General features: G+C 44.7%; 2 protein-coding genes and 1 pseudogene across 4 annotated transcripts; all 3 read right to left on the minus strand.

Annotated features, from left to right (window-relative positions):
- Positions 1-4,802: 4,802 nt before the first annotated feature.
- On the minus strand, positions 4,803-8,862 carry LOC142588995 (uncharacterized; annotated as a pseudogene).
- Positions 8,863-23,743: 14,881 nt separating this feature from the next.
- Positions 23,744-25,162, minus strand: LOC142588586 (uncharacterized). Its single transcript, XM_075700423.1, has 5 exons — positions 24,907-25,162; positions 24,483-24,652; positions 24,265-24,377; positions 24,151-24,222; positions 23,744-24,038 (listed from the first exon to the last, which is right to left on the minus strand). Exons 1-5 carry the CDS (start codon positions 25,160-25,162, stop codon positions 23,744-23,746), a joined length of 906 nt encoding a protein of 301 aa, XP_075556538.1.
- Positions 25,163-31,490: 6,328 nt separating this feature from the next.
- Positions 31,491-43,060, minus strand: LOC142587391 (uncharacterized). 3 transcript variants are annotated; one of them, XM_075698356.1, is made up of 4 exons: positions 42,893-43,060; positions 42,522-42,752; positions 41,168-41,263; positions 31,491-31,909 (listed from the first exon to the last, which is right to left on the minus strand). In XM_075698356.1, exons 2-4 carry the CDS (start codon positions 42,741-42,743, stop codon positions 31,787-31,789), a joined length of 441 nt encoding a protein of 146 aa, XP_075554471.1. In that variant the 5' UTR covers positions 42,744-42,752; positions 42,893-43,060; the 3' UTR covers positions 31,491-31,786. The 3 variants fall into 3 exon arrangements, with proteins under 3 accessions (XP_075554471.1, XP_075554472.1, XP_075554473.1); XM_075698357.1 differs by having other exon boundaries at positions 42,856-42,913; XM_075698358.1 differs by lacking the exon at positions 31,491-31,909 and adding an exon at positions 33,094-33,167.
- Between the last annotated feature and the right edge of the window lie 21,021 nt (positions 43,061-64,081).

Raw genomic sequence — 64,081 nt, forward strand, 5'->3', positions numbered from 1 at the left:
GATATTTAACAAATGTGATGAACGAAATGTCTAAACATGAAAAAAAATCTATCCAAGGAGCCACTCAAAGTGTGAAGTTTTTGTCAATGTACACACTTACACTGTGGATAGTCTGAGTGGAAGGAAAATTTCTGGCTGTAACAAGTGTAGTTGTCCTCAAACCCTTAAAATCTACAAAATACCATCAGCAGTGTCAGTAGTTCTAGTTTGTATGATTTATGTACTAAAAAGCGTTTCTTTTTTAAGAGAGCCATTCTGCACAAGTTTTGTGGAGACTGCAGTTATTTAGGCTGATACAGGCACACACGGAAATGTCTGTCATACTGCATTGTTGTTGTTGCAGTACATATGCACAGATAAGTACCAAAATTTACCAGCTTTCAGGTTGTTCATTGAATTTGGCATAGTTAGTAATACTGCTAGCTTGGAAATATCTTTATTCCCTGCTAAGAACACGAAAGGAAAAGCAGGACCAACAACATGTGCTGTCAAACCTGTAAGAAAGACCTTGGGCAGTTATAATAATGGCAAAAAGCAGCACACTTGTTCATGTAACAAATACTGCATGGTATGGGACATTCTGGTAGCAACCTCTCCTTATGTTTTGGAGATACAATAATGCAGTGATCTTGCCAACAAAATGGGCAGCGAGCTTGCAGGATGTGTTAAACAATATACTATACAGTAAACACCATCTAGTATAGACTGCCTTTCAGCCTTTGCTTCGTGGCATACTTTTCGATGTGCGAACACCTAATTTTTGTAGCTACTATAAAACTACTTAAGCAGCTGAAGGCTTTTAAATGCAGTACTCATGGTGTAAGCTTTGAAAAATAATATGTATGCAAGAATATTACCTTTACCTTTTCCAATTGCTACCTTTTAACTAGTTTTATTTCAAAACTGCCCACTACTAATAGGTTAGTAAAGCAAACTGGAAGAAGACATTTTGTGCTTCTTGTCAAGAAGCACCACTTTTAGTTTTCCTGAGCACCAGAAATGCACGACTCTAGCATTTATTTCAATAATTGCAATCTGAATGTGTACATATTAGGAGAAATGAAAAGCGTAAAACAGTGTACCTGCATTCTTCACTGTTGTCCTTTTTCATAATGCAGTTACATCATTACATATCACAGTAATGCTTGTCAGCATGTCTATGTTTTAGTATAACAGTTGGACAAAATAGGCGGCAATGCATCAGAACTAGAAAATGTAGTGCTCGTGAAAATTGCATTCTTTCTCTACCACAATAACAGAAACCCTATATGTCACAGGCAACAAATGGCCCGAGTGCCAGAAGCAAGCCAAGCAATTGCCAAATGAGAAAGGAACTGTTCATGGAAACTGTTTGTCTGGTGTCATTCTGATAAAATCCCTTACACTATCACAGTGGTGTTAAAGTGTGCAGCCAACTAAAAATTTAACTGGGTGACGCACTTGTTTGTCTTCACAACACAGTAATGCCAGTTAATGCCAATTACAAAACAAACAAAAGCCAGAAACGAAACAAGTAAGACTACATATGCCTGCTGTACTGTGCCACAGTTGTCTGGCTGCCCTAATATTAGTATTGCAGTAACAACCAAATATACCACAAACATAACCACATGAGCAGCAGACAAAAAATGAGAACATATTTGTAATGTGGTGCCTTTGCAATTATCATCCTTGTATCAGTGGAAGCCCATGCGAGTTAACACGAAACGCACATACAAGCATGATTGAATACCCGCGTAGAAAGCTGGGCATGGAACATAAACCAAAAGTGACTACTGTCATTCCATGGGATGACTTTCTGATAACACAGTTCTAGCATTCTAACATCACAATTGCTTCACAAAACACAGTCAGCCAAAAATGTAATTGCATGAGGCACTTGTTCGTCTTCACAACGCAGTCCTGCTAGTTGCCATACGAACTATATCAAAAAACAAACACCAGCCGAAAATGAAAAAAATTGATAACTACAGACGCCTACTGTAATGAGCAGCAGTTGTCGGGATACTATAGCATCACAATGTCAGCCAAATATTCCACAAACATGACCACTTAAGCAGTAGACAAAAAATGAAAGCATATTGAAAGCATCTTTGCACTTATCATTGTATCATTGGAAGCGCATGTGAGTTAACACGAAAGGTACATACAAGCATAATTGGATACCCACGTAGACAGCTAGGCATGGACTATAAACCACAAGTGACTACTGTTATTCCCTCGGATGACTTTCTGATATCAAAGTTATAGTATTCTCATATCACAATTGCTTCACAAAACACGGTAAGCGAAAAATTTAATTGCATGAGGCACTTGTTGATCTTCACAACACAGTCGTGCTAGTTGTCATACCAACTACATCACAAAACAAACACCAGCCGAAAACGAAAAAAAATTTTGACAATTAGAGACGCCTACTGTAGGCGTGCTTCATAATCGGAAAGTGATTTTGGCACGTAAAAGCCCATTTTTTTATGCCTGCTGTAATAATCAGCACTTGTCTGGCTACCATAGTATCACAGTATCAGCCAAATATCCCACAGACATGACCACATAAGCAGTAGACAAAAAAATCAGAGCATCTGACACGGTGCCATTGCACTTATCAGTGTATAAATGGAAGCCCATGTGAATTAACACAAAATGCAAACACAAGCATGATTGGATACCCTTGTAGAAAGCTGGGCATGGAACCTAAACCACAAATGACTACTGTTATTCCCCAGGATGAGTTTCTGATGTCACAATTATTTTTACTATATCACAGTCGCATTGCATAATGCAGAGACCCAAAAATTAAATGCATGGAATGCCACATAGACAAATGCATTGCCTGTGATTCCTAGTCTGTCATTCGAGTGCCGGTTATGGTTCGGGGTTACATCACAAATTACTCTAGCCACTACACGACTCAGCTGTTTACAAACAAATGTGTTTTTATGGTGACATAATGCAAATTTTTGTGTGCTACAGCATGCTACCGTGTTTACCTTTCCTGCTCACAGTACAGACGGGTCCACTGTTAAAAGAAACACTTTAGTGCACAGCATGTCCAGATTTTTCTTTCTAGAAGCAGTACCATCACCTAATCAACTAGATTTGGAGCAGATAACTTGTAGTTGTTAGCTCTCACCCCTTTCGACACACCTGTGCAGTGCACTAAGATTGCTTCCGCAGCCACATGCAGCTAGGTTGCCAGACAAGCGAGGGCCATACATTTCATTGTTCCCTTTAACAGTGGACTGCACTGTACATTAGTAAAAGCACTCAAACTGCAGATGTCTCCGAACTTTCTAGGAGTGCTTTCTCTGATTGCACAAACAATATTTTTATGTATCGAGTTAACTTGGCAATGGCATTCTTTTGCTGAACATGAAGTCACAGGTTCAATTCTCGGTTCTGTTCCTACCGAGAGAGCAAAAAAATAAGCAAAATGCTTATATACCAAGCTTTAGTCACGTTGTAGCAAACCGAATAATAATGTAAAACGTCCCCCGACATCATCCCTAATAAGCCTTTTCTTACGTTGGAATGTTAAACCTGATATATTGTGGCTTTTGCAAATAGAATCAGGAACACCTTAGACTTCTGTCAACCAAAGGACCAGGCAGGATTCCGTAAAGGCTACTCAACAACAGACCATATTCACACTATCAATCAAGTGATAGTGAAATGTGCAGAATATAAGCAACCGTTGTATATAGCTTTCATTGATTACGAGAAAGCGTTTGATTCAGTCGAAACCTCAGCAGTCATGGAGGCATTACGGAATCAGGGTGTAGATGAGCCATATGTAAAAATACTGGAAGATATCTACAGCGGCTCCACAGCCACCGTAGTCCTCAATATAAAGCAAGCAACAAAATCCCAATAAAGAAAGGCGTCAGGCAGGGAGATACGATATCTCCAATGCTATTCACAGCGTGTTTACAGGAGGTATTCAGAGACCTGGATTGGGAAGAATTGGGGAAAAAAGTTAATGGAGAATACCTTAGTAACTTCCGATTCGCTGATGATATTGCCTTGCTTAGTAACTCAGGGGACCAATTGCAATGCATGCTCACTGACCTGGAGAGGCAAAGCAGAAGAGTGGGTCTAAAAATTAATATGCAGAAAACTAAAGTAATGTTTAACAGTCTCGGGAGAGAACAGCAATTTACAATAGGCAGCGAGGCACTGGAAGTCGTAAGGGAATACATCTACTTAGGGCAGGTAGTGACGGCGGATCCGGATCATGAGACGGAAATAATCAGAAGAATAAGAATGGGCTGGAGTGCGTTTGGCAGGCATTCCCAAATCATGAACAGCAGCTTGCCGTTATTCCTCAAGAGAAAAGTATATAATAGCTGTGTCTTACCAGTACTCACCTACGGGGCAGAAACCTGGAGGCTTACGAAAAGGGTTCTACTCAAATTGAGGACGACACAACGAGCTATGGAAAGAAGAATGATAGGTGTAACGTTAAGGGATAAGAAAAGAGCAGATTGGGTGAGGGAACAAACGCGAGTTAATGACATCTTAGTTGAAATCAAGAAAAAGAAATGGGCATGGGCAGGACATGTAATGAGGAGGGAAGATAACCGATGGCCATTAAGGGTTACGGACTGGATCCCAAGGAAAGGGAAGCGTAGCAGGGGGCGGCAGAAAGTCAGGTGTGCGGATGAGATTAAGAAGTTTGCAGGGACGGCATGGTCACAATTAGTACATGACCGGGGTTGTTGGAGAAGTATGGGAGAGGCCTTTGCCCTGCAGTGGGCGTAACCAGGCTGATGATGATGATGATGATGATGATGATTGTGGCTTTTTGTGGCTTAAAAAGGGCGGCTGTAGTTTGGTTACGTGCAATGCATAAAAAATTGCATGTGCAACTGAAACAAGCCAATTCATGTAGAAAGAACATGTGGCAGTATGTACTGCTCAAAGAAATAGGAAGATCTTTCAACCACATGGCTGAAATATGCCTCATAAAACTGCACTGGAATGCAAATATTATCTTCTTCATTGACAAACACACACAAATCTGCATGCTGGACTGCCGTGATGCCCATTTGTACCTGCACTTGGCAGAAATATGTAGTTTCACGCTTTAGGTTCAGAGTCAAAGCCTTTTCTTTGTTTTTCTCTATATTCTCTTCCAAGAATTTCTTTCATGGATTCAGGGTATTTGATTTCCAGTACCCGCTCAGGACAACAGTTGCACTTTACTAATCCATCTGGTCTTGCACCCACGTAAGGACGGCCTTCCATAATGAAAAGTCCACACTGCCTCACAACCAAATTCTCATGAGTGGCTCGCTGGCTTTGATAACATTTTCTTGCAATGCCTTCAAGTGCACTGCCACGACACATTATTGCTGTAGGGACATTATTCTGCCGGATCAATTATTTAAGCAATGGTCTCAAATCATGCGGGCCCATCTTCGTCCTCAACGTCTTTACACGGGTAAATATGCTGTAGGCAATAGAAGCTGTGATCATGCGTACCCTGTGGCGCAACCAGAGACTAGATTTTGCCTGATCTCGTGTTAACTTTTCAATCATTATAATGTCTTCGTGACTCTTGCTTTCCTGCAAGTGTTCAAGTAGCTCCTCTGTTGTCACTTCACCACTGATGCCAAGAAAACTTCTTAACTCCTTCAAAGAACCAATGAGTGTTAAGTCTCTGGGTGCTGGCTCAGAAGTGGAACATCCTGGTTCTATGGTTGGCTCCAACATGGCTTCTGTTGCTGAAATACATTTTTCCAGAAATAATGTGCAATTAACATTCGCTGTAGCATGGAGAAAATTGGTATGCACAAGGAATATGATGTAGCAGATCAAATCTTTTTTGTCTTGGATGCAAAGTACACAGATGCTTGGATAATTAATTAGTGTGGTAGTCATGACACCTACGTTTGAACTTGTAGTCAGCGGACATTGTTTAAATGTTTCAAAGCAACATATCCTTAGTAGCAAATCTTTGTAGCTGGAGAAATGCCTTGAAGACACGTTGGAGTCTACTCAAAAGAGTCGCAAGTTTTGGTGCAGTAAACATTACATTTTGCTACATGTAGCAAAATGTAATATTTGCTACTAGAATATTATTAGAAGAATATTGGAAGGCATGAGTCTTACTTATAACACCTCCCACAGCCTCAGATGTGTGATTAAAAATATGGTTAATATTTTTCAGGCTTAGCTAAACTGAGTGAACTGCATAAAGCTTCACATAAATACAGCTGGCACATCTTAAAACTGGTTATTTGCTACTGTGGTTATTGATGACGTGCTTCTCTTTAAAATAATTACGTTGCAACCACAACGAAACACTGCACACTGCCTGACTAAGCAATATGTTCCAGTGCAGCTCATTAGGCGTGTCATCGACTGCATTGCAAATACTCAATATAGGAAAGACATGCAAAATTAAATTTTTTCAGTATTGGGACATGTTTACGCACTGCATTACTGCCACTTGATAAGGAGATTATGCTGAGGGGCGAAGCAGCTGCTGCTGGCCAGTACTTTATGACACTCAGATTCAAAAGCCAAACCAAATTCCAATGCACAACTAATTCAGTACCTCTGTCTAAGTGCATTTTTGCTCCAGATTGATAGCTGACATTCTCCAGAAGTCTTTCAAGTATGTTGCCTTCCAGCTGGGGAGTCTTTTTGATTTTTGCCTGGAAGATGTAGCAACAAGAGAAGCACCAATGCTATGTTTTAGATGAAAACTTCTTAGTTGTAAACACGGCACCCATTCCATAGTTGAGCATTTAGCATTAAGGTTTGTGCATTCATTTTCCCACCTCTCAAACTTAATGAGCAAGTGAAAACTTCATATTTTCGATTCTTCAAAGAGTGCTATTTCCTACTTCTGTTTAGAATAAGAGATGTCAAGCATTCACCTATGGTGTGCACATTGTTAACTACACTCAACAACTAGCACTAATGACTTCATTCGTTCTCTCTGCCTATGACAAAGGCATCTGTAAATAGCATTTGCAGTACATAGTTTGCAGAAAAGCTAGTGCGTTTGTTGAAGTCATGAAACTGTTCTGGCAGGTTAAGAAAATGCAAGCAGCAAGGCTATCGGCAAGAGCATTATCACCAAACCAACGTTGGAAGTAGAAATTGCGAGCTGCCCTTCATTTCAGCACTGGACATGCTGTTCTCCTTCTCATTCCTCTCAGTTTTAAAAGAATAATATATGTGCAAACCTTCTTTGCACAGGGAAGGTCGACTATAGCTCTTGGCTCATACTTTTGTTTAACATGCTCTTTGTGCTCCTTGCTCCACTTCTGTGGCTCGTCAGTTGGCGAGAGCTTGTCGAAAGTCCTGGCAGCATTAATATGCAGCAGCACAACTACAATGTGTTTACACTTGTATTTTCTGTAAAATAAAAACGGTTAGGATATATCAATTCCAAAGACATTAAACCTCACAATTTGGTCTTAGTCTTTAAGCATAATAATTTTCAATAAATAATGCCGAATCATACATTCATTGAACTCATTACCATGCATTAGAACAATGACTGATGTGAAGTTTCAGTCTGAAGGAATAACTTTTCTGCCAAGACTAATGCTCCTTGCAGCCTACAACAGGTGACTTTTTCGTAAAAAGAGGCACTTCAAAAACAGCTTCACTGCAAAGAAAGAAGGTTACTAGTTTAAATGGAACAAGACTGCATATAAAAACATGTTTAAATAGGTATTTTTCACCACATATACAAAAGAAAATTTGTGCTAGGCAAATATTTCTGCTAAATGGATGTGACTTCAATACTGCTTGGCTTGAATTCCGCAATTGGTACATGTGCCCCAAAGTTATTAATGATGAATAAAATTAGCGAATCATTGACGTTACCTCACCACGTTGCAATTCATCGTGCAAGTAATGCGCACGTTTTCAATAATACAGTTGATCTGGCAGAATAGCGCTATCTGCCATGGCAGATATTAAATAGATTTGTTTGCAGTAAAATAATCACCTAGGATACCGAAAAATCAAACAAAACAGTGTCAATCACACAGTGCAACATGTGCTTTCGAATGTCAAATGGAAACTTAGGTATCAGGGCATAAGCATTCTTTGTGAGTACCCTAGTGCCATCACGCGAAAAGTGTAATGAATTTTGTGTGCTCAAAAATGCGTAATGTGCAAAATTACGGCATTTACTTACTATAATAGTGTAAATGTAGATGGGTAGCGTTATAAGCGATAAAGAACAATTTAAAGGAAATAAAATAATACCCTAAGGATACAGGAGAGAGAGGGGGATAAAGAAGGTAAGGATAGAGGGATTCATGGAAAATGCACGGGGAAGCTTATGGTAAGCTGGGCCAACTGAAATTTGGACGTGGGCCAATTTAAAATTTTGGTGTTGACCAACCTAGAATTTGGGGGTAGGCCAACTTTATATTGGCATGAGAGCCAGCTTAAATTTGAGGGTGGGCCAACTAAAGTTTAGGGGTAGGCCAACTTAAACTAGCGGGTATGCTTACGCATACTTGGACAAGGTTTCTTCCCAGCAGCCGGCCAGTGATCGAGTAGTGATACCATACTTTGCACGATCAGCTGGCTCGATCTACCACAGCGTCGCAAATAGTAATCTTCACTTCCTGAGGAGCACTGTTGATGGCAGTCATTTGCAAGACGAACGCCAGAAAGTCGAAACGAGCGTTCTCAGCTGTTTTGACGGCGCACTCAAAGACGTGGCCCGCATAATAAACCTCCTGCGCCTCAGTGAGGCACTGGCTCTTCTCGCACGCCTTGTCCACATACCAGTTGATGCTGCTCAGCGGTAATGCAACTGCGAACAAAAATAATTTACAAGCAGGTTATGCAAAACTGATACATGTGACAGCGCGGCTGCTGCGGCGCTGCACGAATTGAGACGAGCGGCCAGCATGAAAGAAACTCCAGCAATTACCACGTTCAACTCGTTCGAGTACATAAACAGAAACGATAACAGCTAGCTATTACAAGGAAAACATGAAATTATACAAGGTGCGTCAGTGAGCATACAAGAAAACTGACACAACAGCTGGGGTGGAATTTTCTATGGTTATCAATTTTGGATGTAGTGTCACTTTCGGTAGATTTCGCGAGACTTCACAGCGCTCTTGGCACTGTGCTTAGATAGAAAGCTTGGCGCATTGCCAAAGAAAACGCTGTCGGGCACATACGTGGACGCATGCGGAGAACTTTCGTGAAAGTGAAACTATATCCGAAAGCGATCGCCCGAGCACCGCTTTCCAAGCCCACACGACGGAGCGCGTGCGTTTCTCGTTCGCGCATTGAGGACGATTGTACAAACAAATGTTTGCTTACCTGAAACACGATCGCTGCTGTTTTCGTCGTTCATCGAAAGCTTGCTGCAAGGAAAAAGCGAACGCAAACATCGTGCTGCGCGGTGCGACGAAGCGAGCGCACGTTATCTGAGCGGGTGCCGAAACTCGAGTCCTGGCCGTGACGTGAACTGAAGCTGCCGCCAGGCGGCGTCATTCCTCTTTCTCGGGGTTAATAACCCGCTGGGCTTAGTTGCTGCGCGTGCCTGATGGCCTTGGAGGTGGCGACTACTTCCTGCCGCTCTCGTCGCGCAGCACGTCGGTGGCGTGTGGTGTCCTTGATTTCTTTGTAATGCCGCCCAAATTATTCCAGTCTACAGCCAACATGCTAATAGAAAACTGCACAAAAAACAACGCGCCCCAATTTGATTACAAAACTCAATAACATATACCGCAGGAACACCCTAAAGCAATACTTGCACCGGCCCGCTCAACGACTGCTTAAGGAACGCTCAACTGTGCTCAACTGGACAACAATGCTTTCGCAATCACAACTGATAAGAAGTGCTTAGGTGTCCTGGAATTTTCATTTCTTTTTTCTCTGGCTTTCACTTTGTAAATAAACAATTTGAGAGCTCCCTGCTGCGCTACTTTGCAGACGCTGTTAGGAACGATAACAGTGGAAAAATGAAACAGAAGAATGCTGCCTCTCCCGTAAACGAGGGTATATGTAAGCATGGAATGCTCACCGGCAAAGAAGACTGGTTGGAATTATTGCCATCACTCCCAAGCGTGCGCTGCGAGCTGGGCGCTGCCGGCCTGGTCACGCAGCGTTGTGCAATCTCTCGAAGGAGGCGGCGCAAAACCCGCGCCACAGGGCTCAACGAGCGCTGGCGTTGAAAAAAGAGCACAGATAACCCTGTCACAGCGCCAAAAGATGACAATCAAGTGTATTGTGCACTGTAGCTGCATTTCGGACGCCACTATCGGAAACGAGAAATACAACTTCAGCGTGCTGAAAGCTACAGCTTGAGTCGTATTGTGAAAAAACATTACGAATAACTCGGAAGCATTATTTTTACAGTGAAACTGTACATGGCTAGGGTTGTGTACAATTTTTTTCCGTGAACAAAAACTATCGTCATCATTGGCTTTCATACTCCCATAGGCAAGCAAAACTGCAATGGTTCATAGCGTCGTAAAGCAGTGGCTACAAGTACCCAGCAAAGTTACTCATAGTCCCGTAATGTTCATAGCTACTCACTTTGCGTGAATTAGCTGCGATGACACTACACCGGTTGTCGTTCTCGGTGATGTCAATGTGGATGTGCCGGTACCGAAAGGGGACCGGTTTACGCGTTGCATGTTGCAGACGTCGCGATGCGATGCCACACCGATCCGGCCCAACCGAGAACAAAGCGGTTTGCATGCATCAATTCGGCATTATCAATGGATGGGATTGCAGTTGCGAGCGAAATATTAACCACCGATCAAGACACATTGAGTGTGCGTACCTTTCGTCACAATTACCACCAACAAATGATAAATGAGTTCCTACCTTTGCTCAAAATTATGTGTTACATCCGTGTCATGTGCTGAGCACCTTCGCTGGTCGACCAGCTCCTCAGAGTGAAATGGCTTATTTTTTTGTCAATTGTTTGGGCACTAACTAGCGTAAGTACTGCCATCCTGTACAAAGGCTTGGGAGACAGATACCGAATTTTCTAAACTTTTGTTGTTTTGTTCGCGCAACAATACCCGGTAATTGCTCTGGCTTTTGCCTCCATCTCATTTGAAGATCACCGACCACGGGAGCTAAAAGAATTTTATGCTTAATATTCATCGACGATTACAATAGCCGCTTATGGGAAATTTTAGCGCAAATCTATATGTGTTTTCATTGTGTTATATTTTAACTGGCGCGGACAATTTATCTCTTTTGGCACATTTAAAACAAAGAGACTGCCTTGGTAATCGGAACATTCCGAGGGGTAGCGCAACGGTGACGCGTAGGCGCGATTCACAGTCACCACCGCAGACAGACCTATGCTCATGCGGCGCTTTTTTCCATATATGGTAAAGGTGGACGCACTCGTCGCATGTTATCGGTGAACAGACGAGGGCGCGCTCCTCTGGCGCCATCTCGTAGCGCTCGTCGCTTCAGAACCCGTCTTGTGCGGCACTACGCTTTTCTTCTCACGCTTTCGCCATAACGTCCTCCTCTGCTTTCCGCCTCGTGGTTCCGCTGCACCCCCTCCACCGCTTTCCTCCTTGCGCTCTCTTTGCTATCGCCGTCTTTCGTCCCCTACGGCACTCCGTATTCGCTCTTTCATCCTTCAGTGCGCTAGTTCGTTGGCTACACGGAAGCATCCCGACGCTAATCATAGAGACGAGCGTCCAAGAGTTGCTCTTTAAGAAGAAAGACCTTCACATCTCTGTTTTGCGCATGGCAAAATATATCAAGGATGGCGTACAGTGCCATGGAAGCTAAGAAACATCCATAACAAGCAGGTGAAAGAGGAGGCAGGTGACTGGCCGCGACGTCCACGCGGTGCCACCGCCTTCAAAGGTATGCAAACATACAGATTTGGTAGGAACCGCCGCACCATTCGACAACCCGGTGAATGTTGACGAGTGCGGCGAAGACTGACGGTAAACCGTTTTAAAGAGGGGAGAGGGGTGATGAAATTGTGATGGTGGGGCGGCGCAGTTAAAAGACGTCGAGAACGAAGGTGGCGCAAAGGTTTGGACAACGGGAGAACGTCTCTTTAATGCCGGATCCCTGGGTACCAGACGTTCATGGCCAGTTGCCTCACTGAGGTTCCCCTACCCGCCATAACACGCGCTGCTTGCTGCTGAACGCCCACCCCAACAAAACGTCACTGCAGCATTCAGAACAGCCACATGTTTGAAGAAAAGACGCTTTCAGGTCTCTCAGAGCTGTTAGCCCTCTTTTTTTTTACTTTGAACAACAAACGCCCTAATTTTGAGAAAGATTCCTAACACAAGAACCGTCTTGCTAAGGACTGTCTGCTTCACTGATTCCCCAGTGCGATCAAATGAGTGTATGCGCTAGGTGATCATCTACAACATACAATATATACAATACAATGATTGCAAGTTCCGCGAATACACGCAAAGTTCAGGGGATCGCTGACGATGCCTTCAGCCTGCTCATGTAAAAAGTGTGAAAGCAGACCAAGAGCCACCGCATTGCAACGCCCTTAAAACGTCTGCCGAACACAGCTGCGACATGCTCTTGTGAAGACTGGCTAGGAGTGCAGCGACCATCATCATCAGATGACCAGATGTGGCTAGTGCGGCGAGAACTTGAAGCCATGGCACCTGCAGTCCTTTCTTCCCACCCCAGTGAGCCGAACAACTCGCCTAGAGCACCATTTGTGCAGGCATCAGTCCGCGAAAAACTGGCTAATCATGGATTTAATTCTGTATTTCCGTACTGTCTGTAACCGTAATTCCGTAACCGTACTGTCTCCTTCCCTCTCTCACCACCAATAACCCGTTATTATCGCCCAAACAGAGCCAACGTCCTTACTAGCCTCTATTGGCACTGCAACAGCCAAACAATGACGCTCGTGCTCCATCGAACAGTCCCTCGTTGTCATTCCAACGTCACCAGTACCGTTCATCACCAGCTTGTCGATCATCATCCTTACCACCACACGCTCATCGCCCACCGTCCCCGATGCAGCCCCGATGCCTGCCTCCAGAAAACTAAGCGATGGAGCTTCCGGGCGTGAGGCTGCATTGACAACTCGACCGCCAAACACTCTCATCATTTGGCCGACGAAACAGAACTTGATGAACGTTTTAGTCGATGGCGTCAGTCTCCCAGCACTTATTGACAATGAGGGGCACGTATCTGTGATGAGTGCCCAATTGCCACCGACGCCTGAACAAGGTTCTCACACCCGCTGCGTCAGGCACCCTGCGTATCACCGACGGAGGTAAGCCTACTGTGCTTGGTAGGTGCACCACTCGCATTGGCATCGCGGGGCCTCTGACAACTGTTTGGTTTGCCGTTCCGGAATAAGGCCTTTATGGCCTTAAATTTTGGTTAGAGTTTTTATCGTCCCATTCAGCCCAATAATTCCTCATGCAGCGTCATTCAGATTGAACTGCTCCACCAGTCCATCAGTGGCACAACCACGGTTATGCTGTTTCGAAGACATCCGTTGTCGACTGAAGCCACTAGGTAATTCACTCTACTTCCGTTTACTTCCGTTCCTGACGGCGTCTGTGTATTATGTTCTACCGCCCACATACTTCTGAAAAGAAATCTGGCCCTTCGCCATACCGTGCTCACTGTTAAGGCAATCAGATTTCGCTCCGTCTCCTTCATTTTAACTTCTCGACTCAAACTCTTCCCAGAGGCGTGTCTTTGGGTGATATCTCGTCTGTGAACTACTACAAGATGTCAGGTCTTGACGCCGAAATTCCAACGCCCTCTACAATTACCTCCGATTCACCGACTCACACAGACGAACTTAGCAAGATGATTACACCTGATCTTTTTCCGGCACAAGTTGTTGACCTTTGTCGTCTATTGAAAACCTAATGCGACATTTTCGACCTGGACTGCCACCCTTTAGCACAGACATCGGTGGTCACCCATCGTATTTACACTGGAGACGCCATTCCGATTTTTCGCATGCTGAACGAGAAGTGATACAACGATAAGTCGATAAGATGTTGACTAAAGCGTTATGGAACCATCTTGCAGTTGGTGGCGTCCGCTGTTGTCCTTGTCCGAATAAGGACGACAGTTGGCGTTTTTGTGGACTACATACACCTCAACGAAATAACACTGAAGGATGTCCACCCCTTGCCACGTAATAATGAGGATTGGGACTGAGTCGTCGTCGTCGTCGTCATCATCATCATCATCATCATCATTATCGTCATCATCGTCATCAACATCAGCCTGGTTACGCCCACTGCAGGGAAAAGGCCTCTCCCCTACTTCCCCAACTACTCCGGTGCTGTACTAATTATGGCCATGTCATCCCTGCAAACGTATTAATCTCATCGGGCCACCTCACTTTCTGCGGAACACCTGCTACGCTTTCCTCCCCTTGGAATCCAGTCCGTAACCCTTAACAACCACCGGTAATCTTTCCTCCTCATTACATGTCCTGCCAATGCCCATTTCTTTTTCTTGATTTCAACTAGGATGTCATTACCTCGTGTTTGTTCCCTTACCCAATCTGTTCTTTTCTTATACCTTAACGTTACACCCATGATTCTTCTTTCCATAGCTCGTTGCGTCGTCCTCAATTTAAGTAGAACCCTCTCAGTTAGCCTCCAGGCTACCGCCCCGTACATGAGTACTGGTAAGACGCAGATGTTACACACTTTTCTCTTGAGGGATAATGACAACCTGCTATTTATGATCTTAGAATGCTTGCCAAACGCACCCCAGCCCATTTTTATTCTTCCGATTATTTCAGTCTCATGATCCGCATCTACCGTCACTACCTGTCCTAAGTAGATCTATTCCTTCACCACTTCCAGTGCCTCGCTACCTATCGTAAACTACTGTTCTCTTCCGAGACTGTTAAACATTACTTTAGTTTTCTGCAGATTAATTTTAGAACCGCCTTTCTGCTTTGCCTCTCCAGGTCAGTGAGCATGCATTGCAATTGGTCCCCTGAGTTACTAAGCAAGGCAATATCATCAGCGAATCGCAAGTTACTAAGGTATTCTCCATTAACTCTTATCCCCAATTCTTCCCAATCCAAGTCTCTGAATACCTCCTGTAAACACGCTGTGAATAGCATTGGAGAGATTGTATCTGCCTGCCGTATCTGCCGTTTCCCTGCCTGGCGCCTTTCTTTATTGAAATATTGTTGTTTTCTTTATGGAGGACTACGGTGGCTGTGGAGGCGCTATAGATATCACTCATTATTTTTACATAGGGCTCGTCTACACCCTGATTCCGTAATGCCTGCATTACTGCTGATGCTTCGACTGAATGAAAGGCTTTCTCGTAATCAATCAAACCTATATATAAGGGTTGCCTATATTTCGCACATTTCTCTATCACCTGTTTTATAGAGTGAATATGGTCTATTGTTGAGTAGCCTTTACGCAATCCAGCCTGGCCCTTTGGTTGACAGAAGTCTAAGGTGTTCCTGATTATATTTGCGATTACCTTAGTAAATACTATGTAGGCGACGGACAGTAAAGCTGATCGGTTTATAATTTTTCAAGTCGTTGGCGTCGCCGCTCTTATGGATTAGGATTACATTAGCATTCTTGCAAGATTCCGGTACTCTCGAAGTCATGAGGCATTGAGTATACAGTGTGGCCAGTTTTCCTAGAAAAATCTGCCCACCATTCTTCAACAAGTCTGCTGTTACCTGATCCTCCCCAGCTGCCTTCCCCCTTTGCATAGCGCTCAAGGCTTTCTTTACTTCTACCAGCGTTACTTGTGGGATTCCAAATTCCTCTACAGTATTCTCTTTTCCATTATCGTCGTGGGTGCCACTGGTACTGTACAAATCTCTATAGAACTCCCCAGCTACTTGAACTATCTCATCCATATTAGTAATGATATTGCCGGCTTTATCTCTTAACGCATAGATCTAATTCTTGCCCATTCATAGTTTCTTCTTCACTGTTTTTAGGCTTCATCCGTTCCTGAGAGCATGTTCAATTCTATCCTTATTACACCTCCTTATGTCAGCTGTCTTATGCTTGTTGATTAACTTCGAAAGTTCTGCCAATTCTATTCTAGCTGTAGGGTTGGATGCTTTCATACATTGGCATTTCTTGATCAGATCTTTCGACTCCTGCATTAGCTTACTGGCATCTTGTCTAACGAAGTTACCACTCACTTCTATTGCACACTCCCGAATAATGCATATAATAGTGTCGTTCATATCTCCAATACTAAGGTACTCTTCCTGCGTTGAAGCCGAATACCTGTTCTGTCGCTTGATCTGGAATTCTATTTTCCCTCTTACCGCTAACTCATTGATCGGCGTCTTATGTACAAGTTTCTTCCGTTCCCTCCTCAAGTCGAGGCTAATTCGAGTTCTTACTGTCCTATGGTCACTGCAGCTCACTTTACCGAGCACGTCCACGCTTTGTATGATGCCAGGGTTAGCGCAGAGTGTAAAGTCTATTTCATTTCTAGCCTCCCTATTCGGGCACCTCCACATCCTCTTTCGGCGATCCCGCTTGCGGAAGAAGGTATTCATTATCCGCATGTTATTGTGTTCTGAAAATTCTACTAATAACTCTCCCCTGCTATTCCTAGTGCCTATGCCATATTCCCCCACTGCCTGTCTCCAGCCTGCTTCTTGCCTACCTTGGCATTGAAGTCGCCCATCAGTAGAGTGTATTTTGTTTTCACTCTACCCATCGCCGATTTCGCGTCTACATAGAAGGTTTCGTTTACTTGGTCATCATGACTGGCTGTAGGGGCGTACACCTGCACGACCTTCAATTTTTACCTCTTAATACGTTTCACAACAAGAGCTGCAACCCTCACGTTAATTCTATAGAATTCCTGTATATTACCAGCTATATTCTTATTAATCACAAATCCGACTCCTAGTTCTCGTCTTTCCGCTAAGCCCCGGTAGCACAGGACGTGCCAACTTTTTAGCGCGGTATATGCTTCATTCGTCCTCCTAACTTCACTGAGCCCTATTATATCCCATTTACTGCCCTCTAATTCCTCCAATAGCACTATTAGACTCGCCTCGCTAGATAACGTTCTAGCGTTAAACTGACTGAGTGCACTGAGCCAAATATTTTCCATCAATATGCGTCCAATCAGGCTTTTGACAAATCTCGGCAGATTACATGGACCGCGAGAAAACTGCCTTCGTAGCACATGACGCCCTCTACCAATTCAAGATTATGGCGTTCGACCTTTGTAATGCCACGGAAATCTTCGAAAGAATGATGGAATCTTTACCACGCGGCTATGAATTGTTCCCATGTTTCTGTTATCTAGACAATGTCATATTCTTTTCATCAACTTGATTCATTCATTTAAAGCGGATATCGCCTATTCTTGCTCTTGAACTGATCTAAGTCCAAATTTGGACGTCCTCAAATTACCGTTCTTGGCCATCGAGTCAGGGCCGCTAGCATCCAAACCCACCCTCACAAGATTTGTGTTGTCCAGAACTATCCTGTTCGGTCTTCCGCTGCAGACGTAAGAAGCTTTGTATGGTCCTGCTCGAATTTCCGTCGTTTTATCAAGCATTTTGCCGAAACCCGTGGCCCACTAACTTTTTTATTCGTGGTCTTTGCTTATAATCTGTAACGTCACGAGACTGCTAGCTTTGTACCTTTTTACCTGCTGTTTGGTTGTCACCCTCCTTTGGCCTTTGACACACTGCTTCCTTCCTCGGTGAACACGCCATGCTCAAGACGTCTTGGCCTGGGCCGTCATATGGCACGCCATATGACGTCATAAGACGTCATATGGCACGCCAGATTGCCGGCTCTTGACTCACTGACCTTCAGGACGCGCTGAAAATCTGGTACGAGAGCTGACATCGGGACGGTCGCTTTCCTCTTGGCTACGCTGTCTTCCTATGGACAGCATGTCACCGCGTCGGCTTGTCTGAAAACCTCCTGCCGTGTTACACAGGGCTCGACACGATATTTCGTCAGCTTGGCGATGTGAGCTACGAGATTACTCCGCTTGACTCGCGTGTCCTGACCGACGTTGTACATGTGTCCCAGCTGAAGCCTTACTTTGCCGCGAGGTCACCTCCCTTATAGTTATCGCTGAGACGGCGCCTTTAGAGGCGGCGGTTATGTTTCGTAGCACATAAGAATGGCGCGTCTCAGAAGACGATCTGACATGTATTGGTGGGATCGGTATCGACAGCCATGTTGTTTATGCATCGTTGTCTCTCTTCTAAATAACGTAATTACATCTTTATGTGTGACTTCTGCAACGTAACATGTAGTGAGACGTACTCAAACCAGCAGAAGCGGAGAGAGGAAGAACATGGTTGTTGCAGTTGGTGCTTGCGCTTGCTCCACTCAGTCGTAGTCTCTTTCTGTGCATTCATATAAAATGCCGAGCGCATCGAGCCTTAAATGCGTAGTATCAATTCGTGGAGCACGCTGGTTCCCTTTTTCATCCTCGAACTGCGTACCCGGAATCTACTCCCCTTTTTGGACATATCTGCCGATGTGCCACAGCAAGTTGCTATCGCACCACCGCTGGTAGCTTGCTCCGTACTCCTTAGTAACAAGACAGCGAGACCCTGTCATTCTCAACCGCACCGACGAGCAGGACTTCGAGGGCCAGCTGACTTCATATGAGTCGGTAAGCGCCCACGGTAAATGCGATTACGGCGACAAGCTCAGCAACGTCAACGTTTACCCAGTATGCGTGGCACACCTGTGATTCCACAACCACGAAGCTGTCGTTGTGGACGACCAACTGGTCGTCCTATAAAACGAACTTCGTGGATGTCATCGGCCGACCCGCTGACCCCAAGCTCCTCGTAGAACAGCGCTTACGCGGTCATAACCAGCAATCCGGCGAAAACTTTACGTCCTACATTGAGGATATCGTCGACCTATGTCGTCGCATCAACAGTGCTATGTCCGAAGCTGATAAAATCCTCCACATCATGAAGGGGATCGGGGAAGATTCCTTCGAAATTGTCATTGCCGAAAGTCCGCATACTGTCGCGGACGTCCTTCATTAAAGCCAGAGCTATGACGAGTTGCGGAAAAAGCACATTTCTACACGCGTCCCGAGCTCTGACATGATCAAGACATCAGCATTAACTGTTGCAGCCGCTTCTATTGATACCACAATCTTAACGTAGCCAATACAGCAGTTTTTCGGAGAACTGTCACGACAATTGTCCCTTATTGCCCATGTGCCGGACTCCGCTCAGGCGCTTGCTCCCATGCTACGACAAGCCATTCAGGAGCGAATTTCTGAGGCGCTACAAGCTTCCAACTAGCATCCGCCTGTTTCCACTCATCTCACCTATGCCTAAGTCGTATGCAGGCAGTGACCACCAATGCCACATGTCATCGATCCGCGCAGACCTGCAACTGACATTACGCAGTGTGTGCGCCTTCCCTCCGAAACCAGCCACCTTTTAGCCGTCCCGCACTGCCGTCAATTATTACTTGGCGTAACTCCGGACAACAGGCCTATCTTCTAATTCTGTTGCCTATCTGGCCATTTCGCTCGTTCCTGTAGTCGTCGTGATTTCCGTATTAGTGTGGGTGAAGAACATCAGGGCTACTTACGTCCTGAGCCACCGCACCCGATCTCTTCCCACACAGCGATGCATACCTGCTCACTCAATCGACGTGGCTACGGTACACGCGGGTCGCCCTCACCATGTCGCCGTTCACTTACCCCTGGGATTCGTCGCCCCCCACCCGTTCAAGCTGAAAACAGGCCATTGCAGTTGCGGAGGCAAGAACTGCGCTCATGTTGACAGCTTCAAGGCCTTGATTTCTTCCTGCGAAAGAAATTACTGTGAGTACCGAAAGTATTTCCGTGCACACTCGTCAATACTGGAGCCGCTTTTTCTGTTCTTAGTAGATATATGTGCTGCAAGTTAGAAAACATCACGATTCTGCTTTCCGACGACTCTCTGCTTACCGCAACCACGCACTACACTTAAGCTTCATTGGCGCACACAGCTGCGCCTGTTATTCAGGATATATTGTGCGTAGTCGAATTTGTCGTTTTTTCACCATTTTCGCACTACATTTATTTTAGTGGGTTTTCTTGCTAGTAACCATGCCGTTGTTGACTTTGCGGGTGCCGAACTTGAGTTGTCGCCAATGTGTGACGCCTCACCTGACACGCTACCTTCTACTCTTATGGTCGTCACTGCGGACACTGACATACCTCCTTTGTCTTCCGTTTTCGTACCAATCTCTTGCGGTTATGCTCCCTCTTCCTCTGCCCTGTTTACACTCTCCGCAGCCTTCACCTCTCGCAAAAACTCCCTCGTCCCTTTTGCAGTTCTCTCCGTCGAAAACTCTTGCAGCGCCATTTATGTCACGAATCAGTTTTCTTCCTCAGCCAACTTATTCCGTGGCGAGTGCATAGGTCGGCTTGACAATATTGATTCCGCCTACTCTACTCAACTGCCTGACGACACGTTAAGTCTTCTCGTTGACCGCCTTACTCCCGTTACTATCGCGGACTCGTTCTCCTTAGATGCCTTCCTTCCATCAATTGACCCCGAACTCCCACCTGCCCAGAGCACCCAACTCTTGGAGCTGCTCGATCACTTTCGAAAGTCATTTGATCATACGCAATCTTCCTTGGGCCGCACATCCGCCATTGTTCACCACGTTGACACCGGCACTTATGCATCTCTACGCCGGCGCCCACACCGAGTTTCTCACGCTGAAGGTCGTGTCAGTGCTGAACAAGTCAACGACATAGTCCATCATGGCGTTGTTCAGCCGTCGCTCAATGCTTGGGCGTCCCCAGTTTTGTTGGTGAAGAATAAGAACGGTAGCATAAGATGTCGGGTTGATTATGGACGCCTTAACAAGATCACGCGAAATAACGTTTATCCGTTACCTAGAATAGGCGACGCTCTGGACTTCTTGCAACGAACAGAGTAGTTTTCCTTTTTCGACCTTTCGTTTGGGTACTGGCAGGTCCCTATGAATGCAACTGACCATCTCAAGATTGTCTTTGTCACCCCAGATGGTCTATATGCATTCAACGTAATGCCGTTCGGCCAATTTAATGCGCCTGCCACCTTCTAACGTCTCATGGACAACATTTTTAGAGGCCTCAAATGGCACACGTGTCTTTGCTACCTGGACGGTGTTGTAGTCTTTTGGAAGGACTTAGGCTGTCGTCTTAGACTGTCGTCAGGGCTCTTGCCCACCTGGCAAGAGCCCTGACTTGCCTTTCACACGCTAGACTGCAGCCTAATTTGAAGAAGTGATACTTTGTCGCCCGCCGGCTTACCTTTCAGGTCACGTTATCAGCAGGGACCATGTCCTTCCCGAGCCTGCAAAGCTCCGCGCGGTCGTCTAGTTCTCCAGGCTGTCTACGCTGCATGAACTCCGTAGCTTTATAGGCCTTATTTGTACTTTTGCCGGTTCGTGCGCAATTTCGCATCCACAATCGCCCCTTTAACGCTAGCTTTAGATGTATCACCCTATACTGCGCCACTTTAACCGGGCGCTCCTACCGAAATACGCACGGGCGCTAGTGGAGCTGTCCTCGGCGCTATTCTTGCCTAGCGTAAGCCTGGCTTCGAAGAGTACGTCGTCTCTTACGCTAGCCGCACTCTTACCAAAACGGGCAAGAATTACTCGGTCAGCGAAAAAGAATGGCTTGCAATCGCTTGGGCAACCACCAAATTTCGAGCTTCCGGATATGGTCGTCAAATTAACGGCATGAACAATCAACACGCGTTGTCACCTGGTTCGCTTGGCGCTGCGCCTACAGGACTATGACATCCATGTTGTCTACCAGCCCAGCCGTAAACATTCGGATGCCGACACCCTTCCGCGCTCACCCCTGCCCGATGAGCGTGGTTCTCTATCTGTCTCCAGCTACGATTCTTCGTCTATTTCATTCGCTGACAAGCCAGCAGAGCTACGCAGGGATGCTCGGATAGCCTCTCTTCTAGAGTGATTATCTCTACTGTCACCACGCATTATCGGCCGCTCACTTCATCGCGCTACTAAGCACTTTGCCATCAGCGATGGGCTCCTGTTCCCCTGCAACTACGTACCTGATGGCCGTAAATGGTTGCTAGGGGTTCATCGTCATTTACGTTCCGACGTCTGTGCCCCTTTTCATGTGAAACCGCAATGCGGCCATGGCGGTCTATTCAAGACCTATGCACGCCTACGTCATCGCTAATACTGGCGAGGGATGTGCTGCTTCATTCAGCTGTACGTCCACTCGTGCTGCAAGTGCCAACGCTGCACGAGCACACTTCACAAGATAACAGGGTCGCTTCAACCATTGCTTTTTCCTTCCTGGCCTTTCCACCATATTGACAGTGATTTGTACGGTCCTCTACTGTACACCCCATGTGGCAACCGCTGCGTCATCGTCGTCGTGGCCTCACGCGCTACACCGAAACTTCAGCGCTCCCGGCGGCCACAGCATGTGAAGCAGGCTTGTTATTCGACACGGTGCGCCTTGCGAGCTACTGACGCAACGTCGTCGTTCATTTCTATGCGAAACTGTAGAAGCCGTCCTTCACGAATACAACATTGTCCATAGAACTACAAGCGCCTAGCATCCGCAAACCACTGGTATGACTGAACACTTTTATCGTACTCTCGGTGACATGCTCGCCATATACGTGTCCGCTGACAGCACTAACTGGGACCGCATCTTCCCCTTTGTTACTTATGCTTAGAATAGCACCACTCAGCCTGCCACGGAATTATCTCCCCTCTTTATTTTTTATGGTCGCTGTCACGATCCGCCAGGGTTCTTCAAGGAGGGAGGGCTCGAGGCACCCTGGGTTAAACAGACGTTCCACAGCGTGGTGGTGATGAACGATGACTGAGCGCCGAGCAGCTCAGTCATCAATGCAATGCAATGAGCAGCAATGCTGCCTACCAAGCCTGGAAGGCCACCGAGCTTGGCGGGCCAACGAAGATTATGTTCGAGGGGGCAACACGTGCTTGTTACGCCCCCTTACCCCCAATTTGTTTGTTAACAACAAAAAATGTCCAAGTTAAAGTGAAAGATTCTGCCGCTGTTCCACCCATGTCGACGGTGCCCTCTATCCAGGCGAGTAACGGTCTGGCGGCCTCCACGGTCGAACACTCCGCTTGGGCACCGGTGATGACGGGCCAAGTGTGGCAACACAAGGGTGCTCTCTGAGCCAGCCTCGCTCCGTCCGGGGGGTGCACAATGATCGGCCTTATGATTGGTGCCGGACTAGAAACCTGCCCAACGGGCGCCGCACCACTGGCAACGCTTGCCGCCTCCGGGGTGGGCGATCCTCCGCTGGAAGCAACTGGTATTGCCGCTAGTCCTCCTGCGGGCTGGAACTCTGAAGCGGCAGTTAACGGTGCTAGCCAGGTCCCGACGCGAGGCCGAGCATGGTCAGCGTATACGGACTACGCGGCGCTGTCTGGCATGCGGACGAGCAGCCATGAGGCGCTCCACCACCTGTCAGGCGGATGAGGCAGGGGCCAGAACGAATGTTCCTGGCAAAGACTGGAGTTAGCAACTCCGGCAAAAGCCCGAGATGGCACTCTCGGTGAGCAGCCAGCTTGTGCTTCAGCTGCTTCAGGAGCGCTGTGGACCAAAGGTCTGACTGCAAGACCTCGAAGGGTGTCTTGATATTCCGACCCAGCAGGAGCTCACAGGGACCACGACCAGTGACATCGTGCCGCGTGGTTCGGTACTGGGACAGTACCCGGGCAATCTGCATCCGGAAATTCCAAGTTGGCTCTTCTTGAGCTTGTCCTTGATGGTCTGCGCCAACCATTCAGCTGCACCGTATGAAGCAGGGTGGTAGAGGCGGAACCCCCATCCGGCGCATTCCGTTCTTCGTCAGCCAGACCAGGTAATCTATGCTGACGAAAGCAGGACCATTCGCGGACACGATGATGACCAGCAACGCCTGAGCGTCGAAGACCAGTTGTGGCGCTCCAATGGTCACGCCTGCTGATGGAGTGGTGACTGGTAGAACCTCCATCCAATTCGAAAGGGCGTCCACCAACACTAGGAAGAAATGGCCCTTGAGGGGCCCCCAAAATCCACGTATAGGCGGGACAAGGGTCCTTTGGGAACGGCCAGGGGGTGATTCCCACATGACGTGAGGCCCGCTGACGCTCCGGGCAGATTTGGCAGCTGTGCATGATGTGAGCGATGTCCTCGTTCAGGCCAGGTCACCAAACGTGGGACCGGGCCACCATCTTGGTCTTTTCCACGCCCGGATCGCCCGCGTGCAGGGACTGTAGGACCCTGGACCGGAGACTTTGTGGGGTCACCACCCTGGAACCCCACAGTAGGCAACGCTCCTGCAAGCTCAGCTCGGCGGCCTGGTGGCTATGGGCGTGCTGTTGGTACGCGTGCTCCAGCATGAACACTTCAGCAGATCCTTGAACAGCATCTGGCACCTATGGTAGGGGCAGGCGGCTCAGAGAATCAGCAGGTCCCAGGTCCTTTCCCAGACGATAAACCAGCTGGTAACTGGAAGCTATCAGCCTCAAGGCCCACCGTACCACTCGAGGTGATGCCTGCACGGGAACTGCCTTGTGAGACCCCAGCAGCCACAACAGCGGCTTGTGGTCTGCGACCGCCTCGAACTTCCGGCGCCACAGACACTGGTGGAAGCGTTCAACCCTGAATATGTGGGCCAGGCCTTGCTTGTCCAGCTGGCTAGAGCGTTGCTCTGCAGCATGAACCCGATGAGAAGCAAACCGCGCAGGGCGTTCGACAGGACGGCTCCCACACCATACGGTGACGCATCTACGGGTAGGGCGACAGGCTTGGCAGGATCGAAGTGTACCAGCACTGGAGCCATGCTGTTTACTTCCTTGCTGCGCTGAAAGGCCCAATCCCCCTCCTTCTTCCAGACCCATTGCTGACCATCTCGAAGCAGAAGATGGAGCGGCTGTAGATTCTCCGACAGGTTCGGCGGGAAACTCCTGTAGAAGTTGATGAGGCCGAAGTATCTCTGAAGCTCCATGTTGTTCTGGGGTTTAGGCGCCTTGAGCACAGCATCCACTTTGCGGGGAGGCGGGGCAAGGGCAGCCTGGGAAATGACTGGTCCTAAGTACTCAATACTTGGGGCCAGGGAAACGCACTTTTCCAGCTTTAGCTTAAGACTGGTGTCCTCCAACCGTGCCAGCACTTTGTGCAGGTTCTGCAGGTTATCCCCATCGTCGGTGCCAGTAACCATGACGTTGTCGCAGTACACCGCCACGTGCCCCTGAAGAGGTTGTCCATCTCTCTCTCTGAAATAGGGCTGGGGCTGAGGTCATGCCAAATGGTAAGCGCGTGTACGGGAGGAACCCAAAAATTATGGATATTGTGAGATACTTCCTGGAGGCATTCTGGAGCTCCAGCTGCCGGTAAGCATCTCTGAGGTCGAGCTTGGGGAAAGTCGGTCCACCGGACAACGCTGGCCAGACATTTTCAATCCGGGGAAATAGGTACTTCTCGACGGTAGCGACGGGGTTGCTGGTAACCTTGACATCCCCGCAGATCCTGACACTGCCTGTCGTCCTGACCGTACATTCCTAATTTATAGCCACCATTCTTTTGTATCGCCCCGACGCTGCCGACTCTACGACACTTATGCCAAAGAATGTCGTCAGATCGCTCACTCACTCACCACACAAGACAAGGCCCGCCACAAACATAGCCATTACACAAGCTTGACTGTGCCATCATATACACCAGGAATGCTAGTATGGCTCCGCGTTCCTTTCTCTACTCCTGGTATTTCTGCAAAGTTCAGCTCAAGGTATGATGGCACTTACCGGGTTCTACAACAGGCGTCCCCGGTCAACTACGTCATTGAGTCTGTTCAGCCACCCACGGGCCAACGGCGTCGCGGACGCGAAACCGCTCATGTCGACCGACTGAAGCCACACTAAAAACCCGCCAGTACTGAATGTTCCATAGGTCGATAGGATGGCTCCTTTTTACACCAGGGAGTGACTATAGTGAGAAATACGGGTGCCAGCATAATACGAAGGGAGGAAGAAGACGGTTCTGGTTGGTGCTCGCACTTGCCCCGCTCGGCTGTTGTCTCTTTCTGTACATTCGTATAAAGCGCCGAGCGCATCAATGGTTAAACGCGTGCTATCAGTGTATATATATATATATATATATATATATATATGTAATGTCACAAGCTCTCTCATGAACCACGGCTGCCGCTGAGATAACCAGGTGGACGAAAGAAGAGAACGCCGTCAGCCAAGCTGCCTCGGGACTGCTCAAAACGTGCCTATTGAACATATTTATCCAGTTTTGCATTAAACACCATGTGTGTAACTATATATATATATATATATATAGTCATACCATAGGAAGCCAAAAAACGGTGTGAACTAAAGTAAGCACAACATAAGTCACTGGCATTCTGTTAAGAATTGCAAGTAATTTCCTCCTATGCTGTCCTTCGTGTAATTGTTTAATTTAAAATTTAATTATAGAATTTCACGTACCAAAACCACTTTCTGATTATGGGGCATGCCTTAGTGGAGGATTCCGGAAATTTCGACCACCTGGGTTTTTTTAACGTGCACCTAAATCTAAGAACACGGGCGTTTTCTCATTTCGCCCCCATATAAATGCGACCGCCGTGGCCGGGATTCGATCCCGCGACCTCCTGCTCAGCAGCCGAACACCATAGCCACTGAGCAACCACGGCGGGTGTGTCATTGTTTAATGTCTTCTTAGAAAATCTAATATAAAGATTGGGCGCTTCGGTTTTCTTATCTCTCAGTTATGTTGTAAATGAGAGAAGTGGACAGCCGTTCATACGCCAGAACACTGGCGTTGCGACCACGGTCCCAGCGCTTATGCCCAAGGGCGCATCTTTGTCTTCGCACTTGGCCACGCTGCGGACCTGGAAAAATAGAATACACAGTTCACTTAAAACTTGCAGTTCACTTCAATCGCCGGAACCTTTTGTTGAGGCGAGACAGGTGCACGGAGAAGCTATTTCTTTTACTCCTGTCGAGGCGGGCACCTAGAACTAGGTGCTCATGCGCCAGTTGTTTCCTTCTATGTGCTCAGTAATTGTGAAGGGCTCTTCAAACCTCGGTAAGAACTTCTCGCCTGATGATCTCACTCCCCTTTGTACCCACACCCCGTCACCGCCGTTATACAGTGGAGCAACTCAATGTTGGCGGTCATAGTGGCTCTTCTGCGTTTCTTGTGCTTGTGAAGCTCTTCTCATCTCTTTCGTCCTGATCATTTCAAAAATGGGCGCTTGGTCGGCGGAGCTGGAGGTCATAGCGGGAGTGTCTAGGCTGAAGAGCGCTTTCAGCTGCGGCACCTTTCCAATGACGATCTTATACGTTGTTGTCCCGGTAGACGTCTGAAGCGCCGTGTTAACGGCGTAAGCAGCTGACTGAAGGAGAACGTATCAGACGCCTTCTCTCTTCCCTATTCTCGTAAACGGGGCGAGTCAGCCCCTGATCGTTTTGTTAGTTCATTTCGTAAGGCAGTTTGTCCAGGGATGAAATGCGGACGTGTAATGGTGCTGCACCCTTGCCGTACAAAGATAATTCCTTAGTTCGCGACTGCGCAATGTCGTAGCACGGTCGCATAATAATTTTATTTGCATTCCATGTCGCCTTTCAGGTTTTAGCTTGAGGAAATTGGCCAGGGGACCGGACACGAGAGATAGCTCCAGCGGCAACATCGACGTACTTCAAAACTGGTCAATCGCAGCAATGATGTAGCAGTTTCTTGCAGTAGTGATCGGTGGAGGCCCAGTGTAGTTGTTGCCAACAATATGAAAAGTAGCTTCTTGTTGCGGAATAGGTGTATTTCCTTATCTTTCTCTGGTTACCGTTGGTCCTCGGCTAACAAAAATCAAATTTTATTAGCTTAGCGCGAAATGCGCCGGCATGTATCGGAAGTTTCTCGAATATTATCGATGGTTCTATCCATTCTCACTGAACCTTGTGTAATCTGGCTGCATGCGCGACGTGAATTATATTGTAGGTCATGGAAGACGTACCGGCCCCAGAGATTACAGAGGAACCTTCGATGACTGAATGATTGAACCGGATTTTATTCGTTCATTTTCTTTGTCGTTAATGTAAACATATCTTCATACGGTCGTATATAAACTGCACGCAGCTATGCCATGAATTGTATTGGGATCGCAATTGGACCCCGGCCGAAATGTCAATAAACCGCTTGATCCGCGCATCTACTTCACTGTAGGCCCACTGTAGTCGTTGCATATAGTATCTGTGTGGTATATATGGCAACGAATGCGTAATGCGAATTCGTGGGATCGTTCCTCACCTGAAGCAAGATGTCTTTCGATCCACTTTCGTTGCCACTAACTTATCATTTCTCTAATTCAATCAGTAAGCACAAATTCCCTAAGATGACTTTGGTGTTTGTTTGTTCGCTTCTCATGACATTATTAATAAAAGAAATTCAGCTCCTCTGTTAACTCCCTTTCATCTCGTTTATTATATATATATATATATATATATATATATATATATATATATATATATATATATATATATATATATTAGGGGTGTGCGAATATTGAAAATTTCGAATAGGAATCCAATACGAATAAGGCACAAAACTACCTTCGAATATCGAATCGAATACTGAACAAGTGCGTCGTATTAAAAAGTTGCAAAACATGGTAACAATCGCTTTATAACTCTTTAAAAATAATATTGCATTTTGCAAGGCTGCTGTAGATAAAAAGCACTCATTACAAATGATGCGCTCACTTAATGACAGGTAATGCACTTGTTAATGAATATCAAGAAGGAAAATGAACTGCTCAACATGTACAGAAACAAACGCTCTGTATGCACTGTGACAACATTTCTAACGGCCGAAAATTCCCTTGGAACTGAGATGGCAGGGATGGCAAAGTACTTCTAGGCAAGTGTACTTAATAGCGGGTACGTGAAGCGCACAATGGACTGCCACCACTAACAAGGATCCTTGCACATTTCGAGAATAAGCTTTTCAGTATAGTCTGTAACTTCACTCTCAGAGGCAGATGCCAAATGAGCATTCTCCTTGTTCACCACTGGACCGTCAAAAGCTTTCCATACAGTGGATAGCACCAGTGGACACAAACTTGACGCTGGCATGGCAGTGTCCTCACTGGGTTCTACGCCAGCTGCGTGGAGCTCCCTTGTTACAATGTCTTTCAGCCAGATCATCTGACCAGACGCCTGACGAATTGTGTCCTTAAAAGCGCGGATCAAGAAACATGGCCAGGTTGGCCACTTCTTCAAATTCATGCTCAGCAAAACGAGTCTTGATATATTTTGCGAGATTGTTAGCAAACGCAGAGTTGCCTTTGCAATCTTCGAGCCAGTGCTGCATTCCAAAAATAATTAGAATTTGACATGACAGTGAGGGGTACTTTCCAGCACTTAAGATCACAGTCGCGTCAAATAAGGGCTTCAATGCCTCAAAAAAACTACACTGCATCTCATTACTCTGCAGAGTTAAAGGTATCTACGCTCGTGTACGAAGTGGTAAGCTCATTTCTGATGGACTTTCTTTTTGATGCATTTCTGATGGAGTTCAAGGAGCCTTGAGAGCACGAGGTACTAACTGTTCCATCTTGTGTCGACATCCTGCACAACATAAAACACGTCTTTGATAAGCTACGTCTGCAGAACGTTCAGTCTTTTCTGTGCACTAGGGCTATGCTCGTAGTGCCCAACAATCGCTTTCGCCTTCTTGCAGAGTGTGTTCATTGCCCGAGCACACGACATTTCATTGCTAATCACCAGGTGCAGAGTGTGAGCAAAGCAGGCTGGTTGGAGCCAAGGCAGTCTCCTGGTAGTGCTCGGATATTGCGGCCGCTGTCCGTCATGATGTGTTTCACGCAGTCGATTGTTATCGCCCAGTCGGTGCATAACTGCTCCAATGACGCAGCTATGTTCACAGCCGCGTGACTCTCCGGCATATGTCGCATATTCAAAGTGAACTTTTTCATGTCGAATTTCACCGCAGGAATATGGTGCGTGAGGCTTACAAAACAATGGTTGGCACGCGAAGTCCAGATATCGCTCGTAAAATTGAGAGTGCTTGTTTTGTTTCAAGTGCTTTTCGCAGCTCGTGTCGTACCCTTGCTCTTGTGTCGTCGTACAGGCGCGGGCCGAGCACACGTGACAATTTTGTTCGAGATGGCCGACTGTAGCACGACTGTACAGTTGCTTCAACCATCGCTTTGAACTGGTGTGGCAGAAATGGTGAACAAATGAATGGCTGCCACATCCTTGTGATGTGCGTTTTCTTTCTTCTGACGCAATGACTGCTGTCTCTGGTGAAGTATATGATCCAGTGTCGGTTGATTCTTGAACGGAGCGTTCGCGGTGGCCTCCTTTTTGTACTTTTCTAACAACAAAGGGTGCTCTGTCACGTAATTTTGAAGAGTAGTGGTTGTTGCCGTTGTCAATTTAAGAACATGTTCGCACGACTTGCACCGAGCTGTCGACGGCGAGAGTTTTGTGTAGTGCCGCCAAAGGAGTCTTCTTCCGACTTTCTTTTCTTGCTTGCTCGGTGGCTCGTCATCTGCAGTTTATGCCATTCTTGGAGAACACTCTTGATCGAGGGCTCTATCAGCACAGAGATAGTTGCTAATAACACCGTGGCGAAGTTAGCGTGTTTTGCATTTGTCTCACGGAGCAGCAGCACAGAAGGTAGCAATGAGCCGGCGATTACTTGAGAAAAGCGGGAACACAAGTTGGGAGTCGTCTATGGCGATGCAACGGTCTCCACGGACATATATTGTTTTTCTTTTTAATTTTAAAACATCTGAAAATTTCCAGGTAACACTTTTTGGGATGCGTATTCTATCGCATATAGTTACAGAGCCCTAAAGGACATCATATATGGTTATGTAAGAGCCATAGAATAAAGCTTGGTAAAAAAAACTGAAACTGATTGTGTCTCACAGGCATCATGCAGATAGACTGAAACAGCATACAAATAATGAGCCGGTCATGCGAAGTTCTCAGTGAATAAGCCTGTTCTTAGGAGAATGCGAATATCCGTAATAATTGAGCTTGTAGTTAATTACTTGCTCAATTATTCCGGATATTCGGGAAATGCATATTCGGGAATTTTCGAATATGGATTTCTCGAATCGAATACGCTTCGAATAAGGACAATATTCGATTCGTATTTGAAATTGCGAATATTGGCACACCCCTAATATATATATATATATATATATATATATATATATATATATATATATATATATATATATATATATACATACATATATACACGGTTACGAAACTATCACACTTCTTGCGCACATTTCCGTCATGATGCACCAGTCGCCAGAAGTTTGGCTTCCGTGTAGTGCCTCATTACAGGCTGTCTAACTGAGCACCAGGGGTTATTAGTATTTCTCTAACATCCGTCTAAAAATTTTATAAATCTAGAATTTAGCAGCGGCAATTGGTTAAGCAAAACAGCAGATCGTTTGTGTTGTATCGAAGAGTGCGTATTTATTTTCAGTCATAAATCCAACATCCATAATTCATGTGTGCTTTATTATCGTCCCGACATTGTGTCCATTGGTCTCTGATCGTCAAGCGCTAAATGCTTTTTTTACTGCAATTAGGTGATTTAGTTGTGTCCCCATTTGATGAAATTAAATATTATTTCTTTATTCTTAGCCTAAAGTGCTCAATCTATAGGGAAAAAAATTACGACATGTTTGACACACTATCGAGACCGTGTTTGCCTCTCGAGGTGGGAACCAGTGGTTATGGGGGCTTTGCACATAGCTGTTAAAATGTGTTGCCTAGTACTGTTCAGATTTCGCCTAATTTTCCGGATAGCGACGGCGCTTTGGCGCCATGAAATCATTACAGTTCACCCAATCGAGCACGGCGCTTTCTGCTTTGTTTTCCTTCACTGTGAACATTGAAGTGCACTCGCCGGAAGCCTGGGAAAAGGAAATGGAAGAAATACATCACCATACATCACCATACATCATGACATTGACACGCCTTGTAGTTCTTAGGCAAGTGGGTAATATTAGCTTGTAGCGTTAGATATTTTTGTTTAGTACAAAAAATTAGCTAAGTGGTCATGGGCAGGGCTTAACCGCACATTAGTACACTTAGTTTATGAAAGACATAATTACTTCATATGTGAGGTGAATAATTTCCACTAACCGCTCGTTCCCAATACTTCCTAGCAATCTTCCCTTCTTCCCTGCACTTTGTTCCTGCTGCCGAAGTATCTATACAATTTCCTCGAGCACCTGTAGAGCTTCTGAAGACATCATTCCCTCTGCCGTGCCTTTTTTTCTAAAATGGAGAACTCAAAAAATGCCTGTTGAATGCCCTTGTGATGACAGCAACTAGGCTTTCTGGCTAGACGGACAATAGGACAACAACAAAATTTAAAGTTATTTGCCCAAAATTTTAAAGCTTTTATGATTATATTACTAATCATCTTCCAGCAAGACGTTTACATTTCCATTAAAAGCGAACATCGTGGAAGCACAATTCTACATTAGATTTCTAGATGTACTACAACTAGCTGGTTCCAGTTGAAATTCTCCTGAACTGCTAGAATACCTTCGGAAAGCTGTTCACTCAAACTCCAGCATAACTTTTAGACGATCACAAGCATGTCTCTTGAAAGCAGAGTTAGTTCTATGCAAATTGTTTTATGTTCTATATAAATGAGCAGACACACCTAAACACTTATCAATTTAGATAATTTCCAGGATTATCGCTTAAATAGAACATGTTTCTACAGTCTATTTAGCCATGTAGCGTAGTTGCAAATACGACTGAGGCCACCTTGCAACAGTATTTCGTATGATAATTGTTTCGCATTAAAAAAAGGCATCCAGTAGATTAAACATCTCATTTGAGAATTATGATTCAATGAGACCAATTTGGTAGCCTCGGAAAACTAATTGTGCCGTCTCAGTAAAATTGCATCTGTTTCGCCCAGCTCTCAAGTCGTTTTGCGTTTGATCAACCAGAAAGAAAATTATTTTGTGATGGAGGCCAATCAGTAGACAACAATAAGCATTATAACGATTGTATTATTAAAATATGATTGGAAGAAATTGAAAGGGCGAACGAAGGTTAAATAACTGATGCCGAATAGCGCATGATCGTTTGAAATAGTTTATTAGCTTGCAGCTTCCCGGGCTGTTAGATGTGGTCCAATATGACCTCCCACTGCAATATGCACGCATATTAGTAAGATCAAAAAGGAGCGTGCATAACAACAAAGGCAGTGGTAAGGAATGTGATTCACCGACAACAAGCAATTTCACTTCAACTAGAACATCTCCTTTTTGAGATCACGACATGTATACTGAGTCAGAGTTCTTGGCTATATTTGTTCCTTTCCGATAACCTCCCCGTTATGAGATTGTGCAAGAGGTGTCCAAATAACCAACCCACGCTTCTTCTCTTCACTAAACATATTACCAGCCTCCTCGAGGGTTTAGCTCTGTCTACAGGAATATCAGTGCCCGTTTGCTGGAAAATTTCTACAACTTTTTTGATGGCGAAAACTAAACGCCTAACTGTTCAGTCCGCCGGCTCATTGTTGTGAAAAGGTACGTTATATTCTCGCAAGGTACTTCGTAGATGGTTAGGTTGCATGGGCTCGTCGTTGTTTTCACTTCACACAGGAGCTTTAAAAATTCACACATGAGCTTTCTCGGAAAATACACTGGAAACTACACTGCAGGCAATCAAGCTCTGTATTGTTCATCTATGAACATAAAAAGTATTTCATGCACGATTTCGGTAAAGGCTCAAGTGTGATAACTAACGATTTAATAAATTCTTTCTTGTCTCAAAGGCAAAATATATCGTTTCTCTGCATAGTACGAAAACTAGATTCTATGAAATAAGCCTAAGCCGTGTTATGCGAAACCACATTGTATACTTGTGGATGTTTTCAAGCACATTTTGGAGGCATTTTCTTCAGTGTCCCACCATCATTATCTTTTGACGTTCAAAATAAATTTGAATGGAGTTCAAATCTTTTTCGTATTATCTGATGATTTTACTCCTTCCTTCAAGTCCCATAGGGACACGCTTACGCTGTTTAGCTTTCTTTTTTGTGAATGTTTTTACCGGGTAACCATGGTTCCAAAGTTATCGATGGACAAAATACGCGTCCCTACGTATCCTAAATTTACTGGATGTTCTTGCAAATTGCAAAGAAGCACCGACTCGTTTTGTCAGCTTGCATGTGCAATGCGAGAATCGCGTTCCTTTTAAAACATAGGCTAGCACCAGTGGTTACGCTGGAATGTACGAGGATCACGAATAAACGGCTGAGAAATTTCGCCTTGCGTGACTGGTTTACCCGTAGATCATATCTCGATGGACGATGATAGCGTTCGCCACTGCTGTTATCCATTCAGTGTTACTTGCCGATCTGCGCAATAAAACGTCGCAATTGTGACTAACAGCTTTTACCCTGGTTGGTTTGCCAGCATCACTGCCCTGTGACGTGCAGCGCAGTTGCTTCTTTCCGTATGAGACAACCCTTTAACCATTGGAGCAATGTTCAAGCCATCAAACAACGTCAACGTCACCACAGACCCACGAGTTTGCCGTAGGCTGCAAGGGCGGGTGCCGGAATAGGAACATCACCCAAGAAAAATAGTCAGACTATGATCAAGTCAAAAGCCATTATTGCAGCAGCCGTGTCACCTGAAGCCAGTGGCGAAGACACGAGGGCTTTGTCTCTATGCTGCTTCCGCTCGTCATATTACTTCTGTACGCCGGCACATTCAATGCGGCCACTCCGTAGTCAGCCATCTCCGTAACCAAATTACCCTCTCGTTGACCCATAGAACTCCTCCAACACATTTCCCTAGCAACTGTTTGTTTAATATTCCAGCTTTATGAGAAACTTATCCGATATCGAATTTAACGCACCGCCTGGATCTGGGATCGTCGCTCTGCCTTGCTTACCTGCTACAGCAAAGCTATCATAAACCAAGCCACTCGTTGAATAATTTCTAAACAATCTCGCATTGTAAATTTAATTGCTTTCAAATTTGTCTCAATCAGCCTGACCGGGGATAATATTAAAATCAGTACTTTAATCAACAAAATATGCTACACCACTCAGTACCTACAGAATGCATTATTCTCTACTCATATTTACAATTGCGTACCCACTGACCACAACTCCAATATGCACGACCTAAGTTCCCGTACAGATGTTAATGCTAATTCCTATTTGCAAAGGACAGAAACAACGTGTAACCGCCGCGTTAGTTCCATAGCCAGCAAGGTGGATCCATCATTGTTCATAACCGCAATCACCACGTTCTGTATCTAATCCTACTCTTTAACCTCTAGGTAACGCGTCACGTGATGTTTAGAGAACTTAGACCAGTAAATAAACAAAACAATGTAAAGAAATAAATAGGCTTCCACGAATAAGTGCGGCTTGGAGAGCTCCTCACTGCGGAATGTTTCAGGAAATTGTGACGCACTCGATAGCGCTGTTTGTGGCTTGAACATCCTACAATACGTGGACTGTTGCCAGTACCGACAACCTAAATGGCTTTGCTAAAATGAAAGCCCTAACGAGAGGCAGTGCAATTGAAATGGTGACATTCATCGAGAATATCCTGTTGCAATATGGCCCCACCGAAGGTCTTATTATAGACACAGGAACGATTATCAGGGCGTAGCTTGCTCAACACATTCCCAAATAGAACCAAACAATCACTTCAGGGCAACCACCGACCAACCACCGATTAATCTGCTTGAGAAGTTCGTGAGTAACACCTTCAGTGAAACGTTACAGTGTACCACGAAGCTAAACACAAGAGGAATCCCGCCCTACCGGGCACAAACTTTGGTTACATCACGGCTGAGCAAGAACAATGCAGTTGATGTTGTTCAGGTTGCTTTACGAAAAGAATGTAGCTGCAGCGCATGCTTCCGTGCAACCAAATACCATACATGGGGTAAATCTAGACGTAACCACGTGATCACGTTTAGATTTTGACAGCAGTATCCTGGAGGGACTGAGTTGGATGGACAGATGTTATGAGCGTCCCCTTTGGAAAGGGGCGGTGAATTGCACCACCAAGCTCTTGCCAAATGTCCGATCTTTGCTAAAAGAAGAAAAAAAAAGAAAACCAGGGTGGATTTCCATAACCAAAGTTTCTGAGCCCCCTATTCTGAACTTTGTTTTTGAACTCCTCTGTTGTTTGTCATTTCCCGACGTTTGTTCCACCAGCCTTCTACAGCGCCCTCTTTCGGGTCATGAGAAATTCTCCAACATCTTCGTGCACTGGACCATGTAGCTAAGTCGGCAATGTTGCACAATCACAGGGATACCGTCCCATATCTGAAACCGTCTTTTGTGTGCCTCTAGTAGGGGTTTTCAAATATTCAAACCAACTCAATAAGAAATCAAATATTATCATATTCGTATCAGTCCTTGAGTAAAGTAGTCAAGATTAGGAACTGCAGAATTTTTCTAATAGCGATCGAGTGCCTAACACTGCTAGCAGCACAAAATGAAATTAAGCAAACATGAATTTTTAAAGTGCACTTCACACTAAATAAAAGTACGGAGCACCGCTGAGGGAGCGAGATTCATCGAGCACTGATTCACACTGAAATTTTGTTGAGGCCTTACATCAGTCTAACGGTATTATGTTGAAAATGTGTTATCTTGCGAATAAATGTGTAAAAGCTACATTACAGCAAGGTATTGGTGGCATCTTTAGCTAGCTTTATAAATTGAAAACAAAATTGTTTCAGTATCAGTGCTACTCTCTAGGTGCATACCCATTTTAGTATCGAAGTGCACACAAAATGCTAACGACTTCATGAACCTTCTTCGTAACGTTTCATTCTGATAACACATGATTACGCATGCTCCGAAGAAACCTGCGTATTTGCTCGTTATCATCAAGTGAAGGTTTTTATTCGGCAATTCTGTAATGTTCTGCACATAGAGATAAACTTGCTAATGCCACAAATACACGGATGCTAGTTTCAGAGATGCGAATGCCGCGAAAGAACACCAGGGGAAAGCAAAGTGACTCGAGCGGTTATAGGGCGCACCATCGAAAAGATTATTTCTTGGTTGCACCTAATAATTACTGCTTGGCAAGGATAAAATGCTGATAGACATCAACAAAAGTGCAGAAACAGAAACTGCGCGAATGGCTACACACCTGTAGAAAGGTGACGTATTTCGCTTGCAGCATAACAGAGGCCATGCTCGCGCAAGATTCCCACCTCTTTTTTGTCACAAGCGCTTACATAATTTCTCTGCTTAATCAATCAGCCGTATTGCAGAGAACGGTAGTATTCTTAAGCAAAGCTGCGCGACGGTTCAATGCAGTGTGCAAACTCACGTTTCAAGACTACCTTTATTGTATTACGCTAAAGCTCTTTTAATGTATCCTACTGGCATCTAGCCATTTAGCCTACATCTGTCGCGCCGCATTTCTCGCATCACGAAAAAATGCTGAGGAAATATTTTTTACTGCGCTCTCTGTTATGCTGTCACTCATCAGGTTAATATGCACGTGCTGCAGGCTTGCTTATTTTCTCCCTGTGCTGATGTGTAGATTCAGTTTATTTTGGTCAACCAGCATTTATGTTGTGGAATCAAGAAATAAACCACCACTTGTTAGTTCGCCTTGCGATCATCTCGCTCTCCTCTCTTCTTGCCCGTATTCTTTCAGCGCGGTATTCTGCTATAACGCACTAACTAGCACAACAGTCACCTTTGCCGGATATTAAAGCGGGAAAAATGGGTGGCTTATGCTGCAAATTATTACGTAATGTATTTGATATCTGATTCCATTTGAGTAGCTTTAGGCCCTAATCGATTTCTATTCGATTTCCTCTCATTAATTTTTACTTGCGCACCATTGTTCTAAAGCATTTCGATGTGCACAATATTGACACGTGTACTTATCTTTATCGGGCGACCAAGTTTCGCGGCCTAAGAAATGTTATCGCACAGCGCGGGACGCGCTTGCGTGTATCCGAAGTTTCTGGAAAGTTATCGATGTTTCTATCTGCTTTCTGTTGTCGCCGAACCTTGCGTTATATGATTTCATCACCTGCCGCGAATGGTGTAGAGCTTTGTGGAAGGCACGCGGGTCCCAACCCTTAGTCTGGAACATTCGACGACTGCTGTATAAAAGCCGACGCGCTTGACCCGCTGATGAGATATTCGACAATCGCCGAATGTGTTCGCCGCTGTCGCCGTTCATTGAGGGTAGGTTGTTTTTGAGGGCGCAGGTTCCCCCCATAAAACGCTAGTTTCGTCTTTATCAGTTTGGCTGCTTCCTCCACAGTCACTACCACGTGACATCTGGTGGAGGTGCTTTGCGTTCATGTACCGAACACCCCCGCAAAGCCGCGATCCAAGCCCGAAGCCCGAGGACAAAACCGACATCGCCCAAGGCCAGCTTGCCAGCCGCGGACTACAAAGACTATCCCCAGAGCACGCACTTTTACCTGAGACGACAAAGATCATGGCCAAGACAAGAACAACGGCTGCCCCAGCGTCCCCCGTTATCCTGCAACAACATCGGGACCCACCGACCTTCCGTCACTACCACGTGACAATATGAACTGTTGAAGGTGATTTTGAGTCGCTGTATTCCTTTTTTTTTCTCAACCTGTTTTTAGCCTTCTTGCAAAGCCATTGAACCAATACCAACAAACAAGAAACGAAGTATTTTTGCTTTTGCAAGATAAGTATTCTTTATATTTGACTTCGTGTACTTGCAGGTATTTCTATCCAGAAACACACCTACGTGTGGATAGATATTGCACCTTGAACAGCATTCAACTACCATCAATTTAAATACTGCTTTAGGTAAATTGCTCTAAGTGGTCGCATGATATCTAACCTATCTTACACTACTGATATTCTGTATTTGATTAAAAATGCTAACCCCATGCTTGAATGCATTCGCCGCACCTTTTTTACAAGTGACATGAATCTGTAAATTGATTTTTGTAAATCACTCATCCCGGGAAAAACTAGAATACGTTTCAGCAGTTTGCAATGTCTGTCAGGCTAATTTCTACCACTCACTGCTGCTCGCATAACTCCAATGAAGTGGTGAAGATAATACCGCTCGAAAAGACGAGGACACGGAAAGACGTGGTAGACACAGGCGTTGTGTGCGTACCCAAGGCGCCTGTGTTTACCACGTCTTTGCGTGTCCTCGTGTTTTCGTGCGATATACATTTCCCCATGTCAAACGAACGCGCCCAAAGTATCACGTTACTATACTGCAGTGGTCTCGCCCTAATTCTAACCTATTAGGTATAAGATACCGAATTGTCTTTACGTTTTTCCCAAGTGATAATACCACCTTAACCTTTCACATAAGCTTGACTTAAAAATTCAGTTTTCAGTTCATCGGAATACTCCATTTTCTAATTGTTGACTGCCTACCACACCAAACGAATGGCATCTCCTGCACCATCAGTTGTAACTGTAATAGACATCCATGCATTCGTTAACGCCCTAGCTAAAATTTAATGTGAATGAAACAATCATGGCTATTCTTGCTCCCAAGCATGACAGAAAAGCTCTCTAAATCGGCCGTGTCTCTCTGAAGCCACTAAGCAAACGAACGACGAAGGAATCTGGAGGTTAAGAAAATGGCGCGCCGGGGAAAGTATGAAGTAATGCTGGCGTGGTAATTTAGCGCATCCTAGAGTGTGGTAACCTTGAGCAAAGGCAGGGAAGGCAAATGAGGTTAAGTGTCGCGGAGAACGAAGGTAAGCACCGGCTCGCCGGTTTGAGCTCTTCTAGCATTTGCTTAGGTATTTGGTACCGATACAGATGTACTGGAATAATATCGTGTTCGCGCCCCGTAGACAGTGCATGCGAGCGAAAGCGTGCGACGGTGAGCCGACGATGGCGGCTCAAACTCCCATGCGCAAGGAAGGAAGCGCACCGTATTCTTCACGCACATGACAATCGGAGTGGAAGGGGGGGGAGGCGTGGCACTTCGTGCGCGCGCGGTCGCACCGGCTTTACCTTGGCAGTGATATGCCTTGTGTAAACATATTCAAGCAGGCTTGCCAGAGCCGGGAGGTGGTAGCGGGCCGGGAAGAGCAGGTGTGTCTCTGGCGGGCCGGGAAGAGCAGGTGTGTCTCTGGCTACGTCAGAGACACACCTGCTCTTCCCGGCCCGCTACCACCTCCCGGCTCTGGCAAGCCTGCTTGAATATGTTTACACAAACGGGCTTCTAGATCGCCAATAGACTTCGGCCTCACACGGCCTCTGCCCGAGCGCCGGCCATCGCCCTCGATGATGCTGACGTCTGCTGCCTGAAGCCTACTCTCCCTCTCCCCCTCTACCCTCTCATCTTTCTTTCCCCGCCCCCATTCCCCATTACGCTGCGCCGTGCTCCCATATGGGCTGCAGAACTGAGCGTATTTTCCCTCTCCTCAAATCACGAAGAAAGAAGAAGTCTGGGCGCACCGCAGGTACGTAGCTGTGATTGCGCTGAGTTTTCACCCCTAAGTTTGCGCTCGCTGCTGTTGCCGCGATTACTCAGCCAGCGTTTTCACAGCGAGTGTCCGCGGTCGTGAAAAGTTCATGTTTGTCCGTGCGCGCTGACACCACGCCAGTTAATTCAGCTAGTAAGCGAATGTTTACAAGGGGGTGTTTGATTCCGGTGGCAGCTGCGTAGGCGCGGCCGCGAGAGCGCTGCTTTGAATACAATCTGTGATGGGGACCCTGTAGTCGTTTAGGCGCACCGAGGGCCGAGAGCATCGTGTGCGCTATGGCACCCGTACGCTTGCGAGTCACCCGCGTTCACAAAATGGAACACCACTGTAACTTTTTGGTTTTGCTTGTCAGCTTGTGTGCCATTTGTATATTGGTGTTTTTGCGAAATCGCATCAGCTGGAACCACCAAGCGTTTTTACGCATTATCTCGTGGTATGCGCTCCCTTCCGCCATGTTATTTCATTTTTAGTGTACTTCAAATCGATAAGCAGGCAACTAACTAGCTAAAATTGTTTTTTCTTATAACAGCACAAAGGCAAAAGAAAAGAAAATCTCTTCTTACAAAGCCTATCTGAGGATATATTCAAAAAGATTTCTTGTTTGCATAGAACAATGCGTGTATGCACAAGGCGCACGGCGTAATGCAGGGAGCGAAGTTGTCACTGCTCTGCGAGGAGAAACTTACCTTTGGTGTGACGGCTTTGCATTTTGCGGAATCAAATGTTTCTTGAACGCTGCATGGTGTTGGTGAGTAAGTAAACTCAATTCTGTGCTTTTCACCCTGTTGGACGACACAATAAAATCGTAGAGTAAATGTTCGTTATCAACAAAAAAGTACACTTTCTTAGAATGCCTCTCTTGAATCCTTCTATACTGAACATACACATCACTTGATAATCCAAACATTAAATTCAGAGAGGAACGTCAATTGACAATAATATAAAATGTTTGCAATATGCCGAAAATTTGTGACCACTACTTCTGCATTTTAAGTGTTCTTGTCTAGAAAATCCGTCAATCCGAAATTGGGCTTTTCCATTACCTGCGCAAGTTTATTGTACGGCCTCTTTAAACCATATGTCATGTTTTCATTTTTCCTGCTATATCATATCAGACATAGCACTTAGAATGTTTTCATTCCTTATTCAACTGTTCAGACTAGGGCCAGGGAAACAAAAAAAAAACTGGTGAACAAGAGCAATGTTTGAGTTTTTGCGGCAGTATATTCACTTTTCGTATTTCTGGGCAGGCTCTTTTATTTGTCGAGTACATGTTTCATGCAACCAGACAGCTCGCTTCTTTCATTTTAATACAGATATGCTGTAAACATTTGCACTACATAGGACCACTGGCAAGAAAAATTAGAACATTTTACCGACAGGGTATGTTGGCAAATGATGTCGCTATTATATGTTCTACTTGCACAATGCGTACTACATGTGTCTAAATAAACCCACATGACTACATATATACGTCGTGGAGCGCTTCTTCTTCTTCTTCAGAACTTCCAATCGTGCGTAATCATATACAACTTTTGTACATGTTTACACCACTCGCATCAGTAATACCTTGTGTACCTCGACGCAATTAAGCAAATTACAAAAACCTTGCCGAATAGTTTAGGTGTCCATTTCGAAATAAATGCATCAACTGTCCAAGCGTCAGCAAAAAGATGGCGCTGGAATTTCAAAGTTATCGCCACTGAGGCATTTCAGGACTTTAGGGGCCAATGGTGCATTCTTCTGTAAATTCTTCACCAACCGTTCCTATATTCTTTGCATAGGGACCCCATAAATGTTTCTCCTGCTCAGGTGGAAAACAGTCGGATATTTCGAAACCAGCAAATGTCAAACTGCATATTTTTTAAGAAAGTATGCTAATCTAGGACAATGAACCCAAATATTGGTTCTTTATATGAAAAGCGGATGGTCATAGCGGTAACTAAAAAAAATTATTTCAGCTATCAACAATTTTCACGATTGTGCTACCTCTCGTACCGATAAATTTGTTTTCGAGAGCTTAGTATTCCTTAAGCCTACCTTTTTGTTCACTGATATCACCTCATTCAACACCTGGTAGAAATCTATATGTTTGGTGAAGTTCGAGGCAGCCTTCGAAGCCAGTGTTTTATACAAAGGATTCCCTGCGGCATCCATTTCCTTCCAGCCATTCCTTTCCAGCAGCCCCGCCTCTGACTTCATCGTGGCCGTCGTTCCGTGCGCCAGTGTGAAGGCAAGCAGCGTGACAGACCAGAGCATCATGCTAGCTTTCTGCAAATTGGAATCGACAAAGATGCTGCTATGAACTCTGTTTTTCGAGAATCTCAACGATGCAGCGGGAATGTTTTAAGGTCATGAAAAAAAAATTACTGACGTGCAAGTGAAATTTGGAAGTATGGTAATCTACTCACATAATGAGATCACAACTGGCGTGACACTGCTTCTCTCAAGTACACACGACGTATTATTTGTTTGTACCGTGCTTCGCGTGCGGCAAAACCACCTGTCTGAAGAGCGCATATATAACACATCTGCGTTTAGTTCGCTTCGCAGACACGAGCGCCTATTCCACCCGTGTACCAAGACTAAAGTGCGGCCAAAAAAAGATGTTACGAACTTCGTGGAAAAGTAAAATGATCGTGAGTTTTTAGCGAACAAAGAACAAGAGACTTTAGCACTTCTTGAAAAGTTGTTGCTTGAACAATATGCATAGAAATGTTGGGCTTCGTTAATTACCACGCTATTTTACATACAGGGTGGCGCCGTTATTATAAAAGTTTCATGAACTCTTGTTCAGAATTTAACAAAATACCGGCAAATATAACGCCATTAAAGAATAAGTTATTGTTAATGGCATTCTTTTAAAGCGGTATAACTAACTCAGCCGCTTTCTGAAGAATTGCTTCCACGTTTCACTTGAAGGCCCTCGATTACCTAAGATGATTTATAAGATCAAATCAACTTTTAGTATCATCACAAAGTCCACTGTTAATTGCTACCATACAAACAAATATGTGGTCTTTTTTTATTTCTCTATGCAAGTAGGTCGCAAGCTTACGTTTGTAAAGCTGGGCTACCCTCAGCATTCACTGGCACTCTCAGAAAGACTGAATGCTTTCTTTATCTTCAAGGACTTCTAAAGTCTTAATTGACTTTTTCTGGAATAAAAATGTTTTCTATATAGGAAAGAGTAGTGATACCCCATATCAGGAGAGAATCACCAATGCCGCGGTGGCCGCATTTGAATGGGGAAGAGATGCGAAAAGACCCATTTTATTTACTTAGATTTAGGTGCACATTAAGGAACCTCAGGACGGCCAAATTTATGTAGGCCCCTCTACGGCGTGGCTTATAACAAGAGTGTTTTTGTCACGTAAAGCGCCTTAATTTAATTTAAGACAATTATATATATGTGAATGAATAATTGAAGAGCACACATTTGCTCTGACTTAATTTCCTTGGAATTATACTTATTTCACATAATGCTCCTATTACTCTGGATAGCTTCATTCGATGTAATTAATATGTGTATTCTACGACAGGTTCTCGCGAAAAAGAAACACCTAAACATTTATTAGGATCCTATACTATAGCATAGTCCAGTAAGCTATAGTATTACGATCTATAAAAACGCCGTACTTGCTTTTCTTTGTTTTCAACTCTAAATGATTTGCATCTGGCCATTCAGTGAAATTGCACAGCCAGTTATTCGCATATCTATCTAGTTTTCATAGATTAGTGCCAGAAAAACAAACATTGGTGTCGTCGGCGTGTAGAGATAATTTTGTGTGTGGGATAAAGCAAATATTATTTATGCACAGTAGAAAAAGCAGCGGCCTTAGATTTAACCCTGGGACACATCCGTTAAAATAGACGCTAGGTTCATATTGAAAGCCCTCATTTAGTTTTTCGGGAACCTGGCCTGTGCGAACGCCGACTAAAGCATGGCGCTGTACACCTGCGTGCATGAAAGTTTCGTTCTTTTCATTTATCACCTGCTCTGAATCATCTATCCACTTATTCCCTTTCGGCAGTTTACGATGCTCCAAAAATTTCACTATGAGTTGGTTGGTACGTCATTCTTCAACACGGAGTGTGTGCATCATAAATAAAAAGCACACAGAAGAGACAAACAGGGTGTATTGATTTTCTCCAATAGTTTCATATTGGAAATATCTAATCAACATCGATGCATGTATGCATCTTATTGATCAATAAATTTATATTATTTCTGACCATTACCACAATATTGACGATATAATGAGCAGCCTCTGAATAGTCAACTTTGTTCTATATTGCTTCTATTATAAGGTTTGTGCACCTATCAAAGTTGCTTTCTTGATTGCATAATAAAATAGCAACAAGTGATCACACCTGTAAACTGTTTTCCTTATTTTATATACGATACATTTGCGCTACGCTACGCTACGCTACGCAAATTCTGTCATGACACCGTCAACTTCCTTCCCGATCCCTTCCTTCCCACAAATCCCTTCCTTGACGCGGAGCAGCATTACAAAGATATGTCATTGAAGCCAATCACTCAATCTGTTTCTCATTTAGGTTTCTCTCTCGATCTCTATCCCTCTTTGAAGAGAAATAGAAATTCGAATCAGAAGTGTTTCTTCTTTCCGTTTGCCTTATGTGCGACCGTCGCCTTTCTTTATTTATTTGTATCTCTCGACAACATTGAGCAGAAATATAGCTGGTTCAATATAACACGTGATATGAAGGAAGCGCAGCAGCTTTAGAGCAGTGCGAACGTGATCAATACTTTACCTATATGCGACTTGGGCTCTCGGATACTTTGCCTCGTCCTGACTCCACTATTGAGATTGTTGAGACTCATGTGCTTAGTATTTGTGTCGCATTCATCATATTGAATGCAGATGTTTAAAAAACGAATTTCTGGTATAAAGGAGGCAAAGTACTAAAGAATTCCTGGCACATAGTCTCATTTGTAGGGTTGCAGTATTGTGTTGCCTCCGTTAACTGCAGCATATGTATAATTTATGCGCACAACCCTTGCAGACACGTAATAAGATGAACAGGTAATTTGATGCGTTGAGCGATTTGTCTCTACCATCACAGTCACTTCCACGTGTATCTGTTCTTGGTACTGCTGCCGACTTTTCATTGGCTGACGTGGCATTGCAATGACTTCCTGCTAATTCTGTCGGAAGAGCCACACTTGTTCTGCGTTGAGTCGCAACTGTGAGCGATTGCGCGTTGTAATTCGGGGCAGTTATTTCCTATTTTGTCCCCGGTACTATTCTACCAGGCAGGAAGCTCTGCATATTGACAATATGACACATGTATCTTTTATGGATAGTATAGATTTGATCTCTGATGTAACTGCTTCTGCATTCCTAAGCGCCTATTACCATATTATAAAAATGATGAGAAACTTAGCGCCCTCAGATGACCATCAGATACCCTCGAAAGGTTGCAAGCAGGCTTCATTCAGACATTTACGTGCTCATCACATAATTAATACACCATATTCGCCAAACACTTGCCACGTGTTATTGACAAAGAGGATAGTTATCGTTAGGGCGTCAAAACGCATGCTCCGGAAAGTGTTCTCCAAGAGGCTACCAGCCCGTGGACAGTACAAGTTACCCACTTCAAGAACGATAGCTGCTGCAGAAGGTTTGTGGAATTTGGCAGACTAAACGTAGTTGCCAAAATGAATGTGACCTCTAATGCCACCATCCATGAGCCCTCTACTTCTAATTCACAACATACAGTGTGCCTGCATTCTTCTGCTTATTTTTCATCACTTTATTTGTCATCAGGTTGCTGGCAGATATCCTTGAACCCATTCTACAAAAAGACATAGGCCTGTGTGTGAGCAGGTGGTCTTCAGAATGCCACGTTTCAGTGACGTTGAAGAACGCCGTAGCTAGATTGTGAATGACAGAACTAAGTTATTATTGGACTAAATTGTGTACACAAACGGAAGTGACACTTGCAGCACTACGGCAGTCGTGAGAACTACCGAAGGTGTTCGAAACATGATCAGCGGGTCGAGCACCTCGGATTTTGTACATGAGTCGTCGAAGATTCCAGCGCAGTCGCTGGTTACCGCGTGCCCTTTTGGAACTTGCTACACAATTTGCGTCGCGCACACATTCGGGTTACACAAGTTTCAATCAGGACAGACACCGCTTACAACCATCGATAACATTTGTGAACTTCTGATTCATTTATAATAGCTTCTTGCCGGGCGAGTTGGTGCATGCCTATGCTATTGAGAATTGCACGTATGAAAGGACGAACACAGGAAAATAAACGAGGTTAGAAGAAATTCGACCGAAATGGCGCTCTTCCCGTCTATCTCGTTTTTTTTTGTGTTCGTCCTTTAATACGTGCAACTCCTCCAAACATAGCTTTTGATACATGCAGGCGCGTCCTGCGCCGAGCGATGACGTCAATCCTCTGGTAAAAAGCAATCACCAGAGAAGGATAAATAAGTGCATGTCTCAATCCCCCGTCTCCGAAGTCAGTGGGCTGACGCATCAAACAAATACAAAAGCGAGAAGTCAAAGTACCCGTAATAAACATAAAAACGACCGAGCAGAATCATCTAGAGCATATTCAGCGGGCTGGCGTAGAAAAGCATAAAATGGTCGCACCACGTGGGCTACTACAGAACGTGAGCGAAGACTTCAGAACGTGAGCATTCTGCTATCCCACCCCTCCTGTGATAGCAGATTGCCGTCTGGCATGACATCGTAGCCCAATATGCCAATACGACCGATTATCTTGTAAGGTCTGCATTACCGCCGCAAAATATTCTAAATAAGTGCTTGTCGGCTGTTGGATTCGAAACCACAACATGGGGTCCGAGCTGGGGTAACACGCAGCTGCGGTGAAGAATGTAGTGACGGCTTTCCGTCCTTTGCTGGCTCTTCTTGCGCAGGCAGGCAACATTTCATGCTGCTTGTAAACACTGCACTTAAGCGAAGACATCTAGATTTTCCTCATTGGTCACTTGTTGCTGCAGGGCGTCAATGGTCGCCGTCGAGCTTCTTCCGTAAACGAGCCTTAACAGCGCTATCTGCGTTGTTTCTTGACCTGCCGTGTTGTATGCGATGGTTACGTAGAGAAAGACGGCGTCCTACGTCTTGTGCTCGACGTCTACGTACAAGGCTAACATGGCGGCGAAAGTCTTCTTGAAGCCTGCCTTTACACCTTCGCGTTGTAGGTGGTTGTCCTCCGGTGACTGGTCTGGCTGTATTGCAGGATCGATAGGGTAAAGTTAGCTTTAAAGGCCGTTTCTCTGTCGTTATTGAGGGCAGCTGGCGCATCATGTTACAGCAGGATGTTTTCGTCAAGATTTTATCTGCTTCCGCCACCCTACCTTTGTGCAGGCTTTCGTTTCCGCGTAGCAGGTACAGCTGACGGCTGCCACTACGATCTACTTGTTTCCGAATGTTGACGTCGGAAAGGTCCCCATCAAATTTATCCCAATCTACTAAAACGCTCGGCAAGCATGATCGATTGTCTGTAGGTATCCCGCTGGCGAAGGTTTGTCTTACGTTGCTGGCAGTCTCTTCACATATCGACGTTATGGGCAATGTTAGTGTGCAAGCGTGACCAGTAATACTGCTCCTGAATCTTCATGAGCGTAGGGGAGATACCGTGATACCCAGCAATTGGATCAATATGAAAGGCGTGGACAGCTTGTGGCAGCAGTGCTGAAGGCGCAACCAGAGGTAGTTGGCACGGATTAGCGAAGCGTTTTTCTTTACGATGCCGTCGTTTTTCAAGGTAAACGAAGACAATGTATGCCTAAATTACCTTGGGAGAAAGTCAATCTTGAAAAAAAATACACAAGGCTCCGGGTCTTGTGCCGACTACTTATTGAGGTAGTCAGCATAAGAATGTTTTCGGCCGGAATCGTCTATCACAGTGATGTCAAATTCTTTCGCACAGAAGCTCCGCTGTGATAGGCGTCCTGAAGGGTCCTTTAAATTGGCTAGCCAATGGAGTGCAAGATGCCGCTCATTTGTTTAAACGCCCTGCCATATACGAAAGGCAAAATTTTGCGGTAGTCAACGCTAGGCCAAGGCATATTCGTTTTTCATTGTTGAATACTTCAATTTCGCTGTCGTCAGTGACCAAAGAGCGCATTTATATCACCTGTTGAAGTGCCTGTTTACCCTGGACTAGGAGAGCGCCGATGCGTTTGCAGCTTGCGTAAGTTTGGTTTTCAGTATCGGTGCTCTTGTGGAAGCAGGCAAGTACTGGTGGCAATTCCAGGCGCCGTTTTAATTCCTAATTACCTTAAGTTGCGGCTTCTTCAATTACCTGAAGCTGCCTTCTTGTCGACGGGCTGCGGAAAGTTTGCACTGGCAGCTGTTTTTTGCAGATCAGGCAGGACGCTTTATTTGCTGATGACGTAAGTCTTCTATTCGCTTTCCTCAAGAGATTTTATGCGACCAGGCATCTTGTTTTACGTCGAACTTGATGGGAGAATATAGTGAATTTCTGGTAATGAAGCATTTGAGTTCTACGCCGTACCATGGTATGTGCAACAGAATGGTAGAACGCTTTAATGACACCCTGAAGCATGTGCTGCGCAAGTTATGCCAGAAACAGGCGAAGTCCTGTGATCGTTTCCTGGCACCCCTTCTCTCTGCATACAAAGAACTTTCTCAAACAAGCCTGGGCTTTTCGCCGTTCGAAATGGTATTTGGAAGGCACTTGCGGGGACCACTGGCTGTTCTAAAGGAGCTTTGGACTAAACTACACCTATGTGACGAGATCAAGACTACATACTCTTATGTTTTTGATCTTAGACAGCCCCTCGAACAAACCGTGGAAATAGAACATCAAAACTTGCTGCGAGCTCAAAAAACCCAAAGAAATATTTTGACAGCGGTTCGAAGCGCCGGCAACTGAAAGTTGGAAACCGAGCGTTCATCCCGCTCCCAACAGATAACAACTAATTGCTTATTCAATGGAAGGGACGATTCCCAGTGATGGGAAGGAAGAAATATTATGATTACTGGGTGGACTTAGGTCATTGTAAGAAGGTCTTCCAGATAAATATGCTAAAACGCCCCGAGGGACGCTGTATCCGATCTTGTCAAGCTTCAGCGTTTGTCGTCGTCGAAGAGGCAGAGAGAAAAACACCGCTTCCGAGTTTTGAAATAGAGAAGCGCAAGGGAATTGAGGTGAATTATATTTCTAGTGGACTACACAAGAGTTACCATACCAAGTCGCATACACTTTTAGATACCCTCAAGGAAATATTTTCTGAGATTCCTGGGAAAAGAAACCTACTGGAATGTCGCTTCTAACTGACTACCACTGAGCCCATGAATACCGCTGAATACCCGCTGCCGTTTGCCTTGAGAGAAGTTGTGGAGAAGGAAGTCGATGACATGCTGAAGCGCTCTCAGTCTCCTTACAACTTGCCCTTGGTTCTTGTCCAAAGCTTCACAGAAGTCACCGCACATGCACTGACTTTCGCCGTATCAACGATGTGCTCACCATCGATCCAGTGCCCATCCCGAGAACTGGTGTAATGTTTGGGGATATTGCACAAAGACAATTTTTTCAGAGTTTGCCATAACGAAAGGTTATTGGCAGCCGCCATTAGTGGAGTCTTCAAGGGCCCAAAGAGATTTTTGTACTCGGTGCGGTCAGAATCAATTTCCTTTCGTGCCATTCGGGATCAAAACAGCATCCGTTATTTTCACTTTCTTATGAGGACCTTACTTCAGGGCATAAAAAATGTCATGCATTATGTTGACGATGTACTGGTGGTAGCTTCGACATGGCGAGAACACCTCGAAACTCTACATTAGCTCTTTTATCAAATACAAGCGGCCTGTCTCACGATAGAAGCCCAAAAGTGGAAGATCGGAGAGTCGCCAATCACGTGTTTAGTCCATCGCTTGAGTGGCGGACAAGTACAACCTGTAGGAACTGCAATGACTAAGATACTCAATGCACCGAAGCCGCAGGCGAAGAAGCAAGTACGGTCATTTCTAGGCTTGGCGGGATAATATCGTGACATCATTCGACTGCACGCCGAGACAGCACAGCCTCTGGTGGGGATGACGAGGAAAGCAGAGACAAACAAAGTGTTTTGAGTTTGGACACCTGCACGGGAAGCTGCGTTCTCCAGACCCAAAGTCACTCTTTCGTCACGACCCATGGTAAGAGCACCAGATCTCGACAAAAAATTGGTACTCCGGACAGATGCATCCAACATAAATTTGGGCGCAGTTTTGCTGCAACAATACGGTGGCATGCTTCACCCAGTCTCATATGGTAGTCGGCAACTTCTCCCACGAGAGACATGGTACTGGGCCATCGGACGTGATTGCTTGGCACTCATATGAGCGATAGAAAAATTCCACATATTTTTGTATGGAACATTTTTCGTTGTGCAGAGGGACTATGAGCCGTTGAAATACATTTCCCAGTCTAAACATTTATACAGTATGGTGCAGCGTTGCAGCTTGGTCTTGAAGGAATACTCCTTGCATGGGGAACATATCAAAGGATCGGCGAATGTTGGTGCCAACTACATGAGCCTGTGTGACAGTGAAGGGAGTTCATTATAAACACATGTACTCTGATCATAGCTATTATCATCTGTGGATATTGGGGATCCACTTGAACTCAACACTCTTGTCTTTTTTCTCGCGCGCATGTGTGCACCAGCAGTTTTTTTAAATAAACAAAAAACTTTGTTCAAAGGGGGCGCTTTTGTGATACGATGCGCGCGATGTTTGGCTTGTGTTTAGACGTTGTGTCGACGACTGCAACGCAATTCTTGGGAGAAATAAGCAACAGCCCGGAAAAAGTGAATAGCAGACAGGTGGCTGCAAGCTGAAGATGGAGAAGGAAGAGAAAGAAGCGGGAGCCACGAGGCGGGAGAGCGTACCCTGCGGGGGTGGTAAGATTGGCAAGAAGGAGGTGGTGCCGGTTCATAAAGCGCAAGAAAGAAAAGCGTGCCTAGGCAGAGCCAGGAGGCCGCCCGGCCATTCCAAGGGACCGGAATGTTTCAGTTATGTCCACGAATGATGGTCCACGGTCGAGGTGAGCCTGCTGGATGGAGCCGCTGGCTGGTCAGGTGAGAGGACTCAGGCCTGCCGCACAACCTGGGCCCCGCTGACCGTTCCTAAACGCTGCTCCAGAGCCCCGGCCTGACCGACGCTTCCCGGAGAGCGTGGCTACGTGACCCGTGCGCCAGCCGTCGTTAAGTGCCGATTTAGCTCCCAGCCCTACCGACGACTCCCGGAGAACGCAGCTGGGACCCGTTCAGCGACCGTGGTAGTGGCGGCTACCAAACGTCGCGTTGGGGCAAGCGTCGACAAGAGACCCTGCGGGTTATCCACGGCCGCATCCTCGGGAATGACCCCGAAATATGTCCGATGCAATTTTTCTCGGTGAACCCACGTTTATACGATCACTGATGTTCTGACTTATCGCCTCATTAATGGGCGTAGTAGTGAAACATGCAGAGCAACTCTATAGATGACATCACGCACTGCTTGTTGATTCTTGCCAGCTATAACGAACTTTTATTCCGGATGCTCCTGCATATGTAATGTAAATATAACTTGTTGAATGTTATGAGACTACAGTGAGAAAAGATCACATTTCGAATGCGAACGGCTCTTTCTAATATTCTTAACAAGGTTGCCCTTGCGTGCAAGATATCCTCCCAAGAAGCTGACATGACAACAGTATTTCTCGTGATTTCTTCAGGCAATGGTAATCGACGCAGAAACGCAAAGATCTTTCACTTTTTCCCACCGAAATTAGAGCAGACGCACACGCGCTTTTTAAAGGTTGGATCGTGTAGTCACACAGAATTTCCTTGATTTGTTCCCTCAAAGATTCACTTGCGTCCAAATTCGTTAAGGGCTCTGGCTAAGTGGCTGAGCGCGTTCATCGGTTACTATTTATTGCTTAACAACTGCTGTTTCTCAAATTTATGATGAGGACGAGAAACAGTTCTTGTATTGATTGAGAAACCTTATCAGCTCTGCTTGCTCATGAGGGAAAGACAGATTATTATGGAAGGCGGGTTTATCAACGCGAACCATCTTTGTAGGTTTCATTTATTCCGAGAGGTCGAATTTATCACTGACTGCTATAAAATCTTCAACGCTGGCAATATTTGTGCCCTTTTACATGTGTCAAGCTTGTCCAGCTCTATTTTAACTTTTTCTCCATGCAGTCGAGTAGTTCCCCTTGCGATGAAAATTTCGTGGTGGAGCAGTAGATGGTAGGTCCGCCTCGACGACCCCGTCTACGTCTGCGCATGTTTGGTGCTTATCGAAACAGTAATACTTTAGCAAACAGGGACTGTGACTTGACCTTCTAGCAGAATCAAGACACTCTCACTCAGAGAAATCTCCGATGGTATTCCTTTGTCTTCGGATAGCGTTATCGGCATTGACCTCAGGTTGATCATAGCGCCGTATTGTTTCATACAGCGAGCCGCGAAATTTTGGTGGCTTCCTACGCTGCTGCAACACCAGTGGTGTAGGTGGCAGTGGGCCTTTCATCGTGGCTGCTATTGGAGCCGCGAATTTCTCGGTCTTTCGGGAAAAAGTATTTACTCCGTGAGCAGGTTTTGCAGCTGGCCGCTAGCTCGTTGGCACGGGGTGTCGCTGTTGTTTCCTTCGCGGCTCCCACTTGGTTCACAGCTCCGCTACATGAATGCAAAAGCACCTCCACGAGATATCCCGTTGTAGTGACAGCGAAGAATATCGTAGCAAAACTGTAAATCATGGAACTAACTTTTTCTTGGGCGAAATTGTAACCTCAATAGCAAGGGCCACACGAAACACAACGATAGCAGGGAGAACTGTCGGCAAACATCGAAACCTTATCAGCGAGTCAAGAGGATGGGCTTTTAAACATAAGTCGTGGAACGTTCGACAGTAGTGCCTGGTGCTCCCGTGCCATCCAGAAAGCACTAAACAATTCGTGTCACTCATACAATGAGGTTACGCAAGGTTAGGTGAAAACAGACAACGGAACAATCTTTTGATGACACTCGACAAACTTACGATACATGCTAGTGCATCCTGCGCCGTGCGAAGCTATCAGTTAGCTGGTGAAAAGGGGTCGCCAGAAAAAGATAAATCAATATACTTCTCATCATATCCCGTTCGGCTTTTGCAAAGTGCCAGCGACCTTTTTAAGGATTTATGGATACCATTTCTCATGGCCGTCCAGGGGAAATTTTGTTAGTATGATGTAGATAATGTCAGGACTTTTGGTTCCCGCATTCAGTGACTCTAGCATAATTTTTACTATTATGTTTGAATAATTCGAGAACACATTCTTCATAGCAAATTCCTGTTTATGTCATTACAGCGAAAGCGACGCATGCGTTCTTCGCCAATTGGTATACAGGGGTACAATGTAGAAGATCAAGAGAGATAGCTCCGTCTTACCACCGACATCTGCGCCTGAGGGTAAAGGTTTCCCTTGCCTCTCGCCCAATTTGTATTTCTTTTTTCAAGATTTCCTGACGTAGTCTACTCAGTGACATCATCATCATCTTCAGCCAATTTCTGTGCCCACAGCAGGACAAAGGCCTCTCCCTGCGATCTCCAGTTACCGCTGTCCTGCGCCAAGTGAATACAACTTCCGCCTGCAAATTTCCTAATTTCTTCCTCCACCTCGTTTTCTGCCATCCTCGACTTCGCATCCGTTCTCTTATTTTGTAACTCTAATGGTCCACCGGTTGTCCATCCTGCGCGTTACGTGGCCTGCCTAGCTCCGTTTCTTCTCGTAATGTGAACTAGCATATCGTCTATCCACTCTTTCTCTCTGATCCATCCCGCTATCTTCTAGTCTCTTAGCGTTAAGCCTAACATGCTTAGTTCAGTCGCTCTTTGCGTCGTCCATAACTTGTTTTTAGGCTTCTTTGTCAACCTCCAAGTTTCTGTCCCATATGGTAGCACTGGTAGATTGCAGTGATGGTACTCCTTTCTTTTCAATCGCAGTGGTAAGCTCCCAGTCACGATCTGGCAGTGCCTGGCGGATCAACTCCAGATAATTTTCATTCTTCTGTTATTTTCCATTCCATGATGAGAGCTCCCTGTGACTAATTGAGCTAGATAAATGTAGTGTTTGGCATAGTCTAGAGGCTAAGGGTGATCCTGAATTCCTGTTTCTACCCAGGTGATTGAAAATTATTGTTGTGTTGTGCATTATAATATTCAATCCCACTCTTACACTTTCTTTGTTCAGGTCCTCAATCATTTGTTTAAGTTAGTCCCATTGTTTTTAAACAGGAAAATGTCACCTTCAACTCGAAAGTTGATCAGATATTAACCGTTGATCCTCACTCTTTAGCCTTCCCCGTTTAATAGCTTGAACACTCCTTCTCAGGATACAGTGATTAGCATTGGAGAGATTAGGTCTCCTTGCTTGAAAACATTATTTATAGGTATCGTTCTATTTGTCTTGTGGAGAAGCAAGGTTATTCTGCAATCTTTAAATATTTCCGAAGATATTCACCTATGCCTCATGTACTACTTCAATGCGGAATGCCTCTATGAGTGCTACTATAGCTATTGAATCAAATGCCTTTTCTTATTCTGAAAGCCATATAGATAGGTTGTGTGTACGCTGCAGCTTTCTCGAATAACTGACTCAGTGACACACGTTTCCCTTAAAGGCGTTCCTTCCAAATGGACATTGACTTGCGACGACTGCTCCTGAGAGCTCAATTTTCTATGAATCTGGGAGAAGACATTGCGTTCTTTTGTGTCGATGTAATGTCTTCTACTGCGGTACACACTGATTCTAGCGGCATCAACGCCGGTGCCGTGCTAGTGCAATGACATAACATTTGTGAGCACATAAGCGAGTCGCTTTTTGAATAAGTTAGAACGAAATACATTGTCACTGAACAAGGAGTGCGAGCTGCTTCTACGCTTGTTCGCTATCGTTACTGAACACAACATTTTACGCTGGCTGATAAATATCCGCAATCTGTGCGGAAGCGTGGTACGTTGACTTCTGCGTAACCAAGTGTGCGATATTGGTCATTTCCTTCAAGTTTTGCCGTCACCATGAAAACGTCCACTGTCATTCCCGTCTTACCTTTATAACGGCGGAAGATGAAAGAGAAAATTTTATGCTTGTTGTGCTTTTCTCATTTTCTCATTTTCAGAAGCTGTGCAATAACGATAAGCGAAGGACGTTGCGTCCACTAGAAATCACTTCTTGCGGCTCTTTTTTGTCCTAAAGTGACCAGTCAATTTTGGGATCTAGACAGCTGGATTTGCAAAACCAAATAATCATTAATTGCTGCTCACGTTTTAAAGGGTGCCGCTAAATCTACAGCGCACCGCATAGACTATGAGCTAAGTACCAATTCCCGATATCCTGCAGTCACGGATTCATCGGAAACTTTGTCCGGATGCAACCAGTGTCACCGTCTAGTTTGTCTTTTCAACAAGTGAGAAAAGGTATCTTGGAGCCGTTCTGAAAAGCATCCCGCAAATTCCTACTGGTGATAATACGTGTCTATCGCTTCACCCACTACGAAGGATATGTAGCCTTGACATGTTATACAGCTGCTCTCGTTTACATGTTCTAGTTTTGCTTTTTTATCCTTCGTGCTAACCTTCTATGTGTCATCAATAGTTATCGCAGTTTTCTGTTATAAAGGAGGTGGTGGAATTGCTTCATCTCTGCGGCTCGTAACTAAATTATTCGACATTCAGCCATACCTAAACGAAAGGTCCATACCTAGACGAAATATCATAACAATAGATATTAAACTACTATGCTGGTCATGTGGGCGGTTCCTCTCACCACAAGGACTGAAATTTGTGCTTCCAGTCGTCACATATTGTCGTCGTTGAATTCCAGTCGCCTAGATGGACACAATATTATTGTTTCACTTTAAAAGCGCGTACTCAATTCCCAAAATGGTGTGAATTGCCGAAAAAGCAAGCCATATCGTTAGCATATCGGTATTGGTAGTGAGCTGTCCCGATATTAATTAAAGGAGAACTATGTTAGCCGAAAGCAGTCTGTCGGAAGGCGATTCTATCCGGCTCTATACTGCTTAACGCAAACGTACCTTATGCCAAGGTGCTGCCTCGATATACTGGTCCATTTGTCGCCGTCGTAGCTGACTTCGGTGATTTGACCTTCTTGGCGCCTGACGTGGGCTGGCCGCTGGCCTAACCACTCAACTTCTCGCATGCAGCTCTTTTACCCATCCATTATCTAGCAATTGGATTCATCCAGCGCATTTCCTCCGCGAACCGGGGATTGCTAGTACATGCTATGAAACAGCATAACAAATATATGAACAAGAAATATAGCTACCGATTCTACAAATTCATAACCTAGACTGCAATTAAGTGATATTCACAAGTAGCAATAATTGTTCCGTTTGCGAAGTGCGCGCTTGTCGCGAACGCTCATGGCAGCCTGAAGGCCCATCACCATGCAAATAATCTTTAGCCTATCAAAAAACAACTGTTTTGATGAAATATTTTTCGGCTCATTAGAAATATTGAAGTATAAAAACGTCCGGAAATGAGGAGCGAGAAATGTCCAATCGTGTTGTGAAAACGTATGATGCGGAGTCATTCGATGTGCTAATTTGCACTGGTAAAACCGCAGGAGTAGACTTGCCCACTTTGGTTCCATAATTATTGCGCTTACATTATTTGACTAAAATAAAGATTTACCTCCGAAACTCGCAAAATGTCTATATATGGACTCGAAATGCAGAAAATTTCCCAAGTTCGGTACTAACGGCATCTGTGTTAAAATATGTTGAAGCTGGGACCAATGAAACATTCTGCAAAATTTAAAAAGAACACAATCTCGGGAGTGCAGTAGGGCCATACCCTACTTGTTTGCGTTGTGTGAAAACTGCACAAGGTACATTCAGCAAGCATTTGGTCACACATAAAAACAGCCTGGGCGAGTTCTTGGAAAGCGTAAAGTATCTGTAAAGTCGTTCGCCCTTGGGCTTCGCACCCCTCGTGTTTCCCCTTCTAAGTACAATTCTTGCATCGGTTTAGATTTATTTTTTAGTTATTTCCTCAAAGGTCTCTTGTTGAGAATTTACATGAGGGAGTGGGTGGTTAATGGCAAACAAAGATACTACAAGTTACAACGGGATATTTTCGATGAAGCGCTGGAATGCAAGTTAGTCGATGATAGTGGCAACTTTGGTGGGCAGGCCATTCAAGTCCCATTTTATGCGGAGAAAAAATGATTGCTGAAAGGTCACAGTATGGGGTCGTGGCGGAAAAAATACTGTGGAGGGCAATGCGACGGGGGCTGTGAAAAGGCAAAGAATGGAAAACTTTATGAAAAAGGTTAAGACGCGAGGCAGGAGAGGGTGAGCTAATTTGGGCTTTTAGTGCTGAGATGTTTAAATTTTACGGCTGATTAGATAGGATAAATCGTCTCGCGCAGTTCTTAAAGAATTTGAGGGTTGTATTCAGGTGGTTGCGGTGGGGGTCAAAATTAGCATGCGCATATCGAGCTTTGGCCGCACAAAAGTTTGAAAAGACAGTTCTTTAATAGCGGGACGAGCGAAAAAAAGTTACGGCGTTCAAAACTTAGAGTATGATTAGCAGAATTTATTATGCGGTTAACATGACATGTCCAAGTTGAGCAGCGTGAGATATACACACCAAGATATTTGAATTATTCAGTTGTGGCAATGTGCATATTACCGATGCTATAATTAGGCATATCGTAATTACGACGAAGATGAATAGAGATAAAACAGTTTTAGATACATTTAATGACATAAAGCAAGTATTACACCAGCTTTTTATGCGCAATAGGTGATTTTTTAACGCGATATGGTCGGTGTGGTTTGTAATTGCTCGGTAAGCCTTTACTAGCGGTTTAAGGGGCACACTGCTATATTTTTACCCCTCACATTTAAGATCTCAACCAAAAAGATTTCACGGAATACGCTAAAAGTACAGTATAGCGAATACATTCACTTTGCATGCTCAGCGAAGAATCAGCGTGTTCAGTTCTGTAGATAGAACTCATGCATAGTAGCTTGCGATACAGAAGGCTATATATTTGGGCTGATTCAACACCACGTGGCTTCCACGAAGACACGTGTGCGTTCCGTGAATTCCTCTGATCAATATGAGGAGCGGGTCACGACGCAGAATAATTCTTTTGCGAATACTCAATATTCCGAAGCAAAATACCTCCTATTCGTTTTTATTCATGTCCACCTCTGTCATTAAGTGATGGCTTCGCTTCTGGGTATGCCGGTGCCCCACCTAACCGTTTTTTTTATCTATGAGAGCTTCTGCATGCTCGTCTTTTTGCCCCTGAATCACCAAACTCGGAGCGGGCTTCGGATCAGGCAACTTTTAATGCCGCTCGCTGGTGAGGGTAAATCAGTAGCGACGTGTTAAAAGGCCCGAGCACCGGCACTTGAAAGAACTGCCAGCGTTTGTCGGGGAAATTTTTCGTCGTTCGCCAGGCAGCATTTCCCTCGACTACGGCAAGAAGCATATTTCGCACCCCTACCGAACATCTGCCTGTTTAATACATCAGCACCGAGGATCACTGCAGGCAAGGCTACTTCTTTATCGCGTCCTTCAGCCTAACTAATGCCAATGTCGTGCGTTCCTACTTCTTACTTGATATTTGCCATTAAATAAGTGTGGCCACTATTAGTGGGGCATATTACAAAACATACTCGAGACAGTCGCTATCCACTGTAGAAATATTACAACCAAATATATTACTAGCAAATACCTGATGAATACGCGGTAAAGAGACCATTCTGAAAAAAAAAATATAGGGTTGGTTCAAAGAAGCCGAGCAAAAGCAATAAACGGATTATTGCTGCGGCTTCATCGTAGAAGTGAAGCTTTCGGTGTTGTAAGTTGTGATCACTTCTCTCTCCCACAATTGCGAGAGGACACCTTAAGTAGGCATATTTGCAGACCAAACTGAAATTGCCCGCTTCGTTAATAAATGCGAAAGCTGATTACATAATGGTTAAAAATTACATCGTATTTTCATGCTTTCCCTTCGTAAAAAGTAGCTGAGCGTTTGCCATGCAATAGAATCATCGTTTCGCTTACAAGTCAAAAACCTCTAGCATTTGCGCAGTTCGGTTTTGCAAGAAGTCCGAAGAATATGTTCCTAATAGCAACCAAAGAGTGGACCTTTGAGAACACACAGAAGAAAACATTCACACTAGAAGCGGAAGCGTATACTAAATGTTGGAGTGTCTCACTAGTAAGAATTCGATATGTGCGTAGCTGTATATTGCGACAAGGACGCAATATATAGTTAAACATGCATATGGACTGCTGCAATTTTTTTATTTTACGCGGGCGACACAAGTGTATTCTCTGCAGGCCCTGATATATGTACGGATATGAACTATAAGAAAAGTAAGCGGATGCTAGATTAACCTTCGGGTTATGATGAAATAATTTTTTTTGATAAGAAAACAATCTACCTGTATTTAAAGGCTAAACTCTAACACTGCGCGGAGATTTCCCAAGGCATGTGATCGTTTTCTTCCAACGCTCAATAAATATTGGCTTTTTCGGTGACCTATTTCAAGAAAATTGCACGTGATCTACTCATATTCTGTCATTCAGTTGCTATTTAAAAGATACACCTCAGATACCATCTAAAGTCGAAATTTCCCATGAATATAAAAAAGTATTGTTTGACACTAAGTATCCTATTGAGACATGAGCCTACATGCCTATAAAAGAATCCCTTATATCCTTGTTCAGGTATTAACTATGTTGATGAAGCATTAACTAATGTATGCAATGTCACCACCATCACATCACCGCTATATGAGGCGATCTGACTAACAAAACACTCAACTCAACTCCCGATAATGTGCATAACAATGGAGCAATGTATTGACAGTTGATATGGCTGAAACGCCTTATATTTAATACCTGTAGTGGCTATTTTAATAGTTATTGATTGGGCGGTATGCTAGATACTTTAATATCGTCCCACTTTGGAATGGAACTCTCTTGCCGAGGCGCTTATTAACGTACAGGCATGACAACGTCTCTGTGACGCTGACGCTGGGACGGTAGAACGAAGAAGAACGAATGACATCGATGGAACAAAAGGAGGCGTAGTGATGACTGATTTTCGGAAATGACATGAAGATTAATAAATAATGATGATAAAATATTGATGACAAGGCGATGACGACGGCATGGCGACAAGGAGATGATGATGGTGTCAGTACAACGGTATGATAAAGACGGGTGAAAAAGCCAGAATGGCCACGACAGCACGATCATGATGGCATTACGACGACGTTATGATAACGGATGCATGGCGACTGTTAGACTGCGATGGCCTGACGACGACGGCATGACCAGTGTCGGCTGACAAAGCTGGAATGACGGCGATGCAATGATCCCGACGGCATTGCAACCACGCCCTCATACCTATTAAACTTTGCTATTACATAACTTGGGCATTTCGGCAGTGGCAGAGGGCGTGACAATGATAGCATGCCGAGAATTAGATCATGAGGCTGGAATTACAAAAATGCATGACAATGACGGCATCTCGATCAGGCGCATGTGCCTCTACAGCAGCCAAGAAGGTAGACAACTTAAGGCATTGCGTTGGCGTAAGAGGATAGATAGATAGATAGATAGATAGATAGATAGATAGATAGATAGATAGATAGATAGATAGATAGATAGATAGATAGATAGATAGATAGATAGATAGATAGATAGATAGATAGATAGATAGATAGATAGATAGATAGATAGATAGATAGATAGATAGATAGATAGATAGATAGGTAGGCGGGCAGGCAGGTTCATGTCGGTTGAAGTAGGAAAAGAACGTGATTCGCAATAAAAGACTGAAATAACATCTTTTCACGGCTTAAGTTACCTTCTTTTGGGATACGTGACTTTCTTTTCATTTTTTCTAGGAATGAATGCGAGTCATGGTGTGTTACTAAATGTTTACTTTTTTGTTAACATAAGTTCATCAGAAGAACGGCCTCATATTGTACGCATTGTAACCGTTGAAGCGCTGTTTTTGCGAACCCTACTGCTGTTTGCTGTTTCTTGATAGGGTGACTAGTAATTCAAGCACTTGTGCTTTTAGCCATGTTCTCCAAGACAGCATATGCAAATTGTTCTAAATAAACATCCCAAAACAACACATCTTTTTCATGTTCTTCTTGAGGACCCAAATGATTGTTTATTTATTGTTCTATAAGATCCATTTGATGCCAAAACTCATAGAGATTACTCTCTTACCTTAATTTCTAACTTACCTGATATAAACTCGATAGCATTGAAAAGCACCCAGGCTAAACGATCTTGTATACTGCACCTTGTGCTCCACTTAAAATAAAAGAAGCCTTAGTTGAGAATCATATACAGACAAAAATGTCTGAGCAATATTTTTGTATGTTTACTTAACGTAGTTTTCATTTAACCAGGCATTTGATTATGCTTACTTATTAAAGGAAGTCGCCCAAAACAAGGACTTCATTTCATTCCATCCAAATTTTGAACCGTCAATAATGGTACTTTTTTTTCTGCAAACGGTCAGCCTTAAATGTAACAAAACATAGCTGCGCATGTTGATAGAACTGCCCAATTTGTCTATCAGTACCAGTACCACTACAACATCAGGCTGGCAAAATATGTTTATTGCCTAAACGACAAATCAAGCAACAACATGCGGTGGCAGAATCCATTTGCCTTCATTCTGCAGGTAAAGAAACAATTTGAAAAATGCTTCCGTTCAGACGACCGCTTTTTACTAGTGCTGCCTTGCCCGCAGCTTCAGAGTTTTGTTCATGATACTGCAATGTATCTGTGAAAACTGCTGCTTTTAGGTGGAGCCATTGAAACTAACCCTGGCCCTGATCTTCAACAGATTGCAAAACAACTCCAGGACATAGTCAGTGACATAAAGCACATAAAGGAAAGGCAACATACAAAAATAGATAAGAAATTAGCTGCACTGTCATCGCTAGAAAATAAAATAGCCTCTTGCCACCATGAACTTTCCGCCGTGAATAAAATTACTCACAATCTAGAAAAACGGATAGACAATTTGGAAAATCACAGCAGACGATCTAGTCTAATATTTATGGCTTAGAAGAAGTGCAAGGAGAGGACCATAAAACCCTCGAGCAGGCTGTTAATAAAAAAATTATAAGCGGCACTCTTGGGTTCACCTAGGTCGCCATCGAACGAATCCATAGATTGGAAAGACCACAGAACACGAAGCACAGACCGGCTATCTTTAAACTCTCAGTCTCGAGACAAAAGGCAGATGTAATGAAAAACGCTCACAAACTAAAAGAAGCGTGATTATAAATTGGCGATAATTGTCCCCTAGAATTTGTGATATCAGAAAAACAACCTTTGGGAAAGTGCGAAAGAAGAGCGCGACAAGAAAGAAAATGTATCCTTAGCGTTCGACGATTTGTTCATCAACGGCCGTGCATACGCCTGGGACTATGAGAAAACGGAACGAGTACCTATGAATAAACATGATGGGAAGAATGACCATGTACCTACGAAAAAAAACGAAAGAAATTGACGACTATAAATATAAACGCTAGAAGCAATAAAACTAAAGTCCAATCCTTCGGGAACCTTCTGCTTAACCACGAACCAGATATAGGGGCGATTACGGAAACCTGGCTCTCCCAAGAGGTCGGCAACAGTGAAATACTACCATCAAACTACGAAATCGTTCGAAAAGATTGTGCTTCCCGTGGTGGTGGCGTAGCCCTCACGATACACAAACGCATTCCATTCGTCCTGCTCCCTGAAGTAACCTCCGTGGAAGATGTTTCTGGAAAGTTATTTGCAACAATACTACAATTTTTTTCGGCAGCTTCTACAGAAGCGCTTCTTCTTGTCATGAAAGCGTATCAGCAGTTCCTGATTTCCGCCAGAAATATTGTTCTGACTCGCGAATATATATGATGGGTGATTTTAAGCTAACATATATTGATTGAACCACCATGCACTACTCTTCACTTATCTCAGACGCGGTAATTATTTCATGTTGAATTCTAACCTTCAACAAATTGTTCTCGATCCTAGACCTGTACAAGTCTCAGCAAAAAATATTATTGACCCGATTTTTATCAGTCACTATTTACCTGTTCATCGTGTTGTAACCCACGTCATCGAAGGGATTTCAGATCTTACAAGTCCAGTTTGTGATTTACCCCTTGAGTGCACCATAACATGCAAGTCCCCAATCATTACCATAAATAACTTCGCAAAAGCAGATGATGCAGGGATCCTAACACACCTCGCGCATGAATTCGACAGCTTTTCCGCAAAGGCAAAGAGAGATCAAGAGACATAGACACTACATTGCTTATCTTTAAGGAAAGAGTACAATACTGTAGGACTAACTGTACTCCTCTCAAGACATAACGCGTCGCAAAAAATAACCCTTGGATCACAAGAGATATTATCCAAGCGCAGCGCCACGTAATGAGATTACGTAGAAATACTAGCACTTAGGGCGGAAACCAGTTAAAGCAGTTCATGCTAAGCAACGCCATTGAAAAGCTCAAGCGTGCTACGAAACAA

Source organism: Dermacentor variabilis, chromosome 7 (assembly GCF_050947875.1).
Source record: "Dermacentor variabilis isolate Ectoservices chromosome 7, ASM5094787v1, whole genome shotgun sequence".
Classification (NCBI taxonomy): Eukaryota; Metazoa; Arthropoda; class Arachnida; order Ixodida; family Ixodidae; genus Dermacentor; species Dermacentor variabilis.

What these genes read in the sequence shown, in the direction of transcription:
- LOC142588586 (XM_075700423.1), bottom strand. Translation starts at nt 25,162, where the DNA reads ATGGTTACTGGCACCGACGATGGGGATAACCTGCAGAACCTGCACAAA. An exon ending in CCTCATCAACTTCTACAGGA is followed by an intron (nt 24,653 to 24,906) that starts GTTTCCCGCCGA and finishes TTCATGCTGCAG; the next exon opens with AGCAACGCTCTAGCCAGCTG. An exon ending in TTGCAGGAGCGTTGCCTACT is followed by an intron (nt 24,223 to 24,264) that starts GTGGGGTTCCAG and finishes TCTCCGGTCCAG; the next exon opens with GGTCCTACAGTCCCTGCACG.
- LOC142587391 (XM_075698356.1), bottom strand. Translation starts at nt 42,743, where the DNA reads ATGATGCTCTGGTCTGTCACGCTGCTTGCCTTCACACTGGCGCACGGA. An exon ending in TGATATCAGTGAACAAAAAG is followed by an intron (nt 41,264 to 42,521) that starts GTAGGCTTAAGG and finishes GTCGTCCAACAG; the next exon opens with GGTGAAAAGCACAGAATTGA. An exon ending in GCAAAGCCGTCACACCAAAG is followed by an intron (nt 31,910 to 41,167) that starts GTAAGTTTCTCC and finishes TCCTTTTCCCAG; the next exon opens with GCTTCCGGCGAGTGCACTTC.